This window comes from Chamaea fasciata, unplaced genomic scaffold, assembly GCF_029207755.1.
Source record: "Chamaea fasciata isolate MVZ Bird 193981 ecotype frontalis unplaced genomic scaffold, bChaFas1.0.hap1 SCAF_15, whole genome shotgun sequence".
NCBI classification, from domain to species: domain Eukaryota; kingdom Metazoa; phylum Chordata; class Aves; order Passeriformes; family Sylviidae; genus Chamaea; species Chamaea fasciata.
The window spans coordinates 5,190,695-5,262,783 of record NW_027094100.1 but is presented as its reverse complement, the minus strand read 5'-3'; the positions used below and the strand labels follow the sequence as shown (position 1 = coordinate 5,262,783).

Here is a 72,089-nt window from a genome sequence, read left to right as displayed (position 1 = left end):
ATTTACAGTTCCTGAGTTTTTTTGTTCCCAGGGCAATTTGGTCTGCCCAGCTTGCAGCAGAGCAGGGGACTTCTGAGACATAACCAATAGCTGTCTTATCCTCACTTTGGTTTAAATCACCAGTTTTTGTGCTGCCTACCTCTGCAGGGACCATGCCAGTGAAGACTCCTGCAGTCCTGGGAATGGGACATCTCCATGCCATGGGCATTTCTCCAGAGATGTGGGAAGAGGAAAGTTCCCCCATGGGGCTGCAGTGATTGCTGGCAGAAGACAAACTCTTCCTTTTTGGTTCCTTTTCACCCAAATTGAACTTCTTCTGCCTTGTATCTTAGTTCAGGAAATGGGAAAATTTGCTTGCATTCTGATTTGTAGTTTGGATTATTAATTGTTCCACTATAAATAAACTCCCCCAAATAATAATATATTTATAACATCAGGACTTCTCTTTGGACTGCTTATGAAAATGCTGCATAAACTCCTTCACTGCTGAACTCATGTTGAGCAGCACAACCACTGAAAGGAAAACTCGAAAGAGGGAGAGTGGTGTTCACTTTCACCCATACATTACACTGTTTCTTAAAAACCATTTTGATAACTTTTCTCCTGCTCAGGGTAGTCTTGCCTGTGTATTTATGTGTCATTCTCTCTATTTGAGGTTAATGACTCCCTGAAATCAGTCACTGAAAGCAATTGTTTTGACATGCCTCCCTGTACTTTAAAAGGTGAAAAAGTGTGAGGGTTTCTCTATTGCTCAGCTCACACCTAGGTCAGCTCCAGCTCGTGGCTGGCACACCAAGTTCATAGCCTCACTCTATACTCCACTTGCATCTTTGCCTTCTCTGAGTTCATTCTGTCTGACTTTATCCTGCCAGGTGCGGCAGTCCCAGAAGGAAGGATGAGCAGGGGAGAGTGCTCAGGTTTGGTGGTAGAAGATGGTGTGAGGAATTGAAGCTGCTGTTGTGAAAGGGATGGTAACAAAAGCAGAAAACTCCCTCGTGCAGAAGGGGAAACAATCAATAGAGGTATTCAAAGGTGATGCATAGGTATCAAACAATGACTTTCACACTAATTTCCAAAGTGCAGTTAATGTCAGCCTAGATCAGAACTAGAAGCCTCTTCACTAAAGCTGCCTGGCAAGGTTTCTTCCCATGGATTTGTCCCCTTCTGCACTTTAGCATACTGCACACATAAAGAACAGCGAGGAGAAAACAAATCTTAATGCCTTGCCCTACCATTCCAAGACCCTGGGGATTTATTGTGCCAGTTGTACATCATAAAGAAACACGACACCAGCTTCTCCATGGCAGAGACCATCAGAGCCATGCTCTGTCAGGCAGTGGGAGCTGCCTGCTGCACAAGGTGATTTCCCCACCCTGTAGCAGCATTGCCCCTGCAGCCTCTCGCTGCAGCTGTCACCTGTCTCCAAAGGGCTGTCATTGCCCAGCCTGTGGATGCTTGCTGTAAGCAAATATTTCAAGCTGAGAACTCTGCTATTGGTACCTTACAAGAGAATCCCTCAACCTTTACACTGCTTATGGTAAAAAGCTCTAATTCGCAGATATCACTGTCTAACAGTTCAAACAATCCCAGGCATTTAGGAATAAACATGGCATACACTGGTGTGACTGTTTATGGAGTAAGGCAAGAGAGGCATAAAATATAAAGAAGCTGTATGAGAGGCGTTTTAATGAACAGTCTTAACCTTTAAGTATTTGTCACAGTGAAGCTTCCTACCATTATTAGGGCAATTAAAATCCAATTACTTTTTCATCTTTACTTCAGGTCTTGAATAATTAAAGCCACTCCACTTCAAAGGTGATCCAAAAAGCAGAGCATTTTGCATGTGAAAAGCTTCAGAGGGTGGGAAACTTTGGGGTTTGGGCACTCAGCTGCCAAGCTGGGACTGCTGACACTGCATCCAGCTGCCTCCTCTGCACATCCCTACAGGATCAAGGAAAGAGGCCAATTGCCACCATCACTGTGCTGGTGTCCTGGGACACTCTGTGAGGGGACACAGGCAGGAGGCTGGTCCAATAATGCTCCAAAATGGATATGGGCAAGCAATGCAATTGATGCATTGATGCCTAAAGCAAGGTGGGAGCTTGAAAAATACCTTGAAATGCAATTGTTGGAGGTGCAGCCAGCTCTGGCACATTTCTAAAATGAGAAGCATCTTTTTTTCCTGGATAATCTATCATGCTTGAAGCATTCTGAAAGGCTGTATCTTTCCCCTAACTATCTTTACCATTTTAATTTAAAAGCTTTTAAAAATTATCACCGAAATGAATGATAAGTAGTGAGAGGGTAAACTGCTCTGAGCTCTCCATTAGTGCAAACAATGCAAAGTGGCTCTGCTCTATTTACAGAAAATTAATGAACTTAAAAAAGATGAACTGCATGTCATTCTAGTGATCATAAGTTGTTTTTCATGCAAGAAGGTTTGCAGCTTTATACATTAAATGCTGGGACAAAAGAAACATCTGCAATATTAATAATTGTAATAGATGATTGTATGTTGAGGGAATAGAAATAATATTAATTTTCTTTAATGAAGACTAATGAAATTGTTCTGATCTTTCCATTACAATTTCAACAAGTTTTTCTAATCAAGAAGATCCTGCTTTTTGAAAGCTAATTTTTCATTTTTAACTCCTGAAATGTCAGTGGAACACTAAAATGTAAAAGCAATATCGTAGGATGTCAGTACATTTCCAGTTCTAATGGGAAATTGATGCATTTCAGGGGGTTTGTTTTGCTTTTGATTAAAGGAAAAAACCTCAGGCTATTACAGAACAGTATGTTTTTCTGTCACAGTCCTTTTTCCATAGACTGACATGGTAGATACTCTTCTCTGGGTTTATAAACAGCTGGATGGACAACGTGCCTTTTCCCTGAACCCGACCAGGGCAGGATACCATGCACTTCAAGTTAAAGGATGCAGTCTTGAGGGGTAGGAAGAGGGAAAGAGAGTTCACTGAAACCCACAGATAGCACCACAGTCAGCACAGATAGATCATCTTTGAGAAGTACCCCCAGCTCATCAAGCCTGGTTACAGACACTGGATAAAAAGCAGAACCTGACTTTTTTTGGGGGATGTTCATGTTCAGATTCACAAAGGAGCATGGCTGGAGGAACTCACTTGTATTTGGGAGGAGACAACTCTGTCTTTTTTTGCCACTGACAGGTCTGCTCCCAGAACCCCTGTGGGGCTGCCTGGGGGTCCTGACTGCTGACCAGGCTCTCTGTCCAGGTGGACCTGCCCCATATCCCCTCTGCCAGCTGCTGGGTATCAGCACTAATTCTAGAAGGAAAAAATTTGGGGTGTCTGCACAGCATTTTCTTAATTTCTGTCATATATATCTTATATTGTGCAGGTGCTGCTACATAAATCTGCTGTCTAACACTTTTCATAGCATTAATACTGTTGTTGAGCCTTCAGTATTTTTCACACCTGACAGTTTCTTAGAATGCATCAATTATTTTCCTACCTGTGTTCACAGATTTGTTGTCATTAAAAAAAAAAAGGAACTTTTTGTTTCCACAGAGGAACTGAATTTGTTCATAACCTTTATATAAGCACAAACCTGATAACTTCCAAAGCTATTGATGCAATCTGAACATGTGAACCGCCATTTTCAGAGCAGTAGGTGTGAAGAAGAAACAGGATAAGAAAGTCATACTGAAAATCACTACTGATTAGTGTGATGTTAGTGCCATTTCTAGCTGCATTTCTGTCCCAAAGCACATGTAAACACAGATACAGAAAGTATTTCTCTCCTAAAATGTTTCATTTCTGTGCGCTGGGAAAAATTTCCTGGTATCATCCTGGCATCCTGGGCTGAGAAACAACTGGCTTCTCCCCTTCCACTTTTCCTTCCTTCCTCAGCAATTCAGGTTTGATTTGCCACCTGCCTTGTGCCCCAGTCCCTCTCCCCACCCTTAGTTTATTGTCATTTCCCTGGTTTCACGGTTAGACACCATGCCTCCCCCAGCTTAATGCTGGAATGATGCCCCAAAGTTTCCAGGTTGCTGAGACCTTCATGGCCCATTCTGCGGACTTGGGTGCTTCTGGAACAGCACCACAGCACCCAGGGACGGCAGATTCTCGACAGATGCAGGAGCTTTGATGTCATACTCTCTTTTTATTAAAAACCAGTAAGGCCAAAAGGACTTTTTTGTCTGTGTACTCCGTGCTATCTCTTAGCGGTGTCACACACACATTTACTTGACTTGTCCCTTTCCCTTACACATATCAAATACCAAGACTGCAATTACAGTAAGTCTAGACCTTTCTGCCTAATTGAGATTAACACACACAGTTAGAGCATTAGCCCAGGAGCTGAACCGTGGGGCCTTCCAGCAATTGCTTATCTACTTGCTGTGTCAGGTCCTGATTAGTTATTTCAGTGGTTACGTGTTTGCAGCACTTTGCCATGGGAGAGACCTGCCCAGGCCCTTCAGTGCAGCCAGAGGCCCTCCCAGGTGTGCAGGCACACAGGTGTCCATGCTGGGTCAAGCTGCCCCTGCTCCCAGTGATTTACACTTTTTGCATGTGGTCTCAGCTAGCATCACACATCCTTGAGTGGGCAGCAAACACCAGCCTGCCCTTGAGGAGCCCCAGACTCTCCTCCTGCCTCTGTGTGTGACTGGAGAGGCTGCTGCCCACGCTGCTCTCTGGGTGAAATGGAGCCATAAAATATCAGCTGTGACATGAAATTTGCAGTGGTTGCAACCTCCAGTAACACCTGGGCTAGTACCCTTGAGCAATTGCCTTCACCTGTGCTTCTGCTTTCCCCAGAAACAGTGTGGGGTCTGGAAGATCCACTCTGCTGACTCTGAAGCCTAAGAGGCAGAGGTGGATTCTTCTAAGGTTTTTTGGTACCTCTGTGCTTTGCAGGTGAACCAGGGTACTGAGGGAGTTCTTGTGCACCCATCACTGTCTGCAGCTTGACTGGGGGAAGCAGGGCAAAGGGCTGAGACTGCTCAGCCTGTGGCCACAGGGAGGAGCAGACAGGGGACATTTCAGTTGCGCCCCAGACCCTGCTCTCTGCTGGTTCCTGTTCTGCCTTGCTGGATTCTTCCAGCAGCAACACAGTGTGGCAGGAGCCTTGAGCTTTTCCAGTGGGTGTCAGCCAGAGGCAGCTGAATGCTCCTTGTCCTGCTGTCCCTGGCGCTGCCTGGAGTAAATCCAGGAGGAGCCAAGACCTAACAAACCCTATATCCTGTCAAACCCTACAGCCCTGCTGGGTTTCCCAAGAGGTAGCTCTGTCTCCAGCTACCCTCCTGCTTCGCCTTCTTTTTACTTTCTTTCAGTTTTGGGAGCGTAGGGGTCTCTGCTTACTCTTCCCATCACAATTTATATAAAACAAGCCCATTTTGCAGTGGAAGCAATTCAAGACAAGATAGGAACCATCAGGAGCAGGATTCAGCACTTGGGAAACTGGGGCCCATCTGCAGCTCCAGCCAGCCTGGCTGCTTCCCTGGAGCTCAGCACAGCTGGGACTGCAGGAGCAGGAGCAGGAGAGGGGGAAAAAAAACCCAAGGCGGTTATTTATTTGACTTTTGTTTTCTGCACAAATCTCACCCTAAAAAGGGCACAGCTGTCACTCTGTTTGTCAACATCAGCAAGCAACTACGTAAAGAAAAACATCATTGTGTTCTGACTCAGGTGCTTGCTCTGTCGGGCAGAGCCCAATAGGTGGACCACTTGGATCGTGTGAGGAATGGCATGGTGTGATGTGCAAAGCTGGAAGGGTTTCTCCAGCTCCAGCTAAGCTTGTTATTTTTTCCCCCAATGATAGAGCGAGAATTGAGAAAAAGGCAGAAAATCAGCAGTAGAAAAATCAGCTCCTCCTTGTTGAATAGAAAATTGAATTTTTTCCTGAGCACAATGTACCTGAAGAATGATAAGAAACAACTTCGATATCAGGCTAAATAAATAAAAAAAAAAGATGTCATTTAGCCTAATTTTCTGTGGGTCTTACAGCAGCTTCTAATTTATCAGCTTTCATTTAACCAGAGCAAAATGAATGAGCAAAGTAGAGCTATCTGCGATACTACAAGATTTCTTGAAAAGAAAAAGAAAATGTCTGTGAGCTAATTATTTTGTCTGCAACTAGCTGTGTGGGAATTCAGGAGGGCTCACCTTGAGGTGAAGCTGATGGTGGGTGAATGGCACTGAAGGCAGGGGCCCATGATCCCCAGGCTGGTGTTTGCTGGCAGAAAATTGGCTCCACAAGGGAATTTGCAGCAGTGCTGGGGCTGGCTGGGCTGCTTGGGGCTTGGCACACAGCTGTCTGTGGCTTGGAGGTTGGGGAGCAGAGGAAGAGGGATGTCCATGTGTGCCTCAGCCACACTGACTGGAAGCTCAAGACTCTGGCTGCCATTTAACTTTTTTTTTTTTTTTTTTTTTTTTTTTTTTTTTTTTTTTTTTTTTTTTTTTTTTTTTTGTTTTCCCCACGCTCAAACCTATTCCTCTTTTTTGGGCACCGATTTGATTTAAATCATTGTAGACATCTTGGATGTATTCTGGAACAGCCTGTTTAGACAAGCCTGCAGGCAGATCCCATTAGCACCTGCTCTTTCCCCCACCTTGGAGCAGTCCCTCTGTGTGACCTGGAGGGTGACAAATGTCTGCAAGTACAAACTCAGAGCAAAGCAGACTGCAGGGGTGAGTTGCAGGGACCATTCCTCTGCAGACTCTGTGTGGGTGAACAGAAATCACAAGTAACCAGACAATGCAATGCAATGTGCACTCACTCCTGTTTTTTTCTAGAATTTCTGTTTTCCTTATTTTGAGCAAATGTCCTGGTGCATTACAAGTCTGAAAATTCTTAGGAAATTTTCCTTTTTTTTCTTCTGTGAAAGCTTTTAATAATTAAAATATAACCTAAAAAATCACTGCAAGGGACACATTTTATTATCAGCTGTGCAGAGGAATGCCTACACCTGCCTCATGTAGAACTGCTCAAAATACCCTATTAAAATTATTATAAGCCTGAATTAACTTTTTCGTAGTTTAAGTTCATAGACTATAGACTGGGTGGTTGACTTGATCCTCACCATAGCTGATCCATCAACCAAAGTCAGCCTAAGTTTTATTGACCAGCATGCCTGCTCTTTTTGGCTGTACTCTTCCACAGAGAGAGATTTATCTTCTCCATCAGTCTTGGCAGTGCCAGTGCCCTGGGAAGTTACTGGATTTTAACAGTAGAGCCCACCCTGGTGCTCCATGCCTTGATCTTCATGTGAGCTGGGAGCAGTTCAGTATAAACTCACCGAAGAATAAGGAATTGTACATACAAGTATTATTGTACAAGTATGGTACGAAGTATTAAATACTTTGGACAAAACTTAACAAATGTAATCTTTCCTCTTTGTTAGTATAAGTACCTGGAAAACCATGGAGCTTATCTAAAGTGATGTACATAGATACATGCATGCATACATGTCTATAAATCTTCTGGGTGTGCATGTGCACCTTTCAGAGGACAGACTTTGGAAATGCACACCTTTACTTCCCAGGGTTACACCATTTCATGATTAGTTCAACTCCTCCCACTGCATTACTGCCAGCATGGCTTTTTTTTTTTTTTTTTTTTTTGATTCCTTTCCTCCTGTTTAATATCAAATGTGATGCTTTTGACAAATTTATAAAAAGTATTAATTTATAAATTAATGTATACAGGCTTTTCTGTGTAGTTCAGCACAGTCAAGTCTGAATGCTGTTCAAAAGTTGCCGGGTGACACTGTCATACCTCAGTCTGTTCAACAAATGAGAGCTTGTAGTGTTGATGCAGTGTGTTCAACCAAACATCCTGCTTTCATTTTGACTGAGGCCTTTTTTCCTTTCTGCAAATCACTGTATATTTTTTATGAACTGCAAGCAAGTCCAGATTATGTTTTTTGCCAGTTGTGATTTAGTTCCTAAAGCCAATGCAAGTTTTTCCGTGTTGCTTTCATAGAAATCAGAGAAAATTCATATATTTGCATGAGGAACAACATAGAGTGATCCAGAAAATTTAACAAATTTCACAGCTTTGAACCTGAACTGCATTTATTCTTGTTTTGCTGCCCGTGCTGAAATGCAGAACAGCTGAGCTGAAGTGCAACCTCCTCCACACTCACTCAGAGCACTTGCAAACCCACGCTACCCCAGTCTGTGTAACACAAACATATGTATGTGCATTATGTGCGCCCAGGACAGATGAGTCAATGCTGAAAATATACATACATATTAACCTTATATACATAGAACCATATTAACCTTAACCTGAACAAGTATAGTTTTTTCTAGCTCCTTCCTAGTAGCTGGAACCGTAATAGGTAATACTAGAACTTTATGACAGTGAAAAGAAAGGAAAAGATCAAAAGTCCTTTTAATTTTTCTCTTTATTTTCCGTTTTTACTTTTCTTTAAAACAAATGTTTCCTGGTTTCTTTCTTCCCTGTTTTGAAATAGTAATCATGTTGCCCTGACTCAGACTGTTCACAAGGTGATTTCACTTACCTGGAATTGGTGAGAAAAGTGTTTCTAAAAATTTTCCTTCACACAGGGACCTATGGAGCCAGGAAATGTCGCTTGGTAGACTCCTCTGAAGCAAAATGGTGAGTTTCAAAAGAGTGTCAATGGGCTTTCAAGGCTTTGGCCAGCATCATTTTTGTGATCCAAACTGGCATTGACTTAAGATGTGTTCCTGTGCAGGGTAAATATAATTGCTTAAAGCAGCTGTTAATTAGCTCAGGTCTGTTCCATTCTTACTTGTCATGTCTATATATCTCCTTGAGAAATAAGAAACAGAAGAAGAAGCAAGAAGGCCATGGAAAAGAAGTGGATGGGGTTTGCAAATGGAAACTCATTTCATAAAACTTTACATAAATCTGGGCTGCATCCATGCAAGGAGCAGTGACTTAGAAAGAGAAACCTGTTAATATCTGGAGCCAGGTGCAAAACTTGGTAACACTTTACTTGTTTATGCCCATTGTGTGTTCACCTCTGAATTCTCTATCTCATCTTCCCTGCCCTGCCCTAGGTGGGGCTGGGGAAGCCACGGGCACTCAGCACCCACTGGGAGGGTTGAGTCTTAGTGTGAGTGAAAACACTGTGGGCTCAGCAGGCATTATCTCACACTTATCTGGGGATAGCAAGCTGCCATGCCCAGCCATTATCTTTCAATCTGTTCTTCACATATAAATATGTACACATTACATATATATACACGCATATATACATAAATAAAAGCATTCAGCTTCTGGCCAAGAGGAAACTATCTGTATCACTGTTGCCCACTTGACTGCCTGGTAAGGATTGCCTTTCTGGGAACCTTGGGATCATTCCCAGCCTAAGCGAGCAGGTAAAAATTTGTGTCTGCAGAAAGTCATTGCTGCTGAAATAAAAAGCAAAATAAAAAAATGCTACCTGTATAGTACAAAACCCAATGGGGAATGTTTATGATTATTTTACAATTCAGACTTTCAGTTATTGGGTATTTCTTTCCATAGACATTCTCAGAAGAAAAAGATCTTTGGTACCTTGCATGTCAGGGCTGAGATTCGCATCTTGAGTGCTCAGTACTTAATACCTGAAAAATAAAACTCTTCACAGTCTCCCTGGAAAAGAGTGTGCTGGATCAGTGTGCTGGTTTGAATGCCACCCCTTGCTTACCTGCCTGTTGCCCTGAGTGGAATGTCAGAATCACCTAAAATGAAAACTTTCATCTTCTGTATTAAGACCATCTCAGTAACACAGAGCAGCTCATGCTCTGCTGTTAATTGGTCTCCAGGTACTAACACAGTGCTTATCTCTCCCGTTTACTTCTCCAGCCAGTCTTTCCCTTAATGTTCAAATAAAGGGATTGAGGCATCATCTGGTATCCGATCACATAAACTTTTTCATGTAGCATCACCTGTTAGCAGTCAGTCTAATTTGATTGTTTCCAAACCAAGAGAGGACAGTCCTCCGCCACCTCCCAGAATGGATTTAAGGGCTATAATCCAGAAATCTTCTCCATTAACCAAAGCAGTTGTTTATCACTCTTCAAAAGACTATGAAGACAGTAAACTAGTCAATTTAGTCTAATTGACAGGTGCAATATGAGAATTTAGGGCCTTATTAATATTGTCTGGAAAGACTTAAAGAAATTTGAATGTCATGGATGTCAGCTGCTAGAGTGGGAGGACGTGAAACAGTGCTGATGAATGTTTGTACTGGCACAAGAGGCTAATTCCAGTGTATTGTCCATGGTGTTAACTACTGACATTAGTACTGTTTAAAATTTCCACTTTGTGAATCTATTCAGATTTCCCTCTGAAATTTAGTTCTCATAAGATTAGTAGTTAGACATTAGTAGATATTAGCAGGGATTTTCTCCTGATAAATCTGATCTGCATTCTCTCCACATTTGGCACAAATATTTTCTGCCCAGCATCCCCCACTTCTGCCAGCATTCCAGCCGCTACAACTTAAAGCCTGCCTATTCTCATATCACTTGTTCCAGTAGAGGAAAAGATTATTATTTCCTCTTACAGACTGGGAGGGCAACCATGGAGAGATGGCTCCCATTTCCTGGCAGGTATTTTCCTCTGTCAGAATCCCTAAGTGGCACCTGTGACTGCTGAAACCCAAAGCAGCTTATTTATTTACCCCGGGGCCAGACCCTGCTGGGGAATGTGAGCCTGCAAGGCAGCTTTACTTGGTGGGTTTAAGGAATTTATGCATTTTGGTTTTGTTTGAATGCTGTTGCAGAGGGAGAAACTATTAAAGCATTTGTTGCACAGATAGCTCTGGAAAAAGACATTTGCCAAGGCATATTTTGTTCCTGTTTTAGCAGCACAATTATCCATTTTGCTGCTGGCACCTGCTTCTTTCTGACCTGGGACCTCTGGGCTGAGGGAAGACCATCCTTAGGGGGCTGGCTAAGGACACCTTGGGGAGCAAGCAAGTGACATCTTAACCCCAAAACACTAATTAAAAATTGCTTTTGAGTCAGCTCCAAGTCAGGTAGCAAGACAAAAGGCCCTGGAGAGGGATGAATTTTCAGTAAATAGCAAGACCAATAAAATCTTACTGTTGTTGACAGACAGAGGGTTTCAATACATAGAGCTTAAAGCCTTACCGAAACATGATTACAACTACTTATGTACAGTTTCCTTATCAGAAATTCAGTAAAATTACTTATTTTCCTCTTCCCAAAAGTCTGATTATTTAGCACAGTTGAGCCATTAGTGGTTTAACAAAGAAATAACTATACACAAGCTAGTAACAATGTTTTTACAATAAATTATCTGCTTGCTTTTTGTGAGCTGAAACAATCTTTTCGATTGTGACAGAGTATTGATTAGAGCAAGATAAAGACTATTAGGCAGACAATGTATTTCTTGAAGGTGAGCATTTGGGGGATCCTGAATAATTTCCTATGTCTTGTCCACCTTTAAGAAGATTTTCATTTTTCACTGAACAGCAAGCAGATCTGAATAAATTGCAAACAGAGGTTTGCCCATGACATTGGATATCTGCTTTTTATCAAACCAGACTAGGTTTCATTTTAACCTATTTTCTGCTTTTACTTAGGTAGTTGTAACTTTCCAATACGAGAATAAAACATTATGAAATGTAACAAATAGAACATCTTTAAGGACATACTTTCAATGAAGTAGTTTTCAAGTTTTGATGTTTGTGGTCATTATGATGAAGGTTAACAATACTAGAAATAATAGCACACAATAGGTGCTGAAACTCGTGCAATCAAAGAGCAACACAGTGAATATGAATCTTTAATGTACTGGCATTTATGTTTATCAATTATTCTAATATTTGACTAACTCTGCAAATTCCATTTTCGTTCAAGATTTCTGCATTTTTATACTAAAAGTGCTGAATGGAAAGATGATATTTTGAAAACAGACTGATGCCATATTAATTCTGCTATGAAACAAACAACTTTATTTCAGATGATTTTTAAAAAGCCCCTCTCATTTTCTGTATATTGGCGTGACACACAAATCCTGAGAATCTAGACTGTGGTTACAGTGTTGAAACCACTGTAATCAGGAAAAAAGGTCAAGATCTGACACAAACTTTCCTGATTCTCAGGGCATGCCGGGCCTGTCTCTGTGCCATTGAAAGACCAGAGGCTTTGCCTCTGACCCTACAGGGCACAAGGTTTTCTATCCAGCACAGCACCGACCCCATCTTTCACTGCTGTCTCTTCTAATCTGCCCTCAAGGCAGGCACATGCTAATGAAATTGCTCTAATAAATCAGTAATTACTGATCCAAATATAAAACTGTATCTTCCCTCAGCAGAAAGAGAAGATGATGAAGTCCTCCAATAAAAAAGTCTGTATTTTCAAATACTTTGACTAAAAATCCAGTTTCAGAAACACATAACAAATGTGAACCAGAGAGGGGCCTTAAAATGGGCCATAGCTGATTTCCCTGTGCAGCTTTTCCTGAAGTTTCTGTGGTTGCTAAGATACTACCATTATCATCTTCCACTATGTCTTTGCTATTTGAAATTTTATATTTTTTAACCCCTGTACAACTCTCCTCCATGCCTTTACCTGGACCTTTCCTTTTGGAATGAGCAGGTGGGGAGTGTGGGTGAGATTCTCCCCACATATAAAACCCCAGACCTTCAGTTACTCCAGTGGAGCACTCCTACCTTCCAACCACTTACATTCTGGCCTGGTAAATACAACTGCTTTATTTAGAAATCAACAGTTTTCAGGCTGTGTCCTACCAAATAATGCAGGCTCTTCTAAAAACGCAGAAAATTTCACTGCCTAGAGGTGCCAGAAAATCAGAGAGGTCTGATTTTGAAAATTTATTTGCAAATCACATGCTCAAATACCTGATTTCCTCAACCAAAATAATGTTTGTGTCTAAATGGTTTGCACTGTAGTGCTCTACCATCAGCCTTGAACCTTCAGAAAGCCTCCAGGCTGAGGCAGTTATTTTCAGAATTTTATAAATGATTTTCAGAACTGAAGATGGAATGATTGGAAGGAAACTGGTTCCTTGAAGTTCATCACTCTCACCAAGCGTGATTAAACACTATATAATGTAACATTATTTTCTGATAGAAAATCAAAGGATTTGCCCCCAGCATGCTGACATTTACAGCAGTGGGGAGCATTTGCACATTTTATGCTTACAATAACAGATGAGGTATGAAATGGATTCTGATAATGCTGTGAACACCATGGAAGTCTTGTCATTTATCACAGCATATGAGCTTGTTCCGCATCCCTACCATTATTGTGATGTATTTCTACAAACCAGAAGTAAAGAAAAACTTTATTTTGATGACAGATAGTGGATAAATCTTCAAAACTCCAGTAAGAATGTTCTCCTCAAGCACGCTCCACTGTAGGGCTAATCTCCTTTCTCACAGGGTTTGAATTTGGTTTTTTTGTTAATAAAGACTTGTGTAGACAAATAGGTGACATGGATTCTTTTTCTCCTGAGACATTGGACTGCTGTTTGATTCTGTGAAAATATATCACAAGTAATGACTTATGTTAAGTAATCTCAAGAAATTGAAAATTACTTTAAATTTTAAAGAACGCAAATCAAATGCACATGTGGTGCCAGAACATTCCTTTTAAGTAACCTGCCTTCAAAATCAGTATTAGAGCTTAAAATGTTTATTTGGTGTGGTGCTTGGACTGCATTTATTGAAGAGTGTTGGAGAGTTAGACTCTTATTGGCTGTAAATTTTAGCTTTGGGTTTTTTTATCTAAGAACTAATAGTTGCAAGCACAATTCTGGCTCTTTGATGTCTGTGTACTATATTCCCTCCCTACTGTGATATTGAAGATTATGACATGGAGCAAAGGATCTTAAGAACAGATTCCCAGTATTTATACATTTAAAATTTTTGAGAAATCCAATTAGAAACTTTACAGCATTACCTGCTCTCAAAACATGATTAAAACCATGTTTATTTGAGCTACTCCGAGAATGTGGCCACTCTTCACGGTCCTCTGCACTTAACCACAAACGTGCACGAATGCACATTTTACATGTCCTACTCATAAAGCATGTTAGATGGACACTTGAAGCCCTTAATGACATCTGAACAATTATGGAAAGCAGCTCAAGAATTGGTTTGGAAAGCTCTAGGTGTTGGACATGTTCATGTTCTTTCTTTATCATTACAGTGCACTCCTGGTACTGATAATCCACCTCCCGTTCCATCCTCTGTACTTGGGAACAGAATGAAGGGTATCCTCTGCTCTTCAGATCTTGACTTAGACCATGAAATTACTGGCCACAAGCTGCCTAAACATTGTGAAAGAGGATCCATTCAGATTGAGCTTATGTAGATATTTGTCCTTCCTGGCAAAAGTCCTTAGAATTAAAGTATTAACAAAACAAGACAGGCACTAATAAAACTCCAGTGGAAGTCAGCTGATTTCAAATGAGCTCGACTGACCTGCCTGCAGCCTATTGATTTCCATTTGTCCTTTTTTGAATAAAACCAATAAATGTCTGGAAGTTCCCTAAATGATCTGTTTGAGGTTAAACAGAAAAATGTTAGTAAAATAGAGGGGAAAACAAGCATACAAAAGGCAGGAACCATCTCTGTTTAGACTTTTCTTCCATTGTATTGTCTCCTTATTGCAAATATTTTTACTGCTTCCCCTCCCAGTTTTATTAAATTTTTGTCTTAACTTTATGGTGTTGTACAGTAATGGGTACAAGAAAGCAGCAGCATGACATGGTTTCTGTGAAGGTCAAAATTTAGTCTGTCTGAACCAAAACTCGACCCTTTTGTCATTTGTGTTGATAATTTACAGAGCTCTGCCCTCCTGCTGAAGAACACAGTAAGCACACCAGTTCTCTGGGCACTAACATGGAAAGTATGGCTGGACATGGAAGCATATTTCAGTACCTGCACTGGGATTGTGGGTGAATAGCTGTTGCCTTCTATGCCTTCAGACAACAGATCCTCAGGTCTTTTTTTGAAAAGTAATGATTCAGGCTCTATTCAGTCTCAATCTTTTTCATGTAAATGAGAATAAGCTGGTGTTATATTAAAGAACCAGACAGAAAGTTCTGTTTGCAGTTGTCTCATGTACTGATAATTGCAGCAAGTTCCAGTCAGTGGCAATGTCAAAAGTACTTTTTAGCTCTTCAGTATTATTTGGTCATCTCTTTAAATCCCACCCTCTGTGATCATTATCTTCAAGAGCCTCTTGTCGCCACGTTTTTATTTTTACTCATCAGTGCCGCTTACAAGTATCTAATCATGCCGCATCCTGCCTGCAGTCACCTTACCCCTAAAGATAATAGTTCTGTACTCATACACCTCAAACTACAACGAAAAAATGTATTAAACATTGCAGCATCAGCCAACAAAGAGGAAAATATATCCAATTCATCTTCCAGAAAAGTAGCTGTTCACTGTGCTACTACCTAGCACAGGGTGTTAAAAAGTGAGATATGTACCTACCCCACAGGGTATTAAAAGTGAGATACGTAAGGGAAGAGAACAAACTGGAATCCTTCCTCTCTCACACCTGAATAGTTCTGGGTTTTACACTGCACAGTTATTGCTGACTTGCAGCAGATAATCAGCAATAACTGTCAGAGATATCTCCAACTGGCTGTATTGAGACAGACATGAACGAAGTGTACACCTGTTTGCACTTCCTGCATCTCGTGTTAAAGCAGCCCAGAATTTGCCTGTTTTGAGAACATGAGGGATGGCTCTTCATTGACCCTTGCAAGCAGCAGGGGACTGCATCTGTTAGCCCACAGACCTGGCAGGTCAGTTCTTGCCCGCCTCTGTGTGAGATGTCACCTCCTCTTTTTCATGTAGGTAAAGCTCTGTCTAGCTCAAAGCACTGCTCCATATGAAGTATCATTAAAAACACATCATAGACAAGAATAAAAAGAATGCAGTTATTTCACACATCCCTCCATTAATTTTAATGTTTTATTGTCCAAGTGTATGAAATATTGAATTTCACCAGAGGATACATTAAAAATGAGACACCTGTTCTATTATGAAGCATTCACATTAGGACTAATGGAACACGGACCTTGACAGTATTATTAAATATGTCTTGAAATAAATAAATAAAGCTACCTTGAAAATCCAGTTAGGTCTAAATAACCCATTTAGTAAAGACACTTCCCTTCTTCCAAAGAAATTCCTTAGGAGACTGTCTGTCTTGCTGTAGGCTTGTTTTCACTGGAAAAAAACCATTTTTTTCTCTTGATCTTACATCCCCACAGGATGGATAGTCTCAGCTAATTTACCTCATGATCAAAGGGATGTAAGTGCCTGTTCAACATTTTTTTTACATGAGATAGTTCATGGTAAGTGCATAGCCAGGAGCAGAAGGAAGATCACACTGCTTAGCAGTTAATATGGGTCCAGAATTGAGACAGCATCTGCTTCAGAGGACAGCTGGCAGCACTGACACCCAGGAGGGGAGATATAGAAAGCTCTGGAGCCAGCTGGAATGCAGAGGTCAAGCCTTGCATGGTGCTGCCTTTCATTTCTGTTTATTTCAGCTTTCTCTCTCAAGGATCAAGGAAAACGAAGAGGTGGTTTTCCTCTGTGTTGCAAACTCTCCAGGTAAATTCATCCATTGAACCATTTGTGGTAATCTACCACACAATAGAATCATCAGTTTGTATGTTAAGTACAGCATTATTTAAGGCATCCATGCAAAATTAGATTATTTTTTTTCTTTCTTTTAACTGACATAACTATTTTTGGTTAAAGCCTAGAAACTACTTAGGAAAGGACTCTTCCACTTCTTTTACTCCCAGACACAGCAGGAAATGCACCACTAAATAGCTTTTAGGGGTTATTTTGTTGGAGTTCCTAATCCTGTTTTCTCTCCCTTTCTTAAAAGGATCCTCCCCTTTATGCTATTTCTGACCCTAAGCCAGGGCAAAATGCATGGCAGAACCATTTTGCAGAGACTGATGAGAAAACTTGAGATTAATTCTTGGCTTTCAATTCAGGAAAGGCATACAATTGGCATCCAATTCAGGAAGTCTTCCAGATGGGGTTAAACACAACCTGTCTAGCCCCTTGCACACTCAGATACATTTGTTATCTAGTTCTTGTGATAAGTGTTCCTACTGTGCAGAGGAGCAGCCTCTGGAAACATGATTTTGCTGCTCATGGGTGACAGCAGGAAAAGTAATCCTTCACCCCTGTTTTTGTCCTCTCAACAGCTCAGCAAGGCATGATCTTATCACACTTATTTCTGTGAGACACTTTACATTTTGCAGTACAGTGTGTAAGGAATTGACATCTTTAACTTCAAAGGAAATGGACCATTTAATGTTAAAAAAAAAAAAAAAGCTGTGAATGGTAAAGGATTGATCTTTAGTCTTGTTGCCCCAGGTCCATTCCCAGCTTGTGAGCAAACATCTGAGCAATCTCAGCCTCCATTAACAATAATATCATCTATACCTAATTCTTTTGTTTTGTTCATCAAGCAAAAGAAATCTCTTACTGAATTGTTTAACTGCTGACAATTAATACTCTAACAAAAGGAGTTCTTATATATTATCATGCTCTGGCTACCAGAAATCCCAGTGGGAGATATGCTACTCAATTGTGCCTGAGTTGTTATAAAGTAGTAACTTCAAGACTCTAGCTGCAGTAATTATTATAACATACACAAGTTAAATTAGCATTTGCTAAATAGGTTATTAGAAAGATCACATGTTGTCATAGGTAGTAAATAGCTAAAAACAGCATGTATAAAAAAGGCTAAAAACCTATTAAATCAGAACCAGTGGTAGATTCACAGAAGTACAGATGGTTTGAATTTTAAACTAGGTAAGATATCATCCCATATTGCAAAGAAGAACTTGAGAAATGGTCTTACTAGTCAACATTTCTATAAGAAATACCAAAGTCACCTTTCATTGCATTGCAATAAGTAGTTATGATGGTAACAGCTTACATCCTGCATCTTTTTGCCCTGAGATACCAAAAAGGGTTAACACATTATGCATATTTTGGTCATTTTACACCATGTACTTACTACAATGTGATTAGTGACCTTCATATATGGCTTTTCAAAATCTCCATTATTGAGATCCATCAACTAATGAATGTGACCAACTGTGTGGAGGAGCATGATTCATACTTGATTGAATGCAGCAGAACCACATAACAATATAGGGAACTGAAATAAGAAACTTTTCTCTAGAGGAAAAGTCAGGGACAACTTTAGAATTCTAGGACCTAAATCCTTGACTGTGACTTGTTAAATCGGTCTACTTTTGTATGTCTGAAGAAGTAGACTCCACTTATCACTGAGTTTTCTTGGCAGTTCATGTATTTGTATTCTTCATCTTTATAAGCTCATTTGTCCTTTTCTTAACAATATCAGATCAATCTGGTATATGCATAAAAATCCTAAGGTTACTCTTCAGGCGAAACAGGCTGTAGAGCTGATATTGTTGTATGTGTGAAGTACATATATTAAAACCTGGAACATTCTCTAATGTCTCTCCATTGCTGTTATTCTGCAAGTGCCTTTAGTTTTTGCAGGTAATAACTTTTCATGCATAATTATAATTTTTAAGTTACTAAGCTCTTTTAAGGATTTTGATAGCAAAAATCTAGAGTGGGATGCATTGCTTTAAGACTTGGTTTAGTAAAGAATGGATTCTCTTTCTATTAACTCAATAGCATAATAATAACAACATTGAAACTTCACAAGTATTCCCTATTAATATGACTCAAAAATATTTGTTGAAAGAAAGTAATTGTGCAATTCTCAGCAACTGCATGATTCTCATGTAATGTTCCTGTAACACGACCGAACCAGGAAGATCAGAAAGTCATGTAATGATAAACCCAGACGATGCATTCAGCTAAAGTTGCATATTGGAGTAGCTACTGCACTACTCCAGTGTCCTCTCTCTCCATTTCTAGTGAGCATAATGACTAAGCACGAACATTTTTATTTTCCCTGTTGAGTCCTTCTCCACATGGGCTGTGGGTTCCATGTCTGAATGTTTCCTCAGAGTGTCACTGAACTCACCGACCGCCGGTGGCTTCCGTAATTAAAGTTCTTGGGATAATCTTTAGTCAGTTTGCCTTCATCCTGCCCAGGAGCTGTTTCTCTGCTGGGTACAAGGGAATGATTTCCAGAGAAAGGCCCTGCTGAAGAATCAGCAGCAGCAGATTCTTCCTCTGCCCACCTATTAAAGAAGTAATAGCCTTCCTCATGTGTCCTTCTCCCAAGAGGACCAGAGGCAGAAGCTCCCTGATTTTCTGTGTCCCCGTGAGACAAGGCTGCTGCTGGATGTAGAAATGGTGACACACATAAGTGGCTGATGCTTTGGTCAAGGTCATCATTAGATGCAGGTGATGCCACAGGTGCACGAGAAGTAGCTTCTTTTCTGGATCTTAGTTTCTGGATTTCAAGGTCCTGTTGCTCCTGAGGAAGTTTATCTACTTGCTGTGCTTTCAGAATAAGAGATGCTCCGAAGGTTCCTCGTAGAGCAAAAATAAGGAACCTGATGAAGGAGGAAGGGAATGGATTTTTTTACCAGTAGTCTCATTCCATAACCTACATCACATATCCCAAATACAGCTACTAATTTTCTATTGCTCTACAGACATGTGGTAGACACCTTATACCTGGCAGATGGAAGTTGACCCCTGGATCTTAACACATGCTACTGTGTATTTAGCTTGACCTTTATAAAGTCATCTATATGTATATATGATCATTTTTAAAGTATTTATAGCTACTTGTTTGCTGAACATTGAAGAAAAATAGAAAAAAAATCTCAAGAGATGCAAACATTTGAAAATATGTAAGTTGTATTTATACCGCTGAAACAAGCTGAAGAAGAGATCTTAATTTGTTAGATTAAAAAACCCAGAATTTAAAAACCTCAGCTTTTGGATTTTTCAGAAAGCAGTAACAAAAATGTCATACCTGCCCTTTGAAGGATAGAGAATGTATGTAACTAAATATTATTAATATCCTCTCTCCATCTCATGCCAGCTTTGTGTGAAAATCGAAGTCTCTTTCAAAGCATCTTTTAATTAGGATTTGACCTTTACATAGGTGTCTTCAACACGCATTTTAAAACAAACATGTGTACTCTGTGAAATTGCATTTAGAAAGGTGCCATCCTCACATTCTGCTGCTTTATGTATGTATGAACAAGAATTACAAGATTAAAAAGGCTAACAAGTGACACTCAGTACAGAAAGGGCTTTTAAGGCAATGGCTTTCCTGGGCTTGCACAAGCAGGATAAAGTTTATTTGCTGTGCCTGTGCTCAGGCTGGTCAATCCCAACAGAATCTCAGGTCTGGTCAGGAAGTTAAGAGCATGGGAGAGCCCAAGACTTTCTGTGTAGATCTGCTGTGGATCACATTGTCCTGTCTCTTTCCCCTCAGCTTGTTTTCTGCATCTTTTGTGCAAGTTCCAGGTAAACCAGACAGGAGGACAGAGAAAGGATGGGAAACTGTGTCTCCTGTCCTGTAAACTGCTCTCACTGGCTCTTGCCCTTCATTTACTTCAGGATCTCTGCAGGTCTCTGCAGAGCACAGTCTTCCTTCCACAGCTGAGGAAATAATCAGGTTCATAAGTGGGAAGACTCCAAGAAACACAGTGCCTTCCCTTGCCAATGAATAAACATGAAATTCAGGCCCCTTTCTTCTGCTCAGACTTGAGGGCTTTTGTACTTAATGCTGTGTAGCTTGTGTCCCAAAACATAGTGCAGGGGTCGTTTTGAGATGCAGATGTGCAAAGCACGGCCAGATGGTGCTCCAGGGAAAGCCTGGAGCAGGCAGGGCTCAGGTCAAGCTTCCCCCTGAGTGCTGCAACTCAAACAAAAGGCAGTACTGAGGGGAAGAACCCAGGAGAGCAATTGTTTTGAAAAAACTGGTTAGAAGGAAGCCAGAACCTCCAGATACCAAGTGAGGAGATGGGGAGCAGGCCGCACAGTGCAATGGACCATGGAATGGAACTTAAAATTTAGTGCATTTTAGCCAAGGGTGGTTCCACCACTGCTGTGACCTGCTGGCACAGCTCAGTTGTAGTGGAAACAAGTCCTGGATATTCTGCAGATGAAGGACTGGGCAGAAAAGAATCCGGGGTATCTATAAAAAGGAACAGCAGTTATCCAGATTTTGAAGATATGAATGTATAACTCTTAACTTCAGTAACCTGCTGAGGCAGCAAGGTTCTTAACTGTGCTGAATTCCCAAGATGGAGACACGAGTTCTCTAACCACGTGTTTGATGCAGCTCTCAGTAGAAAGCTCAGGGTCAAAAATGACACTGTGAATGAGGGCTGAAAGGAAAACAAAAGTGATGCAGCAGCAGAACAGGCTGGAAAAGGATGCCCTGCCTAGAAGACATGAGACCTTGCTGAATTGTGTTGTTTATTCTGATCCGAACTTATATAATATAACATAAAATCACAAGAGCATCTCAACTCAAATGGGAAAGTAATAATAGTTTGAAGAAAAACACCATCTATTCTTGAAAAGTTCCTTTGCACTCGAAGATAAGGCCTAGATTCTAATGCCTTAAAGCATTTAAAAAATCAGATACTAAAAATATTGTCCTGAATTTTGTAATACCAGTGTGCTGCATTACTTATGGGAATTAGGATGAGAAGGAAACTAGCAAGGTGGTCAAACCAACCCATTTCTTTCAATGTCCAAGCAAATAAAAAATAATTTGAAACAAATGGTGTAACTCAAAACATATCTGCTTTAAGAATTAGTAATGTATTGAACACTAAAAGTAGTAATGTTCTCATATTTGTATATGGGAACAGAATCAATGCATTTTTAAACCGTTTTTTTCCAGCAACACATCACAATAATTATCCTTCTCCAAACATTATCCAGTCTTAATTAAAGTTATCTTTAACATATCTGATTTTTTTGCAATACAAAGTAAAATAAAATTCTGGATGCAATGATTTTTTTTTAATATAGAAATGCTCTTAAATCCAGCTTAGTAATGCACCATAATATACATAAGACCAAGAATATATTTAGTAACTCTCAAACGTATAGGAATATTTCAAAGATTTGCTTATAGGCTTGATCTGCTCAACAACATTGCTGTTATGACAGTGATCAATTACGTAGCAGATCTGTACTGGTAAACTTTGATGCACCCCAAAAAGAAAGGTTTTCCTGATGGGAAAAGAAGAAGATATATAATGACTGACCTAGGGTTATATAACTGAATGAATGAATGGTTCATGAACTGGAAGGTTGAACTCAGGCATCTGACTTCCAGACTGATCAATTATCCCTGTCTGACACATCACATATCTGTACACATCATTACTGTTTCTTCACTCACGTGTCTACAAACCCAAAAAAAGGAAAGCTGAGAGGAAAACATCCAAACCTTGGTAAGAGTGCGATGACAGGGGTAATAAGGCACAGAAAATAGAAGATGGGGTCCTTGAGCTGTCTCTCCATGATCCAGTAAGGGTTGGTGGGAGGGTTGCAGGCCAGGCAGGCAGCGTTGTAGATGAGTGAGAAGATGAAGTATAAAGCCACACTGCAGAGCATTGTCACCAGCTGTAGCACGGTCTGCAAGCACAAATGCTGCCTATGAGACCCTGACTGGGTGTGAGACAGGAGGAGACAAAGCATCTAACAGTCATTTTACTGAAATCTTCTGTAGGAGAAATAGCCAGAAATTAATTTAGAAAACAGCAGTGAATACAGCTCTGCAAGTGACACTTCCTCATATATTGAGGTATGCGAATATTTTGTACTGTCCTGTCCAAAGGCATGGTAGAAACAAATTCTCACTGTGCACATAAAGATATTAACCTGGGACTTAATTTTAGCAGCTTGTGAAATCTTAGTGTACCTGTTACTTCTTTTTGTGACCCAAAATTCAGGTAAATGATTCTGACAGAGAATTCTATGCCTACATAAGATGCAACATTCACAAAAAACCCCCCAGAGCTGTGAAGAGGACAGGTCAGACACGTACCCATGTTTTCATTTCTAGAGCCTGGTGCAAGAGAATGGTCAGGAGGGAGATTGTGTTGATGGGGTTTCCAAAGGAAAACACATCTATGTCAGAGTCTTTGTATGTCTACAAAACAGGCAGAGAGACTGTGGTGAACCTTGACTATTCAGAACTGAATTTACTACTTCTAAGGACAGGAAAGTGAGAATATTAATAAGCCTGTTACTTACCAAATAGGGGACAAAGAAGCAAATGAGGCTTTGATAGAAGGCATCCAACATTGTAATAATAAATGTTGACAAGTTGTATATCTGCAGGAGTTTATAGATAACAGACATTATGATGGGATATAAATCTCTAGCCTGTCCTGTAAACATAATTGCTGTCTGTTTTTCTTCCATTCAGACAACTTATTACTGCTAACTGCTCTCCTTCAACGAGTAAATGCCTCCTGAGCAGCTGATTAAACCAAAGGCTTATCTCTAAACAGGCATTTTATCTGTGTTAAGTAAAGATAGACCTTAGGAATATTGCCAAGTCAACTAAGGATCTTAAAAGCTGAATTTTGCCAATGTCGCATCCCTTCACAAGGGATCTCATTCCCCAAATTCTTTATCTAAGCTCTTTCTAGAGTAATGAAATTGGTCAAAAGTCCTTTTTTCTAATGAGACACTTATTTTGTTCCATTTTAATTTGACTATTTGTCATATTTAAACTTGTCTAGTGACCTACGCTATCACAGCTCCCATGGAGCAGAATGTGTTACTGGAGAGACAGAAGATTTGGCTGCTATTGTTTCAATGTTCCAAGTAAGTCTAAACTCTTTTCTTCCTTCCCTCATTCCTAGACAAAAAAAAATCTGTGGTCCTTTGGACTATCAAGCAGTTCTTTCAGCAATCATGACAAACCTCTGAATTTTGTCCATTCTTGTACAGCTCGGGCAGACGTAGGAGTGTTTCTGCAGAAACGTCTTTATCAAGGACTCCAAAGAGAAGAGGGGGCACTGAGGTGAAGAAGAGGTTGAAAAAAATCATCTGCCAGTAATCTACCATGGAGCTGCCTGAGAACCCACAGAAGAACTGGTACCAGAAGAGCAGGTTGACGTAGCACTGGGGAGAAGCAAATACAAACACATAATTCCTCCTGTGACGCTCATGTGAGACACTGGTTATTAACAGAGTCTCCTATGAGGATTTTGGCTAAAGGCACTGCACTTCATTCCGTAAAGCAATATACCTTCAGGGTCTGTTTCACAGTGATCCACTGTGATACAGCTTTTTAAAAGCCATTATGGTTCTTTAAGAACATATCAGAGAAAAATTAAGTAAACTGTTCACAGTCCTGAGCACCAGATTTTAGAGTCTCCATTTGGAATCAAAGGCGTGCTGCTCCCTAATGCTATGGGGGAGATTAAAGAACAGCAGCATCCTAGTCTGGAGAAATATTTCACATTTCAAATAGCCTTTGAACTCTAAAAGGATATCCAGTCAAAAAAGGGAAAATGTTCATTTCCACTACAAATTTTTACACTGATACGAAGTAATCCTCATTGAAAATTATTAAAAACTCCACAAAAAACAGATAACTTGAATTCTAAGTAAAAAGCCTTTCAAGCTAAGAGTGTATTTCGTATCAAATGGACTTGTTTGCCCAGTCTCGTAGAAACTAAATTACTTTATTTTTTCCACTTTATATCATACTTCAATGCACAGCTCATTTGCATACACATTAAATTTTAAATAAAAATGACACCTATGACTGCATCATTACTTGCAAGTGGTTCCTATAAAAATTCAGAGGTTTTGCAGGCAGGCAGTTCTTAATGCACACTCATCTACATTTCAGTGTTAATAATCTGATCTCCCTTATGCAAATTTTATTTTGAGCCTCATGGGTGTTATTAATAAAGTTTCTTGTGCTACCACATAAAGTTACTAAGCCTTGAGTCCTTTTTTCCTCTGGAATAATGCTATTTCAAAATATATTTAGAGCCCGTATTTTTCTCAATGCTCTATGCATCACCTTGCTAAGAAGGAAGGAGCATACTATAAACTTCTGAAGTGAAGAAGCACGAATTTTAGCTTCATAAAAAGTAAGAGTATAACCTGCAAAAACCAAAACCAAACAACCAAGAAAATCCCCAGACCTGGAATTAACTTTCGCTGGGATGAAAACTTTATAATTTTATTGAACTTACCACATTTTTGTAGAAAAAGTAAATCACCATCTTTGCCAGGCGAGTATAGCACCAATGTCCGTGGACAAGAAGGAGCTTTTTGAGATGCTTAAATCGGGATATTGCAAAGTCACTGGCCATCACAGCCTTTGGGAAAGGAATAGAAGGTAATTTATGACACATCCTTTTCACACGCTCTATAATGAAATTTGAACATAGACATTGAAATAATTTCCTGCTATTGAATATTGTAGAAGAAGCAAACCAACAAACTAACCCTCAAGAACATAGTTGGAACTTTCTCTCTCTGCAGAACTCTCCATTTAAGGAGAATAAGGAAGGGGGATGTGTGGGAAAGGATTCAGGGCAGAAGACAGTGGAAGAGAAGCCACAAAACCTGGAAACCTAGAAGTGCAGCAGCTGAGAAGATTCAGAAACCAGATGCTCACCTAACACTGGGCAGACATCTGCTAATTTTCCAGTCTCATGAGCAAACACAGGTTTGTCCTCCCATGCTAATTTTTGGCTCAAAATGCGCCTTTTTTTTTTTTTCTGGACCCATAATTACAAACTGTATATTAATTTGTGTGTAATGCCACATTACATTTTAAGATGACACTTGAGATTGTAGGGCTGCTATGAAACTTATTAAGCCACAAGGGACTACTTGACAAAAGAGGAAAGAAAATGAGAGGATACCTGCATGCCTTCTTGGCCGGATATTCCAATTCCAACATCAGCTGCTTGAATCATACTGACGTCGTTTGCACCATCCCCTAGAGTGGGAAGACAGGAGGGAACAATAACAGTGCAAGAAAGGGTGCCTCCATCAGAAGAAGGTAGCAATCTCAGCTGTGCTGATTATTTCAAATATTCTGTACTGATGCGTGGCATCAAGCATGACATCAGGGCTCTGGTCTTGGTCTTGGACTCCCTCCTTCCCAGGAGATCTGGCTCCACCAGGGCAAAATCCAGCATTGGAACCAGCTGGGTGGTGACACACAACCCCAACACCGTTTATGTCACCATCATTTTGTGTTTCTGCTTGGCCAAATCCATATGCTCAGGAACATGTTTTGCAACACCCTATTTCACTGAATTCTCTGAACCTATGACAAATTTGATTGCAGGTGACAATGTAACAAGGCAGTTTCAAGAATTATTTTGCTCATTTCAACTCACAGGAATATGTTAAATATGTTCTTTCCAGGAAAAGAACAGCCATTCTTACTCCTTGCAATGTGGAAATTGTAAATTAGATTAGTTGGTAAAATAAAGTAAATGAAGCAGAAGGCTGAAATCTTGTGGTTTGAACTGTAAGGCAAAGTAGTATTTCAAAAATACAATAGACCCTTTCTTTTCTGTTTTGTCCACAGAGGTGTATTTTTTTAGTTTGGAGTCATCTAAATCAATTAATCAAGGATTTCAGTGGCATCACTTATCAAAAGTGTGGAAGAAAACTCAAAGCATTTCACATTATTTGGAGGTAAAAGGCAAATGAGTCAGTGCTCAATACCAATCTGGAGATAATTCAGTTTTCATCAGGTGGGAAAATCTGACAGGAAAAGGGCTTTATGAAAAGATAAAATAGTGACTAATCTTGAGTGATTTCCAGGCCCAAAACAAGGACACTTTGGAGGTAATATGTACTTGTGTTCGTAATAATGTGCCTGAAAGGGACTGCTGGCAGATTCTGAATTTGGAGTGCCTTCATCAAGATTTGCTTAGTGAAATCTGAAGAAGGACTTTTATATGGGTTTTGATCCGGAAAGATTAATCAATGCTGCTTCCTCCCTGCGTCTACCTGAGGCACAAAAATCCGCCGCATACAACGTATCCCACACATTTCTCCTAAAGAGAGAACCTGCTTCTTCTGTCCCCTGTGAGAAGCAGGGTGGAGGTACCTATGGAGAGGGTCATCACTTTGAGCTGCCTCCGGACAAGTTTGACCACCATGCTCTTGTGCAGCGGTGTGGCGCGGCAGCACAGCACAGAGCGGCAGTGCCGCGCCAGCGCCAGCAGCTTCTCCTCCAGCCCGCCCTGGAAGATGATGTTCAGGGTCTGCCCATCAATCACCAGCCCAAACTCGGGGCTGGGGGCCTCAGAGGCTGAGGGGGATGTTGGGATGATGCCAAAAAGTTTCCTCTGCGGTTTGTTGTGCTCGTAGTTCTTCTTCACTTCTTCCAGGGTTAAATTCAAGAGAGATTCGCAGGTTTCCTGTGAGAAAACAGACGTGGTTCTAGAAATAGTTATCTCCATCTCCCTCTACAGCACAGCACCTTGCCAAATGTATGTTTGTATAATCACACCAGTGGGTTTAAGACTATCAGATAAACATTAGGGGAAATTTACTGAGAAATGCACTGATTCATCTGATTGGAGATTATTTCAATATGACATCATCCAATTCCTCAGTGAAAACACTGCACATTTTATCAGCCAGTTAACTGAGGTAAGGAATTATTTTAAAAGAAAATATAATAACCTTTACATCAGGAAGACATATGTGCATTTATGCTGAGAGTTCAGGAATTAAAAAGGAAATATTTTCTTTTAAAGAGACTGAAAAATCTAGTTCTGTTATGAATGATGTGAGACATTGCAGCACTGGCTTCCATGAAAAATAAACTGTGGTAAGAGAAACAAAAGGTCCAGATTTTCAAAATCATCCAGTAACTTTCAGTGTTCAACCTTTTCTAAGTCACATATCAGGAGTGTGTCACAATTAGGAACAGAAATAAAACTTCATATTTTCCAGCACTGTGCCTCAAACACAAAGCCCTGTCTTAGCAAATCTGCTTTGTGTTGGATCAAGTCCCCTTTTAGATGCCAACAACCAGAACTGACTTGGTAATAAATAGAAACAGATTTAAGGGAAAACTATTACCTCTCCCATCCAGATCTCCTAAATTGGCACAGCACTTTAAGAGAAAATCCAAAATGATATCAAAAGTTATTTTGCTCCTTCTTAGTACTCAAAGTCCTCCTTCTGTGGCATTGCCCTGAATATCTCAGGAGCTAATCACTCCTTTTTCTGCCTTTTCTGTCAGCTTTATTGAGTGATGATTCAGTTCTATAATGTTATTTTCACTTTATGTAGCATAAGGTACATGTGTAGGATGTTTGCAAGATTTAAATTACACTTAAGTGGGAGGTTCTGGAATCAAATGTACCTCTGACATCTAATAAAAACCTGCACCTAGCCTGCACACTTGAAACCCCTAAAAATATTGAAGAAATATCATCTTTTTGTGAACAAACCAAAAACAGTAGTGGAAATTCCTGGTTTGCCTTAACTTGCCTTTTGAAGCAAATCTGCCAAGCTACTTAATTATGTTGTGTCTTCTTGGGAGATATTTAATTTTCAGTGTTTGAATAATCTGCTGGGCTTAGGGGTAAGGAGAAGCCCTTCACAGTGATGCCTCTTCAAGACCTAACTTTGGCAAAATTAACAGGTTAAATGCTTTGTATACATTACTTTTCTCCTCACTGCTGCTATTGGGAGCCGCTTTCAGAAGTCTTTTGTTTAATTTTGAAAGTGAGGGAACTAAATCTTATTGTGGAGAATCTCCAGTGTCCCCTGGACCACGTGGATTCCCACAAGTCCCCATGTGTATGCAGAGTTGCCTCTGAGCCTGGATCCAGGGCCACAGAGGCTGCTGTGGGTAAGCACCCAGCCCAGCATTTCCTGGAGCCAGGGTGGTCCTGCCTGTAGCATCTCTGCCCTGGCAGAAACCACCTTATCATTTCCATCCTAAATGTATTCATTCTGCTTCCCGTTAAAGCAGAGATGCGTTTCAAATGAAATTTCACATGGGAATGTTTTCCTTGCCAGATTCCACATCATCTTCCCATGTTTTTCTGTTTCCAATCCATTAAAGGAGACAGATATTTGCATAGGATGTTTTTCTTGTTCGGAGAGCTACTAGCTGCAGACAAAATCAGTTAGAAAGGAGGCCATCTCACTGCTCCATGCAGTTGTCTACCATAAGGAAAACAGCCAGGATTTTAACAATATTTACCTAATCCTCACAATTATTGAGGATTATTTATTGATTTATAATTTATTGAGAAAAGCAAGCTTGTATTGGTAACCCTGGTTCTCTGGGGAGAAAAGCTGAGACAACCCAGATGGGTGACTTTTCTGGTGACACAAGGAAGCCCAGCCTGCTCTCCACAGCCTCATGGCAGCCCTTGGAAGAGCTGAACTCACTGTGCCTCTTGTTGCTGCTGAGTGAGGGCCATGAGTGATGCTGCAAAAGAAGGAGCAGGGAAAAGGCAGCAGCTGCTCTGAAGGCACCTCAGGGGCTTCCAGGTTTCAACGGGAAGTAAGAGATCACCAGCAAGAAAATAGGGCATCAGAATGGCATTTTGGACCTTTTTGTGTTTAGAAATGGTCAGGGCTGACCTTCCTTAGGAAGTGGGTCTGGTTTAACCTCAGTGCCTGGACATGGTGTCCCCATAATCCATCCACCGGGCAGCCTGTCCCCCCCAGATGCCTGAAGGGGTGAGGTGTGAGGCTGTGCATAGTGATGGCCAATCCACTTCCTGACATTAAGGCATGGTTTACCTCACTTATATTGCTCCACATCCAGAAAAAGCCAAGTTGGCTTGTCTAAAGCCTTTTACTTTCACCATCCATAATGGCATTTACCCTCTTTGGAAGATAGGACTCTATTTTCTCTCTTCTGTTCAGATGTTGTCAGGAATAGATTGCACACAGATTGCTCACTGTGTTTTAGTGACTCACAGGAACTGACAGACCTGCCCTTGAAGTGCCTATCCTTATTCTGGACTATGTTCCCTTTCCCTACAGCCTGCCCTTCTTGCTACCCATGAAAATTCAGGGAATTTCTGAACACATCAGCAACTGTGTTTGCCACCATGGGATGTCAAGAAAGTGGCCATGTTTTTAACTGGCCGCAGCTTAAACAAAGATATACTGGCTTAAATTTTTTGCTAATAAATTTCTGATTAAGGCTAATCCTATTAGCCAACATGCAGTTAGAATGTTCTGAATTTACTGAAATCTGTACCTTCATACTTTTTCTTGGCTGACTCATACAGCACTTTCCAAACGTCTTCTAACAGATCTCGCTTAGGGTTAAACTGAAATTCCCACTGTAAGGTGGAAATCCAGATATCCATGTTATTAAGGAATTAGGCACTTAAATTGCATATTAATTTCTTCCTAAAGATTTAATTAGATTAATTTCTACCTAATTCAGGTAATAGCTAGCAATTCAGGTAATATTTGAAAACAGTATTTTCATTTGGAAAAATCAGTGTATTCTAATGGAATGAAACTCTACATTAGTGTCTTGTATTTCAATTCATTCTATTACGTGTTGTCAACAGAGTTCCTAGCCTAATGCTGTTTGGGGTTTTTTGATTGTTTGTTGAGTGAGGTCGAAAGCAAAGGAATGCCAAACTGCAAGACACAAAGAAAGGGTAAGGTAGCAAATTCTGTGCATTTTGTCTTTCTTTACTCACCTTATTTTCAGTGTTGATGGTGAAGACAGTGTCCCTTTGGTTCAGAAGTTTACAGGAGTATGCAATGTTAACTGCTGTCTCCTGTTTGTCTCCTGTCAACACCCAAATTTTTATCCCAGCTTCTCGGAGAGACACAATAGTGTCAGGTACTCCATCTTGCAGACGATCTTCAATCCCTGTTGCTCCTGGGCAAACAGGAAAAGAAAAAACTTCATTTTTCTTGGAAACCAAGTTGCTGTTTTCTTGTTTAAAAAAAGCTCTTTGCTTTCCAATCACGCTCCTGAACTTATTGAGAATTGAACCAAGGTTTTGTCCAACAAATAAACACACAAGCACATGATCTGCATTTGGATTAAGGTCTGAATGTGTCAACAATCAAGTTCTGCCTCTTCATTTTGCTCATTTCAAGAACAATGCATTTCATTTCTTCATAATAATCCAAAGTGACAATGTGCTGGCAGAGGAATCACACTATACGCATTTTAAAAATACTGCATTAAGTCCCATCAAAGCAACCAGAAAAGATGAACTTTGACTGTTTAAATGAATGCTGTCCCTATTGTCAAGTCAGATGCTTCAGCCATCAAAGGCAGAAGAAACAGTACAGTACATTTTCTTTTTAAACATGCACAGACTTAGAAGCAGATGCCAACACTCATGCTGATGATGTTGGGAAATCACCATCTGAATGTTACAATACCTCTTATCCCTTCCACTAGAGGTCAGTTTGAAGATGCTGCAACTGTGGCACATTAAAGATAGATATTGATTTAGGCTAAGGGAACACTTTTTTGCAAATTAAAGTGTGAAAGAACATAGAGCCCTAGTAATTGGAAAAGGTAATAGATTCTGACAAGATCTACATTACCTCTTATGTGGTCTGCTTATGGCATTTACCATTATTACTCTAATTTTTTAAATCACTGCAGAGATTATGAGAAGCCATAATGCAAGTTATAGCTTGCAATTGCAGAAATTTAACCAAGTACAATTGGGCACAAATTGTAGTCAGAGAAAAATGAGACTGAGACAACTCCAAAAATCAAAGTCATAAAGAACAAAATGTTTGCAAACAAAATAGAAGAGAAAGCACTGAAGTGCTCCATAATTTAACAGAATGATGTTGTTAGATATGGCAGTAATGAATGATGCAGAAATGTCAATCAACATAAGTTTTAATGCTAAATGTCTTTTTACAAAGTGCACAAAGAAAGCACAACAGTGCAACAACAGCAGGAACTGAGTAGCAAAACGCCTACATGTTTAAGTTACTGGATTTTATAATGCAGTTCAATTACCAAAATTCCCTTGGAACTCGTGCTCAAAACTGAAGTGAATTTATAGTATTTTATAGGTTTATCTAAGGATATGGACACACAATTGAATTGTGGGAACTTCATTATCTACTATGTCAGCTGAGCCACAGTAAGAGCTGATGTGCATGTTCTTTGCTTGGGGCACACAATAGTTTCAGCACACTTTTTCAAAGCTACTGCTGCCCAAAATGCATGAGAACTTGTATAGACACTATCATTGGATTTTATCTCCCTAGCCTGGAGATTTCCAAACCACAGAGGAAGTCTTTTAGATATAAATTAGTATAAGCTGTTGTCTGTCTCACTGCCAAGACTATCGCAGGAGAGCAAGTGATACTTCACGCAATGACAATTCTTATTTTTAGCTACCCAGCAGGGTGAGTTTGGTCTCCAGATGCTGTGCCGTCTCTATTAACAGTTCCTCTCTGTTGTCAATCGCAGCTTCTGCCTCCCGACGAAAATTGGCCCATTTTTGAAAATCATCTTCATTCAAGACCTGCATAACACAATTTAAACAGTGCTTATTTGAAATTTAAATAAGAGAGAAATGCCAGCATTCTGGATCACAGAGACTTAACTCCTATCCAAACTGGTAAAGTACTGTGTCATCTTTAAAATAATGCTGACTTTTCCAAGAGAAAACTGCAAGAACAAGTAGTTTGTACAAAAATATGACGAAGAGAAACTCTTGCTCACACAACTCTTGCTTAGCTGAGAGCACACAGTTTCTGAGGGCTGATCTACATTTCTCCAGAACTTGAATATGATCTATTGGTTGCACATTGGCAACTTCCGCATGAAAGTATGACACTAAGATACACTAACTCAGGCTGAGAGTAAGATTTTTGAAAGCTGAATGCCAAGCAAAAGAGAAGAAGGTTGACTGCTCTGCAGACTCTTTGTTTCTTGCTTGGGAGCACTGTAGAGTAAGTCAGCTAGAGTTACTAAACAAGAAACAGATATAAACGTTTTGAAACTGACAAAAAATCCATCATTTGGTCACATTGAGGAAAAAGAGGAAAAAAAGGCTCCAGACAAGGCAAATAGAGAGGCAAAAAGATGGGCTATATCTGGCTGGTTGTCTGAAGCGGAATTATAACCTCTATATTTTTCTAGTAATTCTATTGACACGTACAGAACCTGGTGCTCTCCCACCTTCTTAGCTATGCACAGAGTTCGCAGTCCATCACGGGCATAGTAGTCCAAATGCTTCTGTGTTCTTTCTTTTATTCTTTTCAGTCTTCTCTCTGTGATAATGTCACCTGTGAAACACAAGGAAAATAGTCCATATTTTAAGCACAGATAATTTTCTATCTAATGGCCTAAGATTAAAAAAGAGTGGGCATTAGAGAAAAGTGGATTCCATTATAATACCAAGTTTTTTAAAAGCTCAAAAGTGTTGGCTGTGCAGAAGCTGAAGTCTTGCTAAAAATTCTTGTTTCCTTTAAGATAACATTATTTAATTTTTTGTTTGCTAATATTATATCCCTCTTGCTGACAACCTGGAAAACAATGGTCAGGCCCTTATGACAGTATTATTGCAGAGTACACAGCCCACATGGGTTAATATTATCAGTGGATTTTAATTATCCCATTCCATATTCTAAGCACTTCTGAGGTTAAATAAATATCTCAGTTCTGATCTGCAAGGACAATACTAGAGAAAGCTTATTATACTTCCAATACCTAGATATAATATTTCCTGCAGAAAAGACTACTGCAAACTTTTTTTGTTAAGAGTCTCAACAGAAATAGCTCCCTGGCTAGTTACCTTTGGCGGAGTCGTCCAGCAGGTCCATTATTACAGAGTCAGCACCTTTTGTGTAGACAACAATCTCCTTGGTTAGAGGGTGTCTCACCACTACAGACATCCTTTTCCTGACTGAGTCAAATCCCAGTGTGCAGAGGATGTCAAAGGTCAGCAGTGTGCCCTGTGGCAGCTGCACCGTGACCTGCTCGGGTGTCCGGGACACAAGGATGAAGCTGTAGGCCTGGGCAGCATAGACAAGGGCTGCCTCATCTGGGCTCTCAGCCTCATAACAAAAGTCTGTAGGCAGAGAACTGTTAGTTGCAGACCTAAAAACTTCCTCCAAGGAGGCAGTACCAATATCTGTGCTGCCCTGGTCCTGGAGTTCCTGGTCTCTGCTGCTGGCAGAGCAGTCGTTCTCATCGTCACAACCCTCCAGCACAGCAAGAGGCTCCTCGGTGTTCTTTGCACTGAAACTGGCACCAAGCTGTGAACTAGACTGAGATGATGAAAAAGATTGACTAAGGCTTGCTAACTTGAGCCTTTGAAATATTTGATGAATTTTCTCCAGGGTGATTCCTGAAGGTTTTATTGGTGGTGGGATTGTGACCTAGAAGTATGAGAAAAACCAACGTTAAAAATAAATGAATGTGATCTTCAAGGGCCTCAAAACCTCCCTTGACTTTTCTGCATCTAAATGACAATAACAATAACTGCAATTTCCCCTTTTCCCCTCTCCTGCCATTTAACTGTGGTGGAAGGATTCAATAGAGATGTCATATGTGAGATGGCATCCAAATTTGATGGTGATTTGTATCTCTACCTCTGAAGCAAAGATGTAATTAAGCCCTAGTAGTTCTGTCAATTGCCTGGCAGATCAGAGAAAACCCAGGGAGTTCAACAAACTTTTTCCAGCATATATCATACAAAATCTTAAAGAACAACTACAGACTCTGTGGTAGCCTTAGCTATTCATGAAACATAAGGAGACAAGCTAAGAAGGGATACACAGGCAGGGAAGCAGAAGATATTACAGAAAAGGTAAAGGAACTAGTGGACAACTCTCAAACAAACCATTTTTTGCCACTTCAGTTTTCACTGGACACTACTCTATATTGTTAAATGGAAGCATGATCCATTTTCCTCATGTATCTAAAGTTTGATTACCCTTTGTCTTGGCTCAGTAGCAGTGGAGACCAGAACTGTATTGCAAATGGCAAGAGCAAGAAAAAAGTCAGTAAAGGATGTGGAAGTCTTCATATGTATAAAGGGAGAAAAACTTTCAGTCTGGAGGGCAGCTTCTCTCACTCGCCTCAGCAGCCTGCTGTCAGGAGTCACGTCCTTTTCCTGGAAGAGAAATTACTTAGTGAAGATTATTTTAATTTACCCTTGTCCTCAAGGAATAACTGGCTACTTCATTGACTTCTTGAATTTAGACCTAGAAAATGCCTTTTGTACTTAACATCTATGGAAAAAAAAAAAATCTTTCAAAAAGCTGCACGACTAGATAATTAGAAAGAAATACATCTTCAAAAGGAAGATGATGTCAGAATTTTATTTCTTTTAAGATCTACTAAAAATCAGAAACATCTATACTGTATCCCTTAACTTTGAAAGTGCTGACTCCTGAATTAAAGGGCATTCTAGAAAAATGTATACTTGGGGTCTCCCAGTTCAGTGTGGGAGTCGATAGTTATTTCAACAGAGAACATTTTGTGCTTATGGTTTAGTTACAGCAGTATCTCTTTTTGTTTCCAGAGCAGTTTCATTTTGCACCCAGACAGGGAAACGCTCTCAAACTTTTCTTTTTCAGTTTTTGCAATAAATAAATACAGATTTACTTGTTCCTGAAATGTTTCTTTAATTTTACTGCCACTCTCTTTCTAATCAAACCTAAATTTGCAAGCCAAACTACTTAACAATGTCACTTTGCTACAATTTAATTTGATGTAGAGCTATGGGGCTATTACTTTTAATTGAAATTTCTTGTTAGCAGAATCCGGTTTGGATTAAATTCAGGGCCATATTTAACAAGGAATTCCAAATTTAAAATATATCTTTGGATTAGCCAACAGTTTTGCATGCCTTCTTTAAGGAACTGCCAAAGTTACTTAGCTGCTTTCTAGTTCATCTCAGCTATTACCCTCACCTCGTTCAATCTGGCACAGTTTTCCCAAGTTCTGTAAACGTGCAACAGAAGTCACCCAAGCACCTTTTTGGCTGTACTGTGCAGAGCTGAATGTTACATTCCATCTCCTGCTTGCTAAAGTGACAAGCAGTTATTAAATAATTCTAATAATTGCAAATGAATCTACTGCTCATCTTGCAGCTCAACTGAAATCCAAAGCTGGAACAAGGAACTGGAACTGAAATCCAAAGCTGGAACTTTCCCTGCTGCAGAAATCTCTGGTTCTTCTGGCTCAGTATTTTAATGCTTTTTTACTTCACACACAGGGACATGTTTGCGGTATTGATGCAGTCCTTTCTCTAACAAACAAAAACATGCTAAGGAAAAGCCTGATTTTTAGTTATCTTCTCAGGTCTCTAAAAAAGAATCAGAGGCTGAAAAATTAAAGCTGCTGATTTTGAGAAACCATTTCACAATACTGCCCTGCAGCGGTTCTGTAGGTGATGGGACTATGCCAATGCTTTGTACATAGAGCAATCCCAAACAGCTTAACAGGACAATTCCAATGAAGAAAACATATGTGCAGATACACCTGTCCAAACAGTTATGTCAAACAGTTATGTTGGGAATTCTATTAAATTTGAAACATGAAAGATTATAATCTCACCAACACCTTGCACGATTTTTCATCCAATTTCTTCATGCATTGCCACAATTAGAATGGACATCACAAACACCAAGTTATTACATGTGTATCTCAGCCTCTCCTATCTGTCATCATTCCCCTCAATTTCTTTTTCATCTATATCCTCAATGTCTGCTGCTAGTTCTTGTCAAAAAGGACAATGCACTACTGGGCATTTCAATTCATCAGCAACTTTCTGAACTCAAAAGTTTCCTCTGGAAAAATTGAAAATTGTCAGGCTAATTGTGGCCTCAGAGACAGTTTTTAAAAACAAAACAATAAAAAAATCAATATTTATCAGAACAGTTTTTTTATCTTCTATTTCACATTAAGTGAAAACAGTGCTGACCTGAATTTTCAGCCTGAACATGTATTAAAAACCCTAACCAAGCAAAAAAAGAAAACTGAATAAAACAGCACTAATGATAATAATCACTTAAATTTGCCACCTTTTCAACGTTACCAATTTTGTTAGTGAAAATGCTGATATAAAATGGCCAGTGCCATTCAGTTTCAAGGTTTCCTCATTAACTAGATTGCATTTCTGCTACTTGGTGGCATGAAAACCTGATGACCATGGGACAATGAAAATCTTCATTAATGTTTCTAATAGCAAGGCACTACTTATTGGAACTATTAAATCTAGAAGGAAATGTACTGTCACTCTCTTAATTCATAAGAACACCTAAAGGTAGAGAGAGTAAATGTTAAATTTCTATCCTGTTCCATTGTTGAAAGACGGATTTTTCTTACAAAGCTCTGTCTGCTGACATACACAGAGGTCTACAAACACTGTGTGTATCAGGAGTACTCAGAATGCTGCAGATTTGTAGCAGAGTAAAAATGCATCAGATGAGATGTAAGGGCAGGAATCATAGAGACCCTGGAAAATTTATTATTCCCATTTTATTAATAGAGAATTGGCTCAGGTGGCAAAGAAGGATACTACTATGTCTCATTTAAAGGTCATACAGGGCAGGCTCTGTGCAATATCTAAATGTCTCTATTTTTACTACATCTCCACAATTGTCATAGGGTGTTAAAACAATTTATCCAGATAGAGTGAAACCGTGAGCAGCTAAGGCTGGTTATTTCCATAAAAGCAGCTTAATCTTCTTCCACAAAAGAGGCATTTGATACTAGTTCCTCAAATATTGCTTTACAGTGAATTAAAAAAAAATATTTATAGAAGGAAAAGGCCAGGCAGTAAAAAATGTAATTGGAAAATATAATGGCAAGAAATATCTTTATCATCCTTCAATAGTCATGACCTATAAGAAATTCTCAGAAGTCATGACTCGTGGGCTCTTGAGAATCCACAGAGATGTTCTCAACAACTCATGAGGTTTGGGCTGGAAAATACTAGGACAAAAACTTACAGAACTCCCATATTCAAAGAACAATAGGAGGTCTGAGTGGTACTTACTACTTACTTGAGGTAAGTAGGATCTTATAACAACTGCAGGAAATAAAGTTCTGAGAATTCTGCATTTATTGGACTTTTTTTTTTTTCTTTTTTCAATCAAGATTTGGACGGGTTTTCCAGGCCTTTGATTTTAATTGGAATTCTAATTTTGAAAGTGTATTATGTTCTTTTAGTGTTCATAAAAGCCTTGTCTGAAACGTCTTTTAAATAGCTTTCAAGAAGAGCAGAACAGTCTGACTTTAATTAGGCTGTGTGCGAATTTGGGAAGTTTCAGACCCAAATTGCAACAGATTCTGCTCCCCCCTGACTGCAGCTTGCATGCTCCAATTGAGGACTCTCATTCTTTGTCTCCCCCCCCTCCTTTGTCGCAATAGGACATGAAATAGATGCCTGACTCCAGCCAGAAGGCAGTAGAAATCAGAAGGTTTTATTTACAATTCATTCAGCCCTTTTATAACACGCTGTGCTAAGAAGACACGTTATTGTCCATGGGACTGACGCCTCTCCCATTGAGTAACAGAAATAGCAAACAACACCTGCTGTTATGGGAAAGGAACATTGCCTATACAAGGTTGTTTTGGGAAAGAGAAAGCTGTTGAAAAGTTTCCTTTGGGAAGAGCTCAGCAATCCTCAGGCTCAGAAAATATTGGGTCCACACCTCTCTTAGCTCCAACAAGAACTGGATTTCTCCTCTCTACCTATTGGCTTTCCATCACAAAATGCAACAGAAGGGACAGCTCAGGAGGTGTTATCTCAGTGTGCTGGTACTCACGATGGGGCTGCTGAATGCCACTTGGGACTGGTTGCTGTCACGTCGGCCGACTGACCTGCTCCTCGTGTGCCCCTGGACACGCGCCCGGTCGCTCTGGCACCTCCTCAGAGGCCTCATGGTGTGGTGCTTGTGGGTGGCTGGTCTCTCAAGATTCATGGGAGGAAGAGTGAAATGCTGAAGTTTTGCAAAGTCCTCGTTGTCTAAATCCAGCTCTTTCTGTATTTTCAGTCGCCTGTCTGTAAGGGAAAAATGAAACCATGCCTCTGATTCTGTTATTTTTTCTTTTTAATTGTTTGGGAGGGATTCCTTGATCAGTTAAAAAACCTGAAGCAAACTAAACCAAAACCAAAACATTTCAAAAACCATCACCAGAAAAATTTCACTGTCCACAGCAGTTTCTGGCAATTGCCACTGTTACTATTGCAAGAAAATAAAAATGAGTTTTCAAAGTAATCAGTCACTTTTATGGGCTTCTCTTAATGTTTTGTCTCTTCAGCTGCCTTTTGCAGTTGAAAGAGGAGAGAGAAATATGGTAATTCACAAATTTGCCAATTTTCAGTCACAGAACACAAACATCTTTTTGGCAGCTGCTTGCCAGCTTAACAGGATCCTTTCTGCTACAGAGAGCACAACGAAGAAGGGGCTGAGTCAACACCCTCAATTCAGAGCAGCAAGTGCCGAGATCCTTCAGATCCAGACTGCAGCCAGGATCCATCCAGGAAAAGGGTAGCTGTGTTTTTCATATCACTCAGAAGTGTACATTTACGTATTCACAGAAATAATTACTTTTGGACCCACTGAGTTTAAATATTAACTAATATCGGTTTGTGAGCTTATAAAAGGTTGTCTGGTGCTCATTCAGAAAGGAAAGAGAAAATGTTCTCTTTGCGTGCTCTTTGAATGCAGGGCAAATCCTGGAGGTGCCTGCAGAGGGATCTGGAAAAGCTTTCCCTTCTGACTTCTGAATAATTTAAAATGCCTTCACTTTTGTGACTCTCTGTAACAGCAGTCCCTCACAAAATAGTGACTATTCTGCAAAACTCTACATTCAATCAGAGGGCTCAGTATTTTTATGGTATTAATATTTAAATTAATAACATTTAATTGCTCAGACAAAAAAGGCAAGTGTAAAAAAGTGTCTCTCACCATTTTCCTGATGGGAAAACTCAATTCCATCAACAGTACAGCGTCGGAACACCATTTTGTTTTCTGTGAGTGTCCCAGTTTTATCTGAGAAGATATACTGGATTTGTCCAAGGTCTTCAGTTATAGTGAGGGCACGGCACTGGATGGGCAAATCTGCTTCTTCATCATACAGGTCAATGTCATTGTGAATTAAAAAGACTTGGCCCAGTTTGACCAACTCAATTGACACATAAAGAGATACGGGGATTAAAATCTGAAAGAGAATTTAAATTCTCAGTGAGGGGTGAGATAAATTTTGCTGCTTTCTACCGGCACAGGTATACTAATGATTTCTAAAGAAACAGTTCTTCCTGTAGAGAAGATTCTTCTAATAGTGACATATTGTAGGACTGATGAATAATAATTCAGGGGCGAAAAGAAATCTGGTGAACAACAGCAATGGAGAAACAGGGATAATAAGTGGCCAACTTAAGACTAAATTCCTAGAGTAATGAATTCAAAGGTGGGTCTTTCAGAGGATGCCCTCACAAGGCATGTTTTCTGGACAAAGCATCATGCTTGCTCTTACCCTTCTGAAACTCTGAAAGGAAGGACTAGCACAGAGTAACTCTTAGTGCAGAAAAGTTTCACAAACCATTACTTTGCACACAACAAGCTGCTTCCTTGCCCTGAAATAATAATGAACTCCTAAGATGCACAAATATTCTGTTTCAGTAATGAAGAATAATCCCCCAAGGAATCTCTGAGCAGCTCTGAAAGTTATATTCAGATTTTTTTTCATATTAAAGAAATTCTGTGCATTTAAATCTCAGCACTGACATCAAGAAATCGGAAAAGTAAATGTAACTTCTTCCTCACCCAATAAAACATTCTTTCCCAATTAGGCTTAATCACACTCAGGTATACAAATATCCTACTTCTAATTTAGCTACTTTCCTAGACCGGATGAACCATACCTAGTTATTTTTCCCCACTGACAAATTGGCAATTTTTGTTTCACTGTTTTTCTGAGATGTTAAGTGGCCTTCTTATTTTGGAATTATGGATATAGGTTGAAAAAAAAAAAGCTGACATTTGGATGTAAATATCTGCTTTACTGCATCTCCTAGATATTCTGAGTTGAAGATATACATGTGTTTCCTATCTATATCTTTGTGGGGTGTCAATAGCAAGAAAAAAATCTGCAGTTAGAAAGAAAAAAAAGAAGCATTATTTCACACTTGGAGGATTTGAAACCCTCCTAGCAATATTTCCAAATAGGATTAAGAAGGCACTGCACAGCTATTAGTTGATATTAATTGTTCATTAGTGATTATATTCAATTTTGAGTAGCTTCTTCCCTGGAGGTAACAGAGAGGTTTTTGTCTTTTACCTGCAACAGGATTATCATTGTCAGGAACATGTAGAAACCAGCAAGAACTGGAGACACAAAATTGCCATTGCTATCTGGGACATCATAAGGTGGATGCTCGGAAAAGTTTCCTGTCCAAATGCCATGCCCTGTAGGAATGAGATACAAGATTGAAATCAGCTGAGCAGTGAAGTGAGTGACAAAGCTTCTGAAATGTGCAGACATGGACTGCTCTGCTAAAAAACAGAGAGAGCATTTCCAAAACAATGCTCCCCAAGCAATGCTGCAAATCTTCTGGAGAATGCAAAGCACCTGCAGAGCTCTGTAGCACATGCACATAATTGATATGCTAGTGAGAAGTAAGTATTCAGGGATATTTTCATTCACCTCTGCTTCATCACATGTTTTCTATGTCTCTTAGTCTGCACAGATCTTTTCTCATTCTGCATTTCCCTGCTAGAAGACTGTCTCTGTCACCTATCCATAAAAATCCTCAGTGCTGAAGACTCTCTTTTCTCTCACAGAAATAAACCTTAGAACATTTGTATATAGACAAAATAAAATATTTCTTATTCTCCCTGACCATTCTTGATTTCAATCTATCTTTGTTAAGAGTTGACAAACCTCCTAAATTCAGTCTGGGCAACTCATCTTTACATTCCTTCAATTAAATCATATCTCAAACTGCTTCTTCCTCCATGTTTTAAATACCAGTAGATATCATTGCACTGCTACAACAAAGCCTCTGTTCCAGGACTTAACAACATCCCATCACAATTGCTTTATCATTTTCCATACTGTCCTTATTAAAATAAACTTTTGTCAAGGAGGTTACTAAATTTACAGCATCAGAGGCTCCCCACTGAGCTAAAGCAAACAACTTGGTTTCCCTTATTGCATTATTTGTCCAGATGCCAAAAACCTCTACCAGTCCACTTCACAGCTCAAATAAAACTTCCATTACCACCAGTTAACTGAGCAGTTATTTTGCAGCATCTGCTTACTAAAACGCTGCCAAAAATATTCAAATTATTTCAGCAATGCTCTTAGGCTGCTTCAGACCACAGTCACATCTGAACAAGGACAAGTCTGCTCTACGAGCCACTTCTTACCCCAATTTATCACTGTGTGCAAGAACGGTCCTGATAACTGATCCACAAGTGATACTTTTTCCTAGAACTCTTCATTCAGACAAGGCTGCAAAGCAAGAACTCATGGTAGAGCCTCTGGACATTTTGGATGGATGAAAGCTAATGGACTTTTTACTCTTTTACATGTTTCATTTAGACTATGAATCTTTTTTTTTTTTAACCTGAACAGAGAAATTATTTTTAAATGCTGATTTTTTTCATCTGAGACTTCTTTAATCTTAAATTGAAGGACTTTATTACTCAAGAGCCCCTACACACCAGACAAGGCAAGTCTCTAAATCCACATGACAGCAGCCAGGGAACAAGGAAAATAAAATCTCTCCCTCACACAGAGCTCAGTTGTGAAACTGAAATCCCATTTCGATGCCAAAAAGGCCCACTGCAACATGAAGCAGTAATACCAAAGAAGCGATCAAGTCAGTTCAATTGTTCATCTCTTTTGGATGGTTCTTACTTCCCATGGTACTACACTTGATGACTGATTGGAGTGCCACATCACATACCTCCAGGACAGGCTCAGGAAAACCTGATTTGACTGTTGCTTAATCAGAGCAGTAGCACTAGGCAAGTTCTCACTGAAACAAAATCCATTAAAAGAAAAAGGGGCTCTTGGGAGCCTCTGTTATCGCTTTAAAGCATTGCCCTATTCAAAAGTCAGTAGACTTAAAATTTGGTCCTTTGCTCCAAATTGTGAGATCCTATTCTGGCCTGCCTGGGACAGGTTGCAATCGGTGCTGGAAGGCAAGCAGGGGCTTACACGCAGTGAAATGATCTTTGTGAGATTTCCAATCCAGTAAACTCCGGTCAGTTAACAAACACCAGTTACTAAATTGACATGTGCTCACCTGCAAGGACGCCAGAAAAATGCAGGCTATTCCAATGTAAGCAATTATTCCATTTCACAGCCTGATATAAAGGGGCTTTTGAGAAGGAAGGAAGCCGTGGAGGATGTAAACTGAATGAATTAGTTATGAGCAGCTCATGGGTTCTAAATTGCGTGTCTCTGTTTAAGATAACTCCCAAACATATTAGAGGAAGACACTACTGAAAGTAAAGCAAAATCATTTTCCTTTTGCTCCTATGCACCAGGAACAAACACCTCCTCAGGAAGCACTCAGGAAGGAAGGAAGATTTCAGTTGACAAATATCGATTCCTACAATGCAGTCACAGCGTGGTTTTCTCTAGTTTTACATGTATTATACCGTGGCGGGGATGAATCCTATCTGAAACATTTATAGCCGTGTTTTCTTCATCTGAATTGCTCAGATTTGCTATTTTAACTCACCGATTGGAAAGACTAAGGAGCAGAAAGACCACAAGAGCATTCAGCTGGCGATCTCACTCATGTCTATAACATCAATTTTAATCACCATTTAGGAAAAAGATTTTTGTCAGCGCTTCATACCTACAGCTCCAACAAGGCACATCACAAACAGGAGTCCCACACACAAGAAAATATCCATATTCATCCTCTGCTCTATCCTGCTGCGCTTGTAACGGGGACCTCTGTTATTTAGCATGGCCTTCGTTTCATGACCTTCAAAACACAAATGAATATTATCATGTTTATGTAATATCTTGTATTTTGGTTTGGTTTTTTAAAAAGTATTATCTCCTCAAATGAGAGCAGGATGAGTAATGTTGACATTCAGAATTTTTCTTGTCTGTCTTCCTATTTGACTGACTACATCAGAGTCTAAATCTTGAAGTTTACCAAAAACTTCCATTATATCACAGGTTTCAGCTGTCACATACATTTTTCTGTCCCAATGACAGCAGATTTAGTAGGATTATAAGGTTTAAATAAATTATCAAAAGCTAAATATCCATGAGAAGAAAAAGAAAATGAGCAATAGTATCATAGTTTTGCATTTTATGAACAAATTGTTTAGGTGCTATACAGATTCCTGAAATCTACATTTGAATATTTTTCAGCAGCAATTCAAAAGCCACTAGATACATTTTGTATATTAAATAAAATTCAACAAGTCACTGAAAAACGATATTATTTAGCTTTTCACCATTTGGTTGTAAAGTGCTGACAAAACAGTAGGATGAGAAATAAAAAAAATCCCAAATCCTTAAACTTAGTGAGTTAGAATTGAGTTGCTATACTGCTAATGAAAAAAGAGGAGCGCTGCAAGAAGTCAAGACACAGAAATTACTTTTTCAATTCTATTAATGTTATCTAAACTGTGGCTCCACAACAGGGATATCTGGACACCATCTGTTGTTTTATTGAATGGTATCTCTTATGTTTATTTCTACAGTCCTTTTCCCTGAAAATACAGACCCTGCAGACTTGTATTTAGTTTTCATCTGTATGTGCATGATGTCTGTGACAAGGACTGTTTTCCAAGCTGCCTTTTATCTTTCTCTAGGGAAGTGATTTAACCCCAAACCTGGAAGTTAGGTGCAGTTCAATCACACCTGCTGGATTCATTCCAGGTGTACATCAGCAGTTATTAATTAAGAAGAGAGCTGGAGAGAAAATTACTCTCCAGCCTTATGTTCAGGACATTCACTAAAGAGCTGCAGCTCCTGGCTCACTATTCCAATGAATACCTAATTATTTACACAACCTGGAGCTGTGTCAGAGGGACCAGTTTATACCACCAGTGCTCCTGCCTTTCCAGCTCACACATAAGTACAAACCCTCTTGTTCCACTTAGGCAGGTGTTCAGTGTACAGCTTGTGGAACAGGAGATGTGTGTTCACTCCCATACAGGCAGAGCTGGGAACAAACAGTGAGCCTTTTGGTGAACAAAATTTCTTAACGACCGAGCTACACTGAAGGGGAGGGCACTGCAGCTTGCATTTCTGCTCCTCCAGCAGCTGTGTGAATCTTATTCCTCACTTTTCTTTAATGACAGGCATAATGGAATGCTTTGTACTGAAATCAAAACAAGCCAAAGCCCTCGAATTCCTCCCAGAAAACCCTCAAGGGAGTGTTGATGAATTTATTTCAGGAAGAAGTCATGATGAACTTCTTTCCAAATATCAATTCTACCATTCCTTTCCGCTTCAGGTGATTACCAGGAAAAAGACACTTCCATAACAGAGTTATCACCTTGTAAGGAACAGAAAATCAGAAATATGAGGAATAATCTGCTTTTTCCTCTCTAATCCTCAAACTTTCCAATGCTGTGACAAACAGCACCTCACCTACCACCCCAATGGTACCTTGTCTCTCTATTTCTAGATGCTGATGGGCTCATCCAAAACTTCTTTCTTGTACTTTAGTATATGAAAAGCATATAATTCTTACTGCTGTCCCAATCACAAGGAGAAAACTACATTGGCTGTCACTCTGTAAAGAGGTTTTTGTGTTTTAGTGCTATTGCTTTGTGTAGAACAGTTTGGGTAGCCATGAAGAGTATAACTGTCCTCGGGTCAGATGGGAACTGCACAGACCAAGCAATTGCACAAAGTGATGCCTGCACTCCTCACAAAGGCTTCCATTAGAAAGAAAGTTTGGGGAGTAATAGAGTCATAAAAATGGAAAGTGTGCCGTCTTATTATGTGACTGATCTTGATTTTTCAGAAAAGGTCACAGACCATGATTAAAAGCCAGAGTATATTCAATGTCAAAGAACCCTAGAAATGAAGCTGATACTGACTGAAGCCAGTCTAGTTTTAGGGAAAAAAATTAAACTTTTATGCTGACATTAACAATAAGAACTCAGAAATTGATTTGAAGACTTGCTTATATGAAAACGACCATGTATTGGGAATAACTTTAAAACTCCACCTTTGCTACTGGCAGCTTAAGCACCATAAACAGAGATCCACATTAGGATCTGTGCTGGTGGTCAGGGGAACACACTGGGAAATCTGAGCTAAACAGAAGAAAATTAGGAACTGCAACAGGAGAAGGGAAGATAAATTACTCCAATTATATCAGGAGTGGTCCCTAATGAGATTTTTATACAGTAGCTACTTCAAAAAAAGAAGGTTGTTGAGTTTGGCTCTGGTTCTCCTCCTCTGCCTGGTGGGCACCACCCTTATATGTGGTGAAAGACCTACAAAGGCAAAGCTACCTGAGGAACATATGGGAGCTACAGACATTTAGAGCCCAGTTGTGTAGCAGTGAAATAGACAATCTGTTGTCAGGTGAATTGTTCCGGGCTGCGGAGATTAGTCAAGCTAAATGACTCTTGTAAAGGTGTGACTTCTCTTTTCTCTTAGGTGGCTCAACTCTGAACCTCTTGCTGCTGATCAGACATAAAACATCTATATAACTCTACTGGAAAGATAATAATAGCTAATGGGATTAATTGTTGTGTTTGAACTGACTTTTATTTAATCTACAAAGAGGATAGCTGATGCACTCTGTCTGATGCAGAAGAGGGCACAGCTGGCAAAGCCAATGATAAATCATGCTCATTGAGTAAAAGCAGTGGTAACACTCCAAAGGCAAAAAATGCTGAGAAACAGATGAATTGACCCACTGCTGAAGCTGGCACTGCTGCATTTGGTCTGGGCACCAACACAGTCTTTTTCTATCCATGTGTCTCCTGCATGAAGTTCATGGTTGCACAGACACACTGTGTCTATGTCAGCACAAACCTGTGCTGCTGCTGCCTTTTCTGTCACCTCCAGCTGCTGCCTCACTGGCTCCTGTGTGCTGGCACTGGCACAGGCTGACTGGATGAATGAAATTCACAGATGACTTTTTTTTTTTTTTTTTTCCTAATTAGATCTTCAGCTGCTCCAATTTTTACCCTGAGGACCAGTGAGACCTCCCTTAGGGCAGCTGTGTAGATTTTATGACAGATGGAATTAGTTGTATAGCCAGAGCTGAGGGTTAAATACTCCTGAGCAATTTTTCACTTGTCTGGATATTTTTCCAAGATATTTGACATGCACAAGGATCTTGTCACATGCCAAAGACCCAGCACAAGACTTAATGGCTTTGGAGATGGATGAATAATACCTCCACTTTAAAAAAATTATTAACTTTTTCTGTGCACTACTAGTTTTTAAAGCAAGATATCAAATTATATTGCAATACAAAACTATACTTATTTTTAAAGGATATTTACAGGGAAATTCTCAGTTTACCTTAATAAAAAGTATGTCTTACCTGCATATACAACAATTCCTACTGCGGCCTCAGTATTTCTGATTGTACATCCACGAAGCAAGAGGTTTTCAATGTTGAAACCTACCTGTTCATGGTTTGGCTGCTCCCTAGAAGAAATATAATCAAATAGAGCAATTAATTTTTCTGTTCTAATGGAGTGTTAAATAAAATTTTTGTGTGCATGTCTGTTTCAAGTTGAAATCAAGTAATTTTGTAGGCCTTATTTTGCTTTTATTTCCCTCAGTTTCAAGGAAGACTCCAGCAAAAAGTTACAGAGAAATCCAAGTCTTTTAAAGACTACTTGCACAATGTCTGTCATGGTGCCAATACAAAGGAAGTTTGGTCTTTCACTTGGAACCTTATCTGGCAGATTCAATATCTTATGAAAGAAAACAAGAGTCATTTTGCAACTTCTTGCGGACAAATTTATTTTAGAAAGATGAGCAGAGGTTCAGACAAATACATCTACACCCTGCAAGAGCCCCTGTCACTACATCAGCCACCAAAGGTCTTTGTGAATCACAATTCACTTGAGCAGTCTTCAGGCTGAGGACTTCCTCCTCCTTCCCATCCCGTATAGAAGATTTTCATCCTGGCTAAAGATGCCCCATCACATACCAGATCCTTCTGCTTGCAGAACAAACTGGTGACAACCATGAGTTCGGTGCTCCATCAGGCAGGCAATTTGTTACTTGCCCTTGAAAATTAATGGCACACATCTACCCCTACCCACAGCTTTTATTTTACACTGGTAGGTTTCTCCTGAGATCTTTTCCAAAGCTGAGAGCTTCTATTTCAGATACTTTGTCTTGTTTTATAATGTAAAGGTCAGGGTGGGAAAAGACGTTTTCTTCCAAGAATAGTAATTTCTCTCCACTTTCTATTTGATATTTTGCATTTCATTTACCAGTAAATAGTCTCATCTCTCAAATGAAGGGCAAGGATAGGTGTTGTATCAGAGCTAAGTACAGTCCTATGTCTAACTGCAGCTGTACATGATTACATAACTTAAACTAGACAAGGGAAAAGGTGTAGGTGCCAACAACCTACAGCTGGTGGAACTGCGAAAACATAATGCCCAGAAATGTGTTTTTCTTGGAATCTAAATTCAGCCTTGGGGAACTCATTTAATAGAAGCCTTCTTGCATCCCCTTGAACAGAATTTTCTGTGATCAGGTATGTCAGATGGATGTCACTAAGTTATTTCTTATCATTTTTAACAGAGTACTCCCGCTACTTTATAGCAAGGCAATAGAGCCTCAATAATTTATTAAGGGTTCTTGGAGAAAACGGTAGCTTGCTCCAAGTAATTTGTGTTTACAAAATAACTCAAATCTCAGCAGACCAAAGGCAGAAACTCCACTAACTCTTAGCAAGTAATTTTTCCCAGCAAATTCTTTCTTCTCTCCCTGTAGAGGAGAGAGGAAGGCAGCTAATTGCATGTTCCATCAAGTGAGATAATAGGCATTCACCAAAGAGATTTCTGTAACAGACTTTCAGTTGAGAGTTGAATATTTTGAAGCCAGTCCTGCATCCTAAGGGTGTGCATTTGTGTGTGTTTTCTTGTAGCATGTCTCCTACATTTCTATAATCTCAGTTCTCTTTGCTAATTGGAGAGATTGCTTCAATTTAGATCCTACCCAGTGGTCCTTGAAGCCAACAAGCACAGCCAGCAATCAATACAAACTTGACCTCTTTTTCCCTTGTAAGATATTGCAGCAGAGGAGAAATGGCATTGCTATTAGAGGCACCGTTCTTACAGGGCACAACCTCTAAAGCAGATCAGACACGGTCAGTGCTGATGGGAGAGAGCAGTCTGGTTTACCCTGTCAGAGAGCTGGCCTTCTGCAGCTCCTCCAGGTACAACACCCCCTGCTCCTTGCAGAGCCATTAATTCCTAGTTCCGCTCCTGGCAAGCTTAGCAAAGCTAGGGCATGGATGAGGATGCTGGCACATTCATCCAGTTAAAATACTTGCGTAAAAATGGAGCACGCATGTGGACTGGGGCAGCGGGTATTTTGGACAATTCTCTGCTGTGCTGTGGGAATAAGCACAGACTGCTCTGATGAGGGCCTTGGGAAAGGCTGCTCTGTGTTGGAGGGTAAGAGAATTTTAAGACATGAGCCATGACATAGAAATTTGCCTTATAATTCATAAATGGGGTTAAATCTGCTGAATTTGCTGTTATGCTTGTGCCAGAAATATTTAATGTAGAAAGACAAAAAAGAAACCTACTACTTTTTAATACTAGTCTAGTGCATTGGTTCAAGAGTATTTTGCATGCATGTTTGTTTTTTCTACCTTTCTAATAAGAAGAAACTCTGGATTGTTCATTATGTCTTGGAGACCTTTTCCCTGTGGCTGTAAATGTGAAGAAACTAGAGCTGGATGAAACATGCAGCTGGATTCCTTTAAACAATTGGAAGGATTTATCTAAAATCTAGCTTAGTCTAATCACCAGGTCAAATGTAAATGAGCTTATGTCTAAGTTTTGAAGAGAGTTGAAGCTCTGTGAAAACAGTCTGTACGAAACAACTGCAAATGCAATGCTAAGCCTTGGTTCTACCTTGCCACAAAACAGACTCCAGGTCTACATTTTATATTGACTTCTGAACCTGGAAATAGATAATAGTGACAACCATAAATTTCCTCAAAATATGTTCCTTCCATCCAATTCCACCAAGAGTAATACCGAAGTACAGATCCAAAATGTATTTATGGATAACAAGTACTTACATATAACCTTTGAATTTATTGAGATCATTGTTTGGCATTTCACAGACGATGGTGTTTTGGAAAAATTCCGGTTCAAACACAGTATCCTACAAGAGAAAATACATTTATTCCTTTTTTTACATAAATATATATATAAGTACAAAAAAAGTAGAGAATATGATAAAAAATTGTTGGAGGAAATATAAAAGCTTCAGGAATATAAGGGCATTTTGCATAGCTTCTGACCCATCTGGCTGCGTATTTTTAGAATGTCTGTTAAGAGAGATTTTTCACCTCTGCTGAATCTTGTTCAACTCTGTGAACTCAACAGGAAAATCAGTTCATATTTGGTTTTGCTAGAAGTATTTGTACAACAGGAGAACAGGAAGATACAAAAGTCACCTGGAATGTTCATTGCTAAAAAAGAAAACTATTAGGCTTCTAGATAGACAGGGGTACAGAAGAATGTTTCTTGTCTCAAATTTTGTCACTTTTGATGACAAGAATTTTATGTTTGAAAATTCAAGTTAGAAAATGTCATAAAAGGAAAAAAATAATAATCCTTTCTCTCAGTCTTTTACAGAGAACTGTATTCGATATTCCTAAGCATATCACAGAATCACAGAATTGTTTGGGTTGGAAGGGACCTCAAGGCTCAATATGTTACAGCCTCTCCCATGGGCAGGGACACCTTCCAGTAGACTAGATTGGTTCAGAGCCCAATTTAACCTGGCCTTGGAGACTTCCAGGGATGGGGCACCCAAAACTTCTCTGGACAACCTGTGCCAGGGCTTCACCCCCCTCAAAGGGAAGAATTGCTTCCTAATATCTCATCTAAACCTGCTCTCTGTCAGTTGGGAGCCGTTCCCCCTTGTCCTGTCGTTCTGTGCTCTTGTAAATAGCCTCTCTCCACCTTTCTTGCATCCTAAACTGAAGAACTAACCCCAGTTCATATGTATTTCCTTCCTGTTTAAAGAGTCATTTTATAGACAGAACTACATCTGAGGGGGTTTTATGCAGTTCATAAATCACATAAGCAAAGCTCAAAGAACAAGGAAGAAGTTGGCACACTACAGCCTGCACTGTTTACACAAACACATCACAATACAGGTGGTTTTGCCAGCTCTGACCTTCCTGAGCACCGGCTGCCACCACGGCCAGAATTGCATTTCACCCTGTTAATGTAACAGGCATTCTCAGGCATACAGTTTATCTCACTAACAACTCGAAGTCTAAAGAAAATCACCATGAATTGGCAGTCTGGGGCATAATTTAGCACGTAGGCATTTTCTGATATGATGGGAGACTTCCTCACATTATGAACAACTGAGACAAAAGTTTGCATTTTGTGTAATGGTAGAGCACCCTGTTCTCCTCTAAAAGGAAAAATAGATAGAAAACCTAACATGTAAATTAGAACTCTATGACAAAAATGCAACATTTAAAAAATGTTAAGTAGCCAGTTTACTGTTTTTCTGCTAAATCTCTACATATTAAAATTTCCAGTGTTTCTCAGGAACAGAACCTCTCCCTAATTGTCACTAGAAGGCACTGGAAAAGGTCTATGCTATGTGCTATTGCATCCACAATATGAGAAAGCTCTTAATTGTCTTTGCAAAGTGATTTGCACTTGAACAACAAGAAAATAACACTGGAACTAACAGGAGTACAACACCTGATCTCAGCTGCCCATGGAAATGGTGAGCTTTTAGTTAGTGTCTGGTTGCTCCCTGGCAGCTGTGTCCCACACACCAGTAACCCCAAAAGATCTTTCTAGTGGCACTGGTACTAATTGATAAATAAATTAAACAATTCCTAGAATTATCTATGAGGTTTTATTTCCTGTCTGCTGGAGTGATTCCAATGGAACAAAGTTTTCCTCCTCACATGCTGCCACTCCTTAAACTTCTTCTGGGTTATTTGAAAAACTGCCCTGCTGTGTTTTTCAAGATACTTGAAAATGTAACAACTCTCCCTAAGTCATATTTGCTAGTTTATTTCAGGTTTATCCAACATGAGCCAAGCGAATATAGCAGTAAAGCGTAAAAAGGAAACAATACTATCTATGAAAAAGAAATGGTGATTTTAAGGATTCAAACTGAATCACAAACTGATGTCAAACATAACTTTTATTTTAAATTTTAATTTACCTTGAGTTCCTGTTAAACTGCTCAACATACTCCTACACAGAATTCCATTATTTAATTTTTTTTCCACCCAGTGTGCCTTAGAGCAGCTCACACTTGAGCCACCACACCTCCACCTGCCTAACAAGTGAACTTGGTGGATCAGCCAGTGGAGACACGGAATCCATAAGGAAACCCAAAGATGCTTTGGCAGGGGACCATGAGCTTTCTTCCACCTGCCATGCAGAAATAAATCCCTCAGTGCAGTGGCTTTGCTGTGGCACAGTGGCCATAACTGGAGACAAAAGTGCCCATCATGGGCTACATTTTCAGAGTCACCTGGCTGCTGAAGCCCATCACCACCTGGCGCTGTTTGAGGTTGGTCTCCCCATCGAGGTTGGCAGTCTCCAGGTGGCAGATCCCCTTCTGATCAGAGGAGTAGAGCAGCAGAATGTCTGCTGGGATGATCTCGTTACACTGCAGCTGCACAAAGTCCCCCACTCTGACATCTTTCCAGCACTTCTCCACGTAAGCATGTTCCTCCCTGTTGCATTAAAAGCATATAATGGGTGATGAGTGACATTAGGAAGGCAGGACTGCTGGGTTGTGGGGCTTCAAAAAGAGAAAATAGGGGATGGGGGCACACTGACCTTTTTTTAAAGGACACAGCACAGAAGCTAGAAATTAATGATTCAGACACTTCCATAGCAGCACTCCATCATATGTCACATTCAAACTAAATCTTTGCATGGAATAAAAAAATTTACAGCAGTTCTCTTTCATTCTAGCACTAGTCCTATAATCTGCACACCACAATATAGAAGGCAGTTCAGACTAACAGAGGTATTTTCGAGTATCTTATTGAAGAAATTTAGATTATTTTTGTCTGTGACTGTTTCCTAGATACTTTCCAAAATCAGCATATAGGTCCTGAAAGAAGCAAATTGATACCTCAGCTTTTACATTAATTTAAAAAAAGTCTATGGGGTTCAAGGAAAAGAAATTACTATTTCATCAACAAACTAAGTTCAGCAAATAGCAGACTTTTTTTGACATTGCAAATTTAGTAATTACCCTTCAACTACTCTTAATCATCTAAGCAGACCAGAAACTACTCAAAAAGCTTTAAAATAAGTTAATGAGAAAAATGCACTGCAACAATGGCTTGGTTCCTCTAACTCCTTGAGAGGAAATTATTTTTTCAGTATGAATAACTGAATGACCTTATGCCTTACTCTTTGAGAGGGAAAATGCTCACGATACTTTACCAGACAGACAATAAAAGTCATTTTGTAATGACTCAGAGTCTCATTTTTAGTTAAGTTTTTAATCATCCTCATCTATTGCATGGAGAATACTACTTTTCATTGAAATGTTTGTATCATGAGAAGCAGAGAAGTGATAGAAAAGATAAAGTGTTTTGCTACAGTTCAAAGCACACATCCAAACCCTGCTTCATAGCCAGGCCAAGGGCTGCTTCCTGATAACCTACTTTCCTGGCTTTCTGCAGAGCAGAGCCAGCCACAATGCTGCCAGGCAAACCCTCACACTTGGCTTGTGCCCTTATCTGCAACACAGCATCAACTAACAATTACCTGCACAGGTTATGCGAGGAGTTAAATTCTGCCCATTTCCCAGTAGTACTCACTTTTTAGTCAAAAAAAGAACCCCCAACCTAATTTTTTTATTCCCTTTACTGCTGTTTTTGAAGCACTTACTAAATGATGGGGGTTGTAGCAATTTTTTTTCATCTTACATTAATTTTTCTTTCCTGAATTTTTCATTCTTCTTATTTTGTCTGACTCTACTTACCTGCATGTCTCTTTTGTGCAACAACAGACATAAGAGACCACACTTTAGAACAGAGGTTTGTTGTAAGTTAACTAGATGTTGCTATGCATTTTAAAAAAAATCTAGCTAAATTTCTATTTGAAAAGTATTTTAGCAAGGGTATGATGTGTATTTAATCCTCCACAAAGCAGATACTAAATTAATATAACAAATCAACTATGTAAGTAGCAATCCTTTCCGTGCCAAGCACCTTCTGAATAGGATTTCTTGATTTGTTTGTTTAAAACATGAAAGAAAGAGTACAAGAGCAGTTTCGAGGAAGTAAATGTCTTGTCTTGGCATCCTAGACATCTGGATGCCATTTACAGTTTGCATATAATGTTTGCTGTGGCTTCTGCAGGGCAATCCTACCTCTCTGTACGTCATCTCTTGCACAATTCAGAAGTTTACAGAGCACATTTTGGATTTTGCCCACTCATAAAATGCTATAGAAGGGGCTTGTTCACCTGGCTGTGTTCCATGTCAGCTGAAAGATTATCCCAAATAATCCACAGCATCACAGACTTGTAATATTTTTTCAATAACTCCCTATGAAACCTACATTACATGTAAAGTTTCAGGGTGCTACCCAATCACTAATTACAGAGGAGACAGTGAGTCAGAAAAGCCAAATGACCTCTTTCAGATCAGGGGGAAAGCCTTACGTAGCACTGGGACTACAGTTCAGGAATTGCTAGAATCCCAAACCTGCATTCAGGTGAACTGTCACTCAATCCCAACGGGTATTCAAAGAATACACACTTTCTGCTCCTGAGCAAAACTCTTCATCTGCACCTATAAGATTAAAATTTTTTTATAGTACAAAGATTTTCTACAACTTTGTAGGGAATTGCCAGGGGATGAAAGGAAGAAAAGTACTTCACTATGGAACTGGTGCACCCCACGGCAGCACTGTCCTAGTTGTCTAACAAGATTTTTCAGATGAAGCAGTTTCCTTTAGCAATTCCTGTAACTGGGAACAGTGCCCATTTTCTGCTCAGTGATTAAAGTTAATAGCACAAGCTCTGGTTGCTAAATAAACAGAGGAGCCTAATAAACCCAGAATGGTCTGACGGGAAACATATAAAAAGGGCAAATGTATTGAACCAATAAAATAAACAAGATGTGGTGATTTTCAATAGGTGAGAATCTGGATCCTTGGTTCTTATAGCGTGTGGTATTAGGGCTGTGAAACACTGAAGACAAGATGTAAAAGTTCCTTAGTCCCTTCTCTCTTTTACCAGGCAATTTATCAAAAACACATTCAAAAAGTGTTCCCTTGCTAATAGATGTCATGATGATGCCCATCAGAGGATACTGCCAATGGAAAGAGGCCTTGAACAGTCAAAATGTTGTCTGCCAGAACTGTAATTGAACTCATCAAATCTGAACAGAAGGCCTGAACTAAACAGATTTTATGAAGTCATTTCTGGGAAAAAAAAAAAAAGGCACCATAAAAAAGTCCTGCTGCAGTTGGAGATCATGGGGAACTTGAATAAATTATTGACTTTGTGTCAACATTTTGATTTCACTTTCTTGGATTCAATAATGATAAATTTCAAACAAAAACTGGATCAAAATGCATGGTGAATGCAAGGAAATAAAAATTAGTGTTCTGCTATACAGAAGAGATTAAATAAAACTAATTTTTCACATGCACTCCACAGCATGTGTGTCTCCTAGATTGTCTTAGAGAAAGATCTTCAGAAATCTTTGTCATCTAGAAACATTTAATCAGGCAATTAGTCCAGTGAGTCTTGTTCCCTCGAATTACTGCAAGCTCCATGTCAGGATCCTTCGCAGTTCAATATAAAGATATTGTTTGCCCTGCACTATACCCCCCCCCCCCCACCCCCCCCAACTGTCACCAGGTCATGGCACTAGAAAAATATATCAGTGTCGTCAATACAGAAACCTACATATTTATATTTTGTTATATGTAAGTTTGCTGGAATGCTATATTTGAAAATGGCCTCCTTCGAGCACCACCTACTTTGTAGAAAACACCTATTTTATAGAAAACTGGGGTCCCAGTTCTACATGGGCAACAGGTTGAATCACACAGCTGCTTACCTTTCACAGTCTATTTTTTTGCAACTAAAAAATCTCACTCAGTTTTATGCTATCAAAGATAATATCAGCCTTTATATGCAAACCCCTCACAAAATATTTTCAAATATCACTTCATGTCCATGACCTCACCCTTAGGAGCTACTGCCACTAAACAAAACAAACTGACAACAAAGGAGCAGATTTAGGACTCAAGGAAGGCAGAAACTAGATCAGACAGGAACTGATTCTGAACACTGTCCATAGGTCAGAGTACAGCACAGTTGGCTGATAACATTCTTGAGCTGCAGATACTGCCTGAGCATGGCAAGGTGCCATGGTGTGCGTGTGGGTTTGTCACTGGCTCCTGCCACGACCCCATCCCACAGCAGGAGGGGTTTTTGTGTCAGCACATCAGCCCAGCAGCACCAGCGATGGCGCTGAGCAGTGGCCAGCCCTGTACCCAGCCCCAGCCTTCCTCCACAGCACCAAGCTCTCAGGATCTGAACACTATGTTAAGACAGCAAAAGCACCTTTTAAAAATAACTGGAACAAAATCTTTCTGATGAAGTACACACACTTTTATCATAGTGGCATTCCAAATTCCTCAATACTAATAACAGATCCTATCTTCTTATATGCTTAAACTGTCCATAGCATCATAACAAGTAACTTATTTTCTCAATGATACAAGCCTGTGCTCAACTTCTGTAACCAATTGAAGCTTACACAAACTTTAAGTAAATACCAGAACTTTATAAATGTATTATTGGTTCATATAAATGGTTTTGGATTTCTTTTAACTCGCCTTTGAAGAAATAAAATAAAATAAAATGTAAACAGCGTGTTGCTTAGACTTTACTAGGTTAATTTTACAAATTGTAGATTCTTGTATTTAGGAAAATTTTGGGTTTTTTTTTTTACTGCCTTGAACAAAATACTGTTGCTATAATTCTTCCTGGCACCAGCTGGAAGGAACAGATAATTCCAAGGTCACTCAGCTAATGTATCCTAATGATTAGCATTAGTTTCTAGGGACTCTCATTAACTTGTGAAGTTTCTGGAAAGCACAGCCTACATCAGCTTTTTTGATAGTCATATCCTTATATGACTGTGTAGCTCTTGAGGTCACATTGTAGAAACCTGTCACTCTCCAGGTTTTAATAGTATTTTAAATCTTTGGGCAGTTAGGATGAATCTTAATTCCATTAAACCATGATTCTGCAGGTCTCTGAGCCAAAGCCAGAGATTCTTATTTACTTGATCTTAACGTTTAGTCATTAGCTCCTGCTGCTGTCAGCTAAGCCATTGCACCTTTTCTGTGAAGCAGCTTTAAATGCCTTGGCAGGTAATAGATCTTGAAGAAAGCTCTGATAAAGCAATACACACACCAATGGTAGCTTTAGTAATGTATTTAATGGATTTTCTTCCACAGAGATCAAGGATCCTCACTGTAGTGATACGCCCTGACTGACAACAATTACTAGCTCACTGCTCTTCCATTTTCAAGTGGTGCTGCCTGGACCAGCTGAGAGTTGGTTTGCATTTAGTCAGTTCAGCACATCCCATAATTCTTCACAACACAATCATCATATCCCACATGAGGTGTCTCAATTTCTTCATGATTTTGGTACCACTGGTTCCAAGCAGTGTCATGGTGACATGGCACACCTGGGTGTACTGTTGGTTAAGGACATTTTCTCAGCTCACTGGGAGGCTGAAGAATGACTCAAGCAGAAGGCACTGTTTGTACCTTCAGTCAAACTCGCTGCTTATTCAGGTATCCACAGCTAAACTAGACACAAAATTTCCATAGTACATGAAGTACAGAAAAACATTATGGGCATGACAGAGCAAGGGATGCCCATTGCCGGAGACCAATACGCTCATGTTTCATGTTAGGCAGGGGGGCAGTAGCTTGCAGCTACTCTGAGTACATGCTTTGTGGCTGTCACAGGAATGAACCTATTCAGGAGGTCTTCAGCCTCCAACTGATGACATTCCTGCACTGTTCAGGGAAGTTACCACTGAGGTTTAGAAGCCTTGATATTGCTATGCCCAAGAAAAATTGATTGCAATTTTGCCTGTGGTGAGGTTTGGAGTGGGATGCAGGCTTTAGACCTGTTCTTTTTGTGTATAAAATGAACCCAGTAAAGCCTCTAGCAGGCTCCTGGTCTTTAAAGTTATGCTTTGTCAGAAAAAAAATAGTAAAGCAGAGAGAAAAGGCTCTTTAACAAGTGAAAACTCAGTGCTGCTGACCAGCACTTTAATTTAAAAGTGTTGGCAAGAAATCTTTCTGCTCACTGTGCCCTTGGCAGAATTGGATTTTCCTCTCATCCTGCTTTCTACTGTACAAACTTTCAGGTTCACCTTGGGTTGAATGACTTGCATATGATATTTCCTAGTCCAGAGAAAAAATGTTTTTCTATAAACTCGGAGATTTGACAGTAAGTCAAGTCCTGTCTTCAAGCATGTCCCTCGCCCTTTTCTCTGCTGTCTTCCAGATGCCCCACACCTCTGTTGGTCACTGCATCCCTGGCCAGCTCCAGCACATCCCAGACAGGGAGCATTCATGGGAGGCACAATCTCTTCCCCATTCAGAAATCCAGCTGAACAGAGGATATGAAGGAGGTTCAAACTGAAGGGAAACCCTTGCTTTTGCTGCCCAGCTTCCCAGAGAAAACATAAAGTCCCCTGTGTGTATGGTCACCTGTAGGCAAGCAAATCTCCATTGCTGTCAGAGAGAAAATTGCAGCACAGAATTACAATACTTCAATCGACTGAAAAATTTTAATTTTCTTTCAAAACAGTGGGTCCAGATTAAGCCACTTTCAGCTTTTCAGCTGTTGGCAGTTCTGATTTCATGCAACACAGTTATGAGCACTTTGTTTTTTTCCTTCTTTCATACCTCTGCTCCAGGGTTAACCTAGCGTTAGTGCTGATGTAAAAATCTGAAAACACTCTAAAACCTTACACTAACCAGACAAAGAGTCAGAGTCAGAGTGAAGGCCAGTCTAAATTTTTTGTACCACAGACATCAATGGACTTAGAGAGAAGGAGGAGATTGATGCTTGTAGGAACTACCTGAAAACCACAGGGCCTGAAAGCATTAGAGAGGAACTTGCTATGGAAAGAGTAATCAGGCTACCTCATTTAGGATGCCTGTTGGCTTACCTACTTCTCCAAATGGTTCACAGGATGATTCAAGGCATATAAACAAGGTTTCTCTGAGTCACTGTCTCAGATATCTGAATTTAGGTTCTTAAAATTAAGAAGTATTAATAGCTTAAATAATGTTAATGTTTTTTGTGGCTGCTGCTGTGCCATACTGAACTGTGCAAAGCCCTTCCATTTGTACCTTAGTGTCCACTAAAACGCTGAGGAAAAAATCTTCCCAAATCTTCAAAAAACGTGAAATTAATACAAAAATCTGCCTGGATGCTATGGAGTATTTACAGAACTTGATAAAACCCTTGGGGTATATCACAGCCAAGCTATATAATAATTACCTATCGATTAGTTCCTTGAACATTATAGAACTTTAAGAAAATTGTATAATAGCTTTTAGCACCTGTTGCATTGACATTCACTTTCAGGTTTGTATACCACACTCAGTACTGGCCCCTGTTAGTAAGTTAATAAGAAACTGAAGAGAGTTTAGAGAAAAATAACCACGGGAGGTTTGGAGGGACTGACTGACAAGAAAGAGGGAAAGAGCAATGTGTGCCAGTCTTAACTAAAAGGTCTCTAGGTGATGCATATAGGTAAAGCCTTATAAAATAAGGCTATAAAAAAACCCAACATGTAAAATCATGGCTCAGACCTGCTACTTTGGCTAAGTAGAAGAGGACTATGGGAAAGAGACTCAGGTGAATTAGAGGTAGAAAAACAAGTCGTATAACCATTGCCTGTTCACATCGTGGTGTACGGTCATTGGTCGAATTATGTTTGTTATGCTTTAAAACTATGTAACTGATAATGGGCTAACAGCTTAAAAAAGCCTGGTTTTTGCAATAAAGGGCACTCCTTTGCACCTGCCTGGGGACTCTGCATCACTACAGACCCACATCTGGGTCCAACAAAATGAATATGATAAAAATCACACATATTTGAAGATTTTAATTAACTGTTATGGTTGGAGTCTAACTAATTAGGGTTCCATGAAATCAGGTGACTTGAGAAATTTAAATGTAATTCAAGAGGGATAATATAGTACCATAGAAAATGCCCTGGCATTTTGTAGTAATGCAAGTCTACCTTGCTTGGAAAATTTTAAAGTAGACAAAGTGTATTTTAAAGAACACCATGAGAAAGCAGGCTTTTTAACATAGGTCTGTACCATCTGCAATTCAATTTTTTGTTCTCTCCTTTTGGTGTTGTGTGATTCATTCCAACAGCACAGCAGTTGTCTACAGAGTATGATTCCAAAAGATTTAGTTCCAAAAGTACAAACTCCTCAATCAATCATCTAGGTTATTGCAACTCCCCAAGACACTTTAATTCCTATTAATTGTTTCTCATTTTTTCAGTTAAACATTCTTTAAACACAGTACTGGAAGTGCCTTTTCGTTCATTTGGCCAGCACGCTAGATTTCCCATTTCAGCTGAACTCTGTGAAAAGGAAATTAGAATAAATATGTTTACAGGCCAGCCTATTTAATTTTAATTTTCCTTGCTCTGTGTTAGAGAAGGCAAGTTACTGAATTTCCCCTGGTCTTCAAGAAAGTTTTGCAGAATATTCAGAATCTGGAAAAGTTTGGTTTGCCTTTGTATTTCTTTTGAGCAGGTGCCAGTTCTTATTAAAGTCTGAAATAAAGACAACATACACTCCAAGATTACCTTTTAAAATCTAAGTAATATTTCATCTAGGATGGAAGATCAGTTGTTCTATTAGAAATAACTTTTTGCTGCCACAAGATCAACAAAACTTGCAGTGTCCCAAAAAGACTTTCACCTCTGTTAAAACAATTATCTATTTACATGATTCATCTGGAAGAAAATGACAAGACATCATGTCCTTCCATGACTTTGCAGCTAGCCAGAAGAACAAGAAATATCAGCTTCCCAAAGCACCAGAGAAGCCTGACTGAAATTATTCATAATATAATAAGCTGTAGTGACTGATCTGATGGCAATTGTTATTACCCACAATTTTCCCAGACAGGATGAATGCTGTAGTCCAAAGCCCTTTTCATTTTCCTTTCCCTTACACCACCTTTTTGGGCCATAAAACTTTGGTGAAAGACAAGATCCTAGAGAAGACTGATTCATAGATCAAAATCTTTTTTTATGGGATGGAATAACCAATTTTAAGGCAGGTGTGTCTCATGTTTCTGCATAACAATCTTGAATCCGGATCTGAAAAAATGTTGTAATTCCATGGTGGACATTTTTCCCTTAACCAAAATAAGTTCTGATGTATTCCCTACTTCTCATGTTCCCATGGTAAAAAGCTTTCAGATCTTAACTGCCATGGTTTCTGTGGGTAAAGAGGAAATAAATAAGATCCCTCTGCGTATTTATTCATTAGCACCTACTGCCTCACTTATTCTGTCCTGTACTGGTTTTAGCACGTAATAACAAATAATCCACTGCCAAAAAATCCATAGGCTATTGCAATACTGGAAAAGCTAGAACATTCAACCAAGACTGAAATTTTGAAGATACAGAAGAGGCAGTTTGCCACCCTACCCAAAGAGCTACAATTATTGGCATTCTCCACCACGGAAGAGATTGTAAATACATAATATTTAGAAACTTGTAAAATGCAAGTTTTTTTTTTAAAAGATGGCAAGGAGAGGAGTGCAGATTCTTTTCCTGACAAATCATTATCTATATGTGGGCCTAAGTTTAGCCCCTAAACAAGCAAACTTATTGCTTTCCTGTTTAACCATCAGGACATAAAAATAAAAATCTGACAAACACAAGCAGGAGAAACCAACAGAAATGACAGCCCCATGTGATAAAAGCCAGAATTCTGCAAGATCTTGCTCATGAAAGCACATGTTATATAAACCACTGTTGATTAATTTGAGGGATGACAGGTACATTCACGGAGATGGAAAGTTTTGCACTTCTGACTCCTAAATGTGATATTTTATCAGGGAGAAGTAATTTGCTACTTTGCTGAAAGAACAGTTTTGATACAATAAAACATAATTTTCAATCTTCTGAATGTCCTAAAATCAAGAAGTCATGAAACACTTTGAAGAAGTGAGCACAGACACTTGCAGTTAATTCATTTAGAGGTGACTAAACAGAGGCACATATTACTATCTTTCATTTCTAGACTGTTTTTACAGGTTCATTTTACATACTACCTAAGAAAGAAAAAGTAACTCAAAGCTAATCAACAATGTGGAGTATAAAATAAAATGCAGTTCAAAGGGCCAGGTTTTTAAGCGATCTCTTGGCACCTAAGAATGCAAACAAGTTCCATGACAGATCTTGTTCTGTGCTGCTTTATATTGATAGAAACAAACCCTCTTGAAAATGTCTTAGAAATTCAGCTGCTTGTAGCTCTTTAAGCAGCTATTTTCAGTGCACTGCTCATCTAAGAGGCTGATAGACACACTGATATTATGAAACTCAAAGTTAAATTCCCAGTACAAATATGCTTAAAAAAAATTCCAAAAAACCAAACAGCCCTCCCTGTATGCGAACAAACACCAGGTGATATACAGTGGTGAAGACTTTTCCCTGTTTCACCTAATGACTGATTTTCCAGCAGTTATTTATTAATTTTTTTAAACAAAAAGCCTCACCATTGATAAAAGATCTTGAGCCAATTTTTTTTTGGTAATAAAAGCTACATGAAGCTTACCTGCTGTAAATGTAGCATCCCATATGATTGATTTCTTTGTCCAATTTATACCGCCGGAAGTCCTCCCAAGCATCTTTAATGGCTGTAATGGCCATTATCACACAAATTGGGATCACAGACACCTCTGGTTGGAAAGCATTCACCACTGGCACAAAATTCAGCAGTGCAATGAACACAAAATAAATATTGGCAAAGCGGTGAAACTGCTCATAGATGTTTTTAGGGAGGAAAGTTATGATGGTATATTTTGTGGTCTTAATTTCATTGGAGTCATAGTATCTGTTTGGATTTTCCTTCCACTTCTTGCTTCCAAAGGGCAAATTGGAGATGATCACACGTTTATTTTCATTTTTCTTCTTTCTTTTCCTTACTTTTCCTCTCTTCTCCAGCTCCTCATTTTGGATTTCCACGTCTGAAGCACCACATTGGCAGCAGGTTTCCTTGAAAAAATGTTTTTTCCATACCATTGAAGAGAAGCAGCCTGGAACAATCCTCCTTGACATCTTGTTTTTCTTTCAAAAAGTAGTTTCAAATTAAAAACCAATAAAGTTAGAAGAGTTCTATAGTCCAAGTGAATCCCAAATGGTGGAGAGAAGAGTTGAGACGCCTGAAGCCCAGGGCTGCCTCCTCCACTCCAACCTTTACCTACCCAGGGACAGGGATCATCCTGACTCAGCTGCACCAGGTCCTAGAGCCTGCTGGGGCGGCTGCTCCTCACGTATGCCAAAAGCATCTTGAATGTTTTGTTCTTCCTGTCAGCAGATGCCTGGAGGGCCTGTTTAGACCATTTCCCTGGCAGTAGCTCTCTGCTCTCATGAAGTGTGTCTGCTCTAACACAGAGCAGTGGCAAAGCTGAGAACATGCACACAACGTTCACAGGTCACTCCAGAAGCTTCAGAATCACTTTATAACCCTGGGAGTTGCCAGGAAGCTCAAAGGTAATGGGCAGAGCTTCGTGTCCCAGATGTCAACAGAAGATTGCTACAAGCCTCAGAACAGACAGTATTTCTCTTTTATTTCCTCTACCTATTGTTTGTTTTCATGGCCATAACGTGGATTATTATTAAACAAACAACCAACCGCCATTCCCCCAAGCTAAGTAAACCTATGATTTTGTGGTCAGAGGAATCATACACAGAAAAAAAGCAAGGGATATGCAACGTACCTAGATTGTCCCTCAGCCTGATCCTTCTTCCCAACAGACCCCAAACTTTCCTCTCACCCAGAGATCCCTTCCCCTTTGATCCCTCTTCCTCTGACACATAAGTATGTCACTACAGATGAGAGCTAATTTCCAGATAAGCTAATGACATGTATGTAAACCATAGCAATTTTTTTTCTCTGTGGCCTGGGCTTAAGGGCAGGTGAAAAAAGGAAAGCACACAAATATTTTAACTTATTTTAAATGAAAACTCCTATTCATGATGTAGAGACAAGTTAAGCAGTCTCAAGGTAGTACTTGGAGAAGACTACTGTGGGCTCAATATTTTCCCTTGAGAAAAGCTAACTTAGAGCTAACTCTTCTCAAGGTCAGAAAATATCAAGACCACAGACGACTACTTGGACTCTGATGAAATTGAAATGTTGCAATAAGAATTGCAGGGAAAAAATTTCTTCCTTCTGAGTCAATACTGAGCAAACAGCTTCCTGCAGGTGTTGCAGCAGCTCGAAAGCCAAGCCGGGCTGTATTGATCTCTCTGCTTACTGGAAGTCCTACAACTTTTTTCGTCTCCTGATTATCATTCACCTTGATTGTAGTTGATCATTAATTTCTGTATTGCTGGTTTTAGTGTGAAACATCTGAAAGACACCGTTCCAATTTTCTGTACAGCCCCAGTTTTCTGTTCCAGACTTGAGCAAGTTCCATTTATCCTCCAGATTCTTCTGCTGTCAGTAGAGGTTGTTGTGTGTGTTGGCAAGCTGCTCTGAAATCTTGGAATGAAAACCTGTATATATCAGCACACACTGTTGTGATATGAAACAAAGCCTCAGTGATATTGAGATGATTTAGGTAAAATAAATAAGGCATTTTTAAAGGTAGAAAAATTTTTTGTACTGGTTTTTCCAAACTTACAGTATTCTGAAAGGTTGGTGAGGAAGTTGCTGTAAAATCAGATGAGCAACATAACAGAAGCAAGGAAACAAATAATTGATTTAGTTTACTTACTTGTCATATACCCTGGTTTTAGTGAAGTTTATTGTCTTATCATACTGGTATTTTCTGTAGTCTTCAATAGCATCCTTAATCGTGCTGGCAAGCAGCAGCACAACCAGAGGTACCATTGTCATCTCCCTGTGGAAGACTTCCACTTGTGGGAACCAGTTCAGAACCACCAGAAAGAAAAAGTAAAGATTACCCAGCCTGAAAAGATAGAAAATAAATTCAAAGTAGTCAGAAATTAGAACCTATCCTTTCCTTAATGAACAGCTCCCATTCTGTGTCAAAGGAACATTAATAATTTCACACCTCTACCTTCCTTTTCCTTTTTCCAGAACGAATAAATCAGCTGCTTAACCAACATGCTGATTTTTTCTCTAGAAGAGTCTGTGACATACATTTTCATACCATTATAGTTAGCTCCAGTTTTCTCACATGTTAGAAACACTATTTGTCTCTGGGATCTCTAAGGTCTTTAATGGCCCCTCAACACTAGAATCTTGAAAATAAGAACAGAATTAAGCAAAAGCCAAACAAACCTTAAAAAACTAACCAATGAATTACAGGAATGCTTCCATCAGGAATCCATGAAGGATTCTGCCAGTGGCAGGATGAACTAGGAATGGGCCAATCTAGTATACAGAATGAAAATTTCAACACTAGAAATTTCAAAGCTTCCATTTCTCTTTATTATGATGATGGTTCCCTGGGCATCTTTTTGACTTGATCCTTTATGCTTGGAGGGGTTTACATAATTTTAAACCAGCACTTGGAAAAAACCCTGACCTTGCACTTGCACATACATATATACTATTTCTACATTGGTAGACAGTCACTTTGTGACATTAAAACCATATCGGAATTGAGCTGCTGAAATCCACGGAATTTCATAGGTGTCTCAACACATCCAATGAATTCTTTTTGTGCTCTAAAAAATCAGAGGTTTATGCAACACAAAACCAGAAGGATTTTAAAATAAAAACTGGATTTTTTTTTTACAAAGAGAACTGTTGCAGCATTCAATTAGAAAAGCTGGTCACAGCAGTGATTAAGCACTCTCTGTACTTGTTTTAATCTGCCATTTCAGTGTCAGCTGAGCGTCATTTTGTTACAATATATGATCACCTAAGTTTTAGCAACTACAAAAGCAGTCCTTCTCCATCACACTCATGTATCACTGTTTTGGAGAGAGTTCTTGAATCTTACGGAATACTGAATGAATTTTTTTTTACCTGTGAAACTGTCCCAAAAGACTTTGGGGCAAAAACGTGAACCATGTGTATTTTGTGGTCTGTATCCCGTTTCTAGAATAAAATGTAGAACCTTGTTTGCAGCCTTTCCACCGTCTCCCATTGTTGGGCAGCACAATCCTCCATTTGTTTGGATTGAGTTTTGGTTTGTCTCTGGCAGAAAGCAGCAGTGGTGTTGATTCTGATGGAGCCTGGGAGGGACTGTGAGCTCCCCGGCGCTTCCAACGGTGCAAAGCCGAGTCCACAGACAAAGCCATTCATAGCAGGGGTGGCAGCTAAAAGACAAATGTGTGACAAGTGCTGAAATCCAACTCCATCCTGGTAGAAAACTCCCTTCGTGTTTTGCAAGCAGAGGTTTAACACAAAGACAATTCTCGTGTTCAGAGCATTGCATGTTCTTCGATCTCAGAACTTCTGCACAGAATGCACAGGAATAAAAGACACAACAAAATCTTCAATATGAGAAAATCTATTTCTATCTCTGGGGACAAAAATATCTAAAATCTATTTTCTGTGTCTTATAACAGCAAATTGACATAGATAAAGCTAGTTTAACAGTGGTAAACATTGGCTTTTCCATCACGAATCCTGTATCATATTTTTCAAATTATAAAGTGCCACCAAATCTATTCAGGCATTTTTCTTAAAATGTCTGACTTGGTTACAATACTTTTCCTGTTCATTCTTACTTACAGAGGGACTGGTTCAAGTGTTGAATCTTAATAGCTCAGATAATAGAGAACTGCAGCATCAGCTTAATCACATTTGCACACAGGTAACAGCTTTCTGAAGTCTTCAAAGAAATCTAATTTGAAAGGAAAATGCCAGCTAGCACTAAAACAATGGATGTTTTATGGGTTGGAAAGATAAAGGAATTAAATCTCCCAATACTAATCCTTCAATTATCATTGAAAACTTGTCTCCTGATTTGTTCACACACTCGCTGCAGGTGTGATCCAGCGTGCCAGACACTCAGGCACCAGCCACGCAAGAGTAGGTGCTGTAATGCTCAATCTGAACACAGCAAAATCTCACTCAAACAGCACGAGTTTGAGAACTGGAAGCTGTCACACAATAACAAGGCACTAAATATTCAAAAGCACACTAAAAATAAAAGTCACCGGCCCTGTGCAGCTTCAAGGTTCCACTGAACAAAACATGTGAACTGAATCCACCTAATTTAGACCGGGGGAAATGCGGAGTATCTGACTTTCTTTAGGGGAAAAAACCCCCTTAATCATATTCAAAAATATGTTTGAGTCTTGGAAGAAGAGAAAACTACTCTGCCAGTGTGCAAATGAATGAGTATTTGACTAAAATCAAAATTATATTCAACATACACTAACTTAAGAGCCATGTCCTTACAGTGTAATCTTTAAACTGTGGTGCTGAGGGATTTTATAATGAAAAGAAAGAAATTCCATTGTTGGTGGTTACTAAAAACACACAGTGAGCACTCAGTGAAAATGTAGTGAAATGATGCGGCTCATATTTTCTAGGTTAAAGGCTGGAAACATGGAAAATTTTGCCACATTGTTCTTGTTCTGAGCAATTAACTTCCCAGTTGATTTCAGCTTAAATTAAGATCTGAACAGTGGATGGAAAAGTGACCCAGATACATATTGTACTACATACATATTTAACCACATTATACATATATATGTTTATATAGAAGTTGCAGATGACAGAGTTACTCACTATCTATCACATCACCTCATTCTGTATCTGAGATACATCAAGGTAGGCTGAAATTCCTTAGAATTTATAAATGAAAAAAACCCAGTAATTTCAGGCATATTGCTAAATATAAAAGCAGACAAGATTAATTAAGCCAGCCTTACACATAATAGAACCACGTCTTCCACAACTGCCCCTGAGAAACTCTTTCTAAAGCTTCACAAATCACAATTAGGCAAGCCTGCTTGACATTCAAGAGAGGGTCTCTCTGCACTCCATCTTAACAAATTTCTTACCGTATGAATGAAATAATGAAATGACTTAGTCAGTTTTTGGAAATCAGCCCTCCTCCTGACTGTCTCTGAAAGGCAGTAGTCAAACAGTGACATATCCATGAAGAGAGAGGCCAATTGCTGCCATCAGGCACCTGAATGTGTTGCAGGAAATGTCCTCATAACCCACACAGAACTCAGCAAGTGCTCTGTGCTCTCTATGGGGGAATTACATAACTGCATGCATAATCAAAGCAGCAAGATAATGGCTTTCTTGACCTGTGAACTTTAGTGCTGAGAGTGAAAAAGTAGCAGAGGCAAACAAAACTTTTTATTTCAGATCACTAAAAACATAAAGGTACTAAATGTGCCATCAGTGTTAGCAGATCACCTAACAGGAAAGAAGAAAGAATTCAAAGATATATCCTTCTGTAAAATGACAATTTTCTATATTTCAGACACCTTCTTGCAAGAATATTCCAACTTGCTGGAAGTTTGATGTGTTATGTCATCTTCTGTATGGCAGGAAATCTACAAAAAAATTGCACTCAGTTGGTAATATATTTAATGTGTTTGTCCCTTTCAAAACTCTCTCTGAAAAAGCTTCATAAAATCCATTTTCTGCAATTCTAGAATATTTTACACGCTTATTTGATTTATAATTCCACAGAGATATCCTTGAAAGAACCCGTGAAGTGTGGATTTTTTCAACACACTTTTACTAAAGTAGCTGGCTTGCTTTCATCTGGTTAGTGAAGCTTCAGCACCACAATTCATATCCTGAAAGAGAAAGATCAAGGTGATGCAGACTTTTCCAACACCATTATGTTTGGGATTTGCCATCTACTCCACTTCAGCATAGTGATTACAACAAGTGCTTTTCCCAGTGCTGGTACATTTAGAACTATTGCAGCCTTGCCTGAGCTCCCCTTTGTCAGCCACTTCTGAAATACTGCCTTCAAAACGAATCCGTTAGCTCCTGCTTTTTTTCTGGGTGGGATTTTCAGACTTTCCATGGGACAAGGTCAGAAACAGCACACAGGGCTGCAGAAAGTTGCATTGTGCTCTGTCACCCTGTTCCCTGTGCAACAGGATGAGAAATATATAGACCGCCCATGGCTGAGCTGCAGCTCAGCATCTGTCAAACTTGGAAAGGAGGGGACAGAAAGAAGTCATTTATACTCTTAAATTCACAAAAGCGAATAAGTAGGAGGCAGCCAATTCAGGTAAGCCATGCAGAGGAACATCCACGACAATATCCCTCCTATTGCTATATGATCATACAGCATAAGCTTTTAGTATCTCATCGTCCAGTTTTTTGTAAAGTTTCAGTCAATTAATGCTGTTTCCATCATTCCCTAATTGAAAACACAAAAAGCTTCAGTTTCAAGAAACTATATACCCTCTTTGTTTCTATTCTATTTCTAATGGATGCACTGTGGGCAGTTTTCAACAGGGCAGACACAGTTTTCCCATCTGTAACTCCGACATGGTTTTCCAGGAGGTAACAGTGCAATCTAGCCTAGGACGAGTCCTCGCCCCCCATGTGTAGGTCCCCCTCAAAATTTGTAGACTATAGAGATATATTCATTGTATAAAATTATAATGGATCATTACCTCTTTCATTCTTCCTCTTAGAAAAAGCACTCTTCCCCACAGTCCAATTTTTTGTCACTCTTTTCTGCGCTTCCAGAGGAGGTATAACAGTCTCGGGAGATGGGCAAAAATCTAAAACATATCTGGGTATCTCAATTCCTGAACTTAATGAACCAGACCATCAACACAGGAGTGATTAAACTATTATCTATTCATAGCAAAGGTGACTTACCCATACAGGAATATGTCAGCTAGACACTCAGTGGCACCAAGATGTGAGATGATAAATGTGTAAGATGGTGTTAGTGCAGGAGGGTAGATGCAGTACTCACATTATTTTACAAGCTGCATCAAAATGTCTGAAATACGAAGTAATAACTAAAGTGTGAAAACCTTTGCACCTCTCCCAAAAAGCCACGGAAGAAAGCGTGTCCCAGAAAGTTTGTAAGATTTCTATTTGATGGAAGAATGAAGTGAACAATATGCTGTAAATTAGAATGGTATCATTCACAATGTCATCAGGCAGCTATTGAAAAAAGAACATCTCTTTGCAACAGAAGGAGCACTGGCATACTTTTTCTGTAGAGTATGGGGTGCCATTTGGTAACTTGTGTCATCAGGCAGTTCAGAGGAACAATGTAAAGAAACAATCTTTTTTTGCCATTTGCATGTGGATTAAAATATCCGTCTTCTATTAACTAAAAAAAGTACATCGTGCTATTTCTGGAAGACCTACACTTTCTGCCTAACGGTTTTGTACTCTGAAAAAGTTACCGTTTGTGAAAAGCTATTGACAAGCCTGACTCCTAGGGGGGAATTTTGCATATGGAATAAACACAATAGCAATGTATTCACTTCAATAAGCAGCTATTAACTCTACCTTATAAAAACCAAGGCCACCATTCATGTTTTGAAAGACTCTTTTATTTTCTTCTTCCTGTATTTAATCAATGAATGAAACTTTCAGCATTGGTATTTCAATTTCAACATTGTGCTGCATTTCTGTCCTAAACATCTGTGAAGTCACTGTGCTGGTGATTTAGCCTGCACTGTGATAAAATTTCACAGATAGCCCTTGCCGGTATCCATCACATAAAGTATCCAGGGCACATGAGCACATTTGAAAAAAAGAAAGAAACAGGAAAATTATTTATTTCTTTTGTTAGAAGAGCTGAAAGGCACACTGGGTTGGCAGAGAAACGGGATCACAGTGGCAAGTTCTTTCCAAGAGTGGTTTATAACATGTACAGACAGATCTGCATACCACAGATGAACTACCTTATACTTGCCCATCTCAAGCCTTCTCCGGCAGGCCTATGTTTATTTTTAGATTATTTTATATATGTTGTATTACAATGGGAAGCTGTAGGCATTTTAATGCAAATTGTGAACTTTCTTTTTAAGCACTTAACAAGAAAGAAACCAGAAGGAACATGGCATTATACACCCTAGCATGCAGTAGACACAATTTGGCATTTTTATCCCCGAATGCTTTATCTTCTAGTTGTGAGTACTGCAATTGTAAGCCAGCAAAAAGTATTCAGGAAATACTTTCCTTTGTTGGAAAAGGGATGCTACAGCAGAGCACTGATGGTGTTTTCGTTTTGCATCCTTGTGTCAACACTGGAAAGAGCCCTTCTCAATTTTTCATAGCTAGCCTGTATAATTAGCATTCTCCCTGCGATTGCTTCATCTCATCCAACACTAGAGAAAACTTCTCTCTCATAGGATAGAAACAGACTGCATGAGAGAGCTATGCTGGTGCTATTAGCAACGAAGGAAAGATTGTGACATATAATTTACAAGTATTTTTTCAAATGCTATCTCTTTTTTGAAGACTCTTTTGTAGAAAAAAGGTATTGTTAACTGTAGCAGAAAGCTCACCAGAAAGTCAGCAATAAGAAAAAAATTTTCTCTCTTTTGAGGTTGCTTCATTCCTCCCAAACAACAGGCTCAGCGGCAGATCTCTGTATCCCAGACTTAAAAAGCTGGAGGACGGAGTCCTGTCTCTCCTGCATATGCAAAAAAAGTTTTACACAATCATGCCTCATGTGCTGTTTGTTAAAGGGATCCACATTAAATGAAAAACAACCCTGTTCATACGCATATGTAAAAACAAATTTAGAAGGTAGAGATACAAACCAGTCATTTTCA

The 72,089-nt window shown here is 39.5% G+C and overlaps 1 protein-coding gene across 1 annotated transcript; it reads right to left on the bottom strand.

Annotated features, from left to right (window-relative positions):
* Positions 1–15,929: 15,929 nt before the first annotated feature.
* On the bottom strand, positions 15,930–63,853 carry ATP10B (ATPase phospholipid transporting 10B (putative)). Its single transcript, XM_066196933.1, has 21 exons — positions 62,983–63,853; positions 52,620–52,824; positions 50,176–50,261; positions 47,440–47,546; positions 43,759–43,890; positions 41,223–41,350; positions 39,851–40,103; positions 38,705–38,940; positions 34,861–35,040; positions 33,718–34,303; positions 33,102–33,208; positions 32,316–32,442; positions 30,631–30,815; positions 27,042–27,354; positions 25,837–25,913; positions 25,159–25,284; positions 23,870–24,070; positions 23,192–23,272; positions 22,983–23,087; positions 22,383–22,570; positions 15,930–19,509 (listed from the first exon to the last, which is right to left on the bottom strand). Exons 1-21 carry the CDS (start codon positions 63,483–63,485, stop codon positions 19,011–19,013), a joined length of 4,425 nt encoding a protein of 1,474 aa, XP_066053030.1. The 5' UTR covers positions 63,486–63,853; the 3' UTR covers positions 15,930–19,010.
* Between the last annotated feature and the right edge of the window lie 8,236 nt (positions 63,854–72,089).

Bases quoted from the DNA above. Each gene is read 5' to 3' on its own strand.
- ATP10B (XM_066196933.1), bottom strand. From the start codon at position 63,485: ATGTCAAGGAGGATTGTTCCAGGCTGCTTCTCTTCAATGGTATGGAAA. The intron at 50,262-52,619 runs GTGACTCTGAAA...TTTCTCTTGTAG, and splicing joins TGATGGGCTTCAGCAGCCAG to GATACTGTGTTTGAACCGGA. The intron at 27,355-30,630 runs GTGAGTAAAGAA...GTTTTCTCACAG, and splicing joins CCATCAACACTGAAAATAAG to GAAACCTGCGAATCTCTCTT.